The 71,136-nt window shown below is 46.6% G+C and overlaps 4 protein-coding genes and 1 pseudogene across 14 annotated transcripts; 4 read left to right on the forward strand and 1 right to left on the reverse strand.

Moving 5' to 3' along the window:
* The first annotated feature begins 8,510 nt into the window (after window positions 1-8,510).
* Window positions 8,511-9,499, forward strand: LOC136529539 (probable calcium-binding protein CML20). The gene has a single exon (XM_066522619.1). The coding sequence runs from the start codon at window positions 8,753-8,755 to the stop codon at window positions 9,248-9,250; it is 498 nt and encodes a 165-aa protein (XP_066378716.1). The 5' UTR covers window positions 8,511-8,752; the 3' UTR covers window positions 9,251-9,499.
* Window positions 9,500-9,691: 192 nt separating this feature from the next.
* LOC136529517 (E3 ubiquitin-protein ligase BRE1-like 2) lies at window positions 9,692-33,777 on the forward strand. Of its 4 annotated transcripts, XM_066522595.1 has the most exons (20): window positions 9,692-10,244; window positions 10,347-10,441; window positions 11,114-11,275; window positions 11,363-11,456; window positions 11,544-11,774; window positions 11,871-12,038; window positions 18,402-18,592; window positions 18,731-18,814; window positions 18,969-19,088; window positions 19,172-19,358; window positions 19,500-19,660; window positions 20,571-20,642; window positions 21,491-21,567; window positions 22,539-22,733; window positions 31,574-31,646; window positions 31,714-31,800; window positions 32,311-32,448; window positions 32,641-32,843; window positions 32,922-33,084; window positions 33,257-33,777. In XM_066522595.1, the coding sequence occupies exons 3-20, from the start codon at window positions 11,114-11,116 to the stop codon at window positions 33,386-33,388; spliced, it is 2,538 nt and encodes an 845-aa protein (XP_066378692.1). In that variant the 5' UTR covers window positions 9,692-10,244; window positions 10,347-10,441; the 3' UTR covers window positions 33,389-33,777. The 4 variants fall into 4 exon arrangements, with proteins under 4 accessions (XP_066378692.1, XP_066378687.1, XP_066378699.1 ...); XM_066522590.1 differs by lacking the exon at window positions 10,347-10,441; XM_066522602.1 differs by lacking the exon at window positions 10,347-10,441 and having other exon boundaries at window positions 11,363-11,450.
* A 1,085-nt stretch (window positions 33,778-34,862) lies between these two features.
* LOC136529544 (uncharacterized) lies at window positions 34,863-41,620 on the forward strand. Of its 8 annotated transcripts, none has more exons than XR_010777354.1 (8): window positions 34,863-35,001; window positions 35,129-35,233; window positions 37,520-37,796; window positions 38,155-38,279; window positions 38,445-38,528; window positions 39,046-39,142; window positions 39,570-39,886; window positions 40,029-41,617. XR_010777354.1 is itself a non-coding variant. In XM_066522625.1 (7 exons), exons 3-7 carry the CDS (start codon window positions 37,792-37,794, stop codon window positions 40,087-40,089), a joined length of 372 nt encoding a protein of 123 aa, XP_066378722.1. In that variant the 5' UTR covers window positions 34,863-35,001; window positions 35,129-35,233; window positions 37,520-37,791; the 3' UTR covers window positions 40,090-41,620. The 8 variants fall into 8 exon arrangements, 3 of the variants coding, with proteins under 3 accessions (XP_066378722.1, XP_066378735.1, XP_066378728.1); XR_010777355.1 differs by lacking the exons at window positions 39,570-39,886; window positions 40,029-41,617 and adding exons at window positions 39,217-39,335; window positions 39,441-39,538; XR_010777359.1 differs by having other exon boundaries at window positions 38,210-38,279; window positions 38,445-39,142; window positions 40,029-41,589.
* LOC136529578 (nuclear transcription factor Y subunit A-8-like) lies at window positions 40,222-50,337 on the reverse strand (annotated as a pseudogene).
* Window positions 50,338-51,513: 1,176 nt separating this feature from the next.
* LOC136539636 (uncharacterized) lies at window positions 51,514-52,978 on the forward strand. Its single transcript, XM_066531594.1, has 3 exons — window positions 51,514-51,652; window positions 51,721-52,337; window positions 52,423-52,978. Exons 2-3 carry the CDS (start codon window positions 52,163-52,165, stop codon window positions 52,764-52,766), a joined length of 519 nt encoding a protein of 172 aa, XP_066387691.1. The 5' UTR covers window positions 51,514-51,652; window positions 51,721-52,162; the 3' UTR covers window positions 52,767-52,978.
* Window positions 52,979-71,136: the final 18,158 nt, after the last annotated feature.

Below are 71,136 nucleotides of genomic sequence, written 5' to 3' on the forward strand. Positions count from 1 at the left end.
TCTGTGTCCACCAGAAGAATCCTTCACACAATAGCTACTCCTCAAGCTACACCTGCAACAGGGGTAAATAAACCATGAGTACATAATGTACTCGCAAGACTTATCCGACTAGTGGGAATAATTTCCCGACTCCAAGGGATATGATAAGCTTTATGGTTTGCTGGGCTTCCTTTTTGCGGAAAGCAATACTAATAGTGAATCCTTATGTGTGTTTATTATTAGCAATCATGATTAGTTCATTATCTAACCATTCTATGTAAGCACATGTTCTACTTTCAAGCAAGAGTTGAGTAAACAGTTCCATTTCACCACCTTTCATCTTCCAGTTCTTACTGCGGTGCTAGACTGAGACAAGCCATACCGGATCGCTCGATGATTCATGAATCAATGTGCCTAGCTAGGTATCCTGAAACACATGCCCCGCTTATACCCTAGGCACAAGCAGGACCAGCCCACCACTCTCCTATCACGGGGTCTAGGTCCCCGTCCAAACTTGGACTCCAATCCCCCGCTCCTAAGTCCTAGACTCAATGTAGTGCATAGACCTCCACCATCCTTTCCTCCAATCAGTCGGTCCGGAAAGAGCCAGAACCCACGATAAGAGAGCAACAAACCTTCCCTACGCCCATACACAAGTATGTGTCCGGAATAATAATTCCGTGACTTGCCTAGAACCCAATGCAACAGCCGATCCTTAACTGACATAGATAGGGAAACAGTGTCACCAAGCTATGCCCCGTTGGCCGCAGGACACAACCTCTTACACCCACTAATACCCAAACCATATACCTGCTTGGTCTCCATTTTCCTTCCACCATTTTATCATGAGTGATCATAATAATCACCTATTGTGAGTAACGGCAGGTTACTCATGCTACCAAAAATCCTAAGCATAGTAGCTACTCGACCTATGCTAGTAGGACTCATAGGTAGGTATATCTATGCATGTAGTTTCCATAAAATGCCTATAACATAAATGCATATCACATCTATAAATATCCAGTGATCATTCGAAATAAGGGTTATGCACCGGGGCTTGCCTTGGGCAGGCGGGGTGTCAGTAAAGTCAGCAACTAATGGCTCTAGGGCTCCTTCCTATATGAGAATCTTCTCCTCGTACTCCTTGATGATCTTCTTGTACTCCTGCTCGCCTGCAGTCATGAACTCTACCAACTCGTTATCTACATGCATGAAATGATGATGCAACATTTTATAATACGGCAACAACAACTCTTAAAATAAGAATACGTCTATCAAGCTACTAAGCTAGCTCTACCAACCAAGACGCTAAGTTACCTATTATTACCACTAAACAGGTATGAAACATTGCACGTATTACCTTAGCAACTAAACGCATCCTTATTCTTAATATCGATTTACTATATATATGATAAAACAAGGAGTACTAGTGTCGGGTTCATAAACTCGGGGTCCCTCATAGACCGGCTTCCCAACAAGGGCTCGGTCCAGCAGACAACATTACAAACAACGCACAACTCCTGGGCCAGCCCAAATACCTAAACAACAGGCCAGAAGGGGATCCAATCTCTGACCGGAAGGCCTGGCTGAGAAGGAACGGCGCCCGCTTTCGACTCTAGCCCGCCTCTCCGAACGGAATACCTTACTTTCGACTCTGGCCCACCTCCGGACGGACTCTCCAAACGGAAGGCCTAGCCAAAACACCACTTCCGGCTCCAACCCGCTTCTCTAACCAAGAATGCGCTGTACCCCTGCTTATAGCTCCTCTCTGACTAGCACGATCAGAGCCGACTAGGACCAACCGACCGGGGACGCCCGCTCGGTAAGGACCAGGAAACGGATGGAGAAGGTAAGACAAGGCACTCAAGTCAAACCACAAGACTAGGGGCCATACCCTGTACACCTATAGGACAGTACCGACAGGATATGTCAGGGGATTGCCCTATAAACTTCCAGGCATGTTAGAATAATGTTGTAGGTGCCGACATTTGACCTACAGTATTGTGGCCGCCTGTAACAACTGCCATACTAGACTAGCATGGTAAAACTCCTTGCATGCCTCTGGGCATCAATAGTATGGTGGGCACCAACGTCTGCCATACTAGAAGAAGACGATGCAACCTCCCACGTGCATCTAACACTAAACAGTATTGTGGGCATCTACCATCATCTTATATCCACTAGCGTGGGCAGCAAGACTTAATAGCATATGCACTCTCTCCCTCTCACTTGTAAGGCCATTCCCTTCATCTATAAAAGAGGATGCGCTCTCTCCCAACAGATAGATTCATTCAGATCGATCAGTTCACCTACATTGATTCACCATCTGTAACTTTAGACACTCTAAGGTTATACCGAGCACACGCTCGAACACTTAGCACATAGCGGGGCTCCCATCACTCTCGGCCCTTCAGACCAAAGTCCGACCAGACCTCTTGTACCCCCATCTTTCTCGTTCTCGTTTGTAACCCCACTGCAAACTTCGAGCACCTAGGCTCAGGAATAAAGTCACCGACCGACTCAAACTGGACGTAGGGCACGTTGCCTGAACCAATATAAACCATATGTCATTAAGTGCTAGGCCACCTCCGATCATAAACGTACAGCAAAACTACAAATATTTATGTGTTGGTCACTTTCTGCACCGACAACTAGCTACCCTATTTATCAACTTATTCTAAGGCTACAAAAATTATAGTGACCACATAATAATCTAATGAACCAACTGTAAAAATTTCATAGCTAAAGCTATTACCAATTTGCCACAAAAATTCCTACAAATATTAAGCTAAATAATGCTAAGCTTTCCTAAATGAATTAATGAATCTAACATCATCATAGATAACTGTAAACTAACTACACCAACAGATAGATCATATTTTTGTGAACCTAACAAATTTTGTTTCACTATGTTTGGACGCCTACAGAATTTACTATAATTTTCCAAAGATCAGCTCAAAACTAAATTGGAAAAGCGTTTACTAATTCTCTGGAAAAAGGAAAACTGAATTCAACCCATGTGGCCCACTAACGAGCGGCGCGGCCCACTCACATGCAGCGCGCGTGGACGTGTGACCCGCTGGCGCCGCCCACGAGGGGCGCGCCTCAACCGCGCGGCAACGGCTCACGACGGGGAGGCCCACGCACGCCGTCATCATTTGTGAAAACGCCCTTGAGCTACCGGTGATTCACCCCGAGGTCCACAACACTATTCCTATAGTCTGCGCTTATATAGATAAGCCCCTCCCCATTTGCTTCTTTACCATGGGTGGGTCCTCCGGCCACCCCCGCGCGCACCAGCGCAGCGGCGATGGCACTGGACCACCATGCCGGCCATCTAGGCCCCTCCCCGCCCCTTCTAAGGGGCCGATGCTCACCTAGATGCAGACGCGAAGTGGTGGGCGGTGAAGAGATGAATAGGGACATGGTCAGAAGCTCCCTCCATGGCGGTGGACACCCTGCAGCGGCGGCAGCCGTGTTCCAGTGAGCCAAGGCACAATCGAGGTGATAGAACCAATGGATGGGCATCATCAACTCACCCCAAAGCTATCTATGGTGGTAGCTTGACCAGGGATGGACCAGGTGCGTCTAGCCACGCGCACACAGTAAGCCCCACTGAAAGGTTCTAATGGCTAGAGGGGGGTGAATAGCCTATTAAAAATTTCTACAACAACACTTAACAAACAGTTAGACAATTATGAGGTAAAGCAAGTGTTGTGCTAACCTACTAAAATTGCAAGCCACCTACCACAATTTTAGTCTCTATCCACACAATGTCTATGTCACTACACTAAGTTAGTATGCTCTCAAAGGCTAACTAAAGAGCCACACTAACCAAACTAATAAGCCCTCACGACTAGCTACACTAAAGAGCTTGACAACTAGTTTGCGGTAATGTAAAGAGATAGAGTAAGATGGTTATACTGCCAAGTTAAGAAATGAACTAATCAATTACAAGAATAAATACCAATGAAGACCAATCACCTCGGAATCAAATGATGACATAATGATTTTTTAACAAGGTTCACTTGCTTATTGGCAAGCTAGTCCTCGTTGTGGTGATTTACTTACTTGGAGGTTCACGCGCTAATTGGCATCACACACCAAACCCTCAATAGGGTGCCACACAACCAACACAAGATGAGGATCACACAAGCCACGAGCAATCTACTAGAGTACCTTTTGGCTCTCCATTGGGGAAAGGTCAAGAACCCCTCACAATCACCATGATCGGAGTCAGAGACAATCACCAACCTCCGCTCGACGATCCTTGCTACTCCAATCCATCTAGGTGGTGGCAACCACCAAGAGTAACAAGAGAATCTTGTAGCGAAACAAGAACACCAAGTGCCTCTAGATGCAAACACTTAAGCAATGCACTTGGATTCACTCCCAATATCACAAAGATGTTGAATCAATGATGGAGATGAGTGGGAGGGCTTTGGCTAAGCTGATAAGGTTGCTATGTCAATGCAAATGGTCAAAAGAGTGAGCTTGATCCAGCCATGGGGCTTAAATAGAAAGCCCCCATGAAATAGAGCCGTTGACTCCTCAGTCCACTAGAAATCGGGGCGACTAGACTCGCCGGTCAGATCGACCGAACGCTGGACCCCAGTGTCCGGTCGCGCGATGCATGTCACATGGCCCTGCTTCAAATGCTGATCGCCCGATCTCAATGGTCATTAGTACATTTAAGTTGTGACTGGATACGCTGCTCAAAGTGACCGGACACAAGACCCCAGCGTTCGGTCGTTTCTAGTAAGCTTCTAGAGGTGGAAATTCGCGACCGGACATATCCGGTCGGTCACGATCGGACGTAACACCAGCGTTCGGTCCTTTCTCTTCTTCTCTGTGCTACCACATCAGCGGGACCCAACGCACCCCGCCAACATCCGGTCATGAAGTGACCCAGCGTCCGGTCGAAGATCGACGCCAGCGTCTTCACTGCTTCCACTGACCGGACGCATCATTCCAGTTGAGGCTAGCGTCTAGTGCACTCTGTGAAACCCTGTGTTTTCTGTATAGTGGGCCGGTGGCACCATCGGACTATCTACACTCTATGGGCGGACACTCCGCCGGTGAAGTTCCTTACCCTTGCTCTCAAGTGCTAAACACAATGTGTGTCACCTTTGTGCATGTGTGTTAGCATATTTTTATAAACATTTTGAAGGGTGTTAGCACTCCACTAGATCCTAAATGCATATGCAATGAGTTAGAGCATCAAGTGGCACTTTGATAACCGCATTTCGATATGAGTTTCACCCCTCTTAATAGTATGGCTATCGAACCTAAATATGATCATACTCGCTAAGTGTCTTGATCACCGAAATGAAAAGGCTCCTACCATTTATACTTTTACCTTGAGCCTTTTGCATTTCGTTCTCTTTTCAATTCCAAGCACTTGATTATCACCAAGGCATCACCATCATCATGTCATGATCTTCATTTGCTTCACCATTTGGAATGTGCTACCTATCTCATGATCACTTAATAAACTAGGTTAGCACTTAGGGTTTCATCAATTCACCAAAACCAAACTAGGCTTTCACTCACGACGGACTATGATGGCGCGATGGTGTCAGCGGCACCGGGAAAGTAGTGGCGGTGCAAGTGGGGCGCACAGGGTGAAGTGGAGGTGAAGGCAGAACTCGTGGTGAAGGTGGATTAGCGAGAGATGATGCGGCGGGTGGCTGCCCTCGGCCGCGGCCGGTTTCGGCCTTAATGGCACGACGGAGGGGAAAATGGCCAATTGGAGCTCGACCGGGCTCAATTGAAGGCCGGAGATGACTAGGCGGTAGCAGAACTCCAGTACTAGCACCTGGCGTGAGTAATTGCGCTGACAATGACCATGCGCTGTGAATTTGGCTCTAGCGCGGCTCGGTCCCGCCTGCCGTCCCAGACGGCCGCAGCAGTGCACGCGAGAGATGCAGAGACAAGACAGCACAACACGTCGCGTAGCCATTTTAACAAACAAGAACAAGGCGAGGGAATGACAACTCCACGTGCATCACAGTGCGAGGCCAGCAGTGCTTGGCACGATGTGCCACGCGCAGGAGCTCCGCGCCACTTCGACAGGGCACGGCTGACCCCAAGCGGGGACAGGCACGCGTGCGTAAGGCAGCGGCCTCGATCCCGTATTGACGCAGCACCCACAGAGCAGAGAAAGACAGGCACCGTCGTGGCACCCACATGCGAGGCGGCGTGCGCGCAGCGGCGCAACAGAGACGGCGATTGGCGGAGCAGAGCCGAGCAACCGAGCGAACGCGACGGCCCCAATGGCACCAGCAGCGGCGCCAGCGGCAGCGTGCATCATGACAATGAGGAGGAGCAGCTGCACGCCCGGGCTGCCGGCCACAGTGACCAGCCGAGTGCGACCAGACGCGCGCGCGCGCGGTCGGCACGCCGACGACGGCACAGGAGCGCGGTGACCGCGCCAACACGAGTAACCGACCCAGAACGTACCACGCACGCTTTTTAAAGTGTCAACTATGACTAAACCGTTGACCCCATCGTCAAACCACATTTTCTATACTTAAGAGGGCATATTAAGCTACTAAAATAAGCCATAAAACCCCACCACTCCTTAACCCAATTACTATATAAAAATTACCAGACATAGCTTTGTCGAACCATTTTTTTAGCGGATTCGCGTCAAATTCGATTTCCAAGCTATTAGATATGTTAGCTAGTGAATTCATTTTTCGACTGCAGGTATTTCATTGTCATCTACAAAGTTTGCACTTCAAACTTTATTCAAGCATCACATATATGTCCTATAGCATTTTCGCTTAATAAAAATTGGTTTTAAACACTAAGTGCTATTACGTGATAATGGAATGTAACTTTCGTTTCGCGCTTCTGTGGATCGTTTTGAGTTTTGGAAATTGACCTACCCTCTATATTATATGCATTAACACATAAATACGATACTCATGATATATTTTAGCAAATGATTTACAGTGTACAACCGGTTACGTAACTTCTCCTGTTTACGGATCCCATTTGGTCGATAAACGGGGCTGGCTGAAACGGTGAACAGAGTACTCTACTTCAGCATGCGATCCCCATCTGAAAGCCTGCGACGACTCCGCGCCGCCGGGGAATGCGAGGGTGAGACGCTGATTGACCATGATCCGCACCCCTCTTAGCAAAAACCTCTTACCAGGAACGAAGGAAGACTTCCGCCGATGAACTCTGACCCGCAACGCACCAAAACTTCTCCTACTTTGCAGCAGAAGGGAACCGTCAGGGAGAGCGCCACCGCTCGCCGGAGTCGAGGAGCCCTAGTCGCCTATTCTATCACCCTCCCGCCCGTCAGACACCGAGCTTAACTTTTACTTGTGAACCTTCAGGCAGATTTTCAAGCAAGTCTCTGTACAGACTAATGGTCAATCCTGGAGAAGTGGACGTGAGAATGAGAGACCTTTGAAAAATTAGGCTTCCTTTGAAGATAAAAGTTTTCCTCTAGACGTTATGGCATGATAGGGTGCAGATTGGGGAACAACTAAAGAGGAGAAACAAGCATTCTGAATTTTGCAAATACTGTGGGCGCCTGGAGACCAGAGATCACCTTTTCTTTAACTGTAGTATAACCCAGATTATCTGGGTTTGGGTGCGGGTTAGCCTTAAGGTGGAACAGGAGGCCTATCTCGATGACTAACTTCCAAGATATGCTTAACGCTGGAGAGGTTGAGAGTTCTAAAAGTGTTAACTTCTTTGTGATAACTAGTGTAGCGTGGGCTGTGTGGAAGTCCAGGAATGATTGGGTGTTTAACAACAAACTTATCAAATCTCCCAAAGCTCTCGCTTATAAAGTCTGGGCTCTGTTGAAACAGTGGAAGAAGATTCTCAAGACGAAGGACCAAGAGGTGATGGAGGACACTCTACTGAAGCTGCAGGAGGGACTGCGAGCGTGGTGATCAAAGGCTACTGAAGTGTATGGAGTACTTCTGATGGCGGGCGTGGCAGGCCCCTACCTTTCCTCTCTTCAGTTTAGCTCTTTTGTTGTATGCTGCGTGTAATCTGGACAGCCTTTATCTTCTTAGACTTTCGCAGTTATGTGCCGTTCTTGTAAGCTGGAATTCCCAGCAAAACCTTTGCTTTCAATATAAGCAGGACCAAAGTGCCTTTAGTCAAAAAAAAAAAAAAAAAAGAGGAGCAGGGACCGCGTCGAGTGCTCACTCATTCAAGCGTCACTGTGGACCGTGGAGCTAGCACCGAAACCGTGACATCGGGCAGATTCTTCCAATACAAGGGGCGGTCGCAATGATAGAAGCGAGGTTCGCGTTGTTATTAACAATAATAACAAGCAGGCTCATCTCATCCAAAGGAAAGTCCAAAGTAAAACTGCTGGTTGGCACCAAACCAGAGCCCTCGTATCGTCCGTCTACCATGCTACTAGTAGTTTTGCTACTCGCTAGCACACGGTGGACTGGCTTATATTAGCAGTACAAAAATTGAGCCCATTTGGAAAATCCGACAACAGCATCAATGGGCGCACGTGGGATGAGACGAGTGATCACTGGCCACACCCGGACCCAAAAATATCACGGGGCGAGCAGCTGCTGGATCAGGATAAACATCCACCTAAAGCCCCGAGCCGAGCCGAGCCCAACCGCGAAACAAAAGGAAGCACCGAGCACCATCAAAGTTAAAGCGACCAATCACCAAACCAAGCCGCCGGTCTCCGTCTCCATTCTCTCCAGCTCTAGCCTCCACCACCCACCACCCAGCAGGAGGAGGAAGAGATCGTTCAAGCAAGAGAGCAGCCATCATGAGCGTGGTGGTCCTGGACGGCTCGACGGTGCGCGGGTTCGTGGCGGACGAGCCCGCCTTCGCGCGCAGCGTGGACGCGCGCTTCGCGGCGCTGGACGCCAACGGCGACGGCGTGCTGTCCCGCGCCGAGCTCCGCCGCGCGCTCGAGTCGTTCCGCCTCCTCGACGGCGCCGGGTTCGGGTCCGCGGAGCCGGCGCCGCTCCCGGCCGACGTCGCCGCGCTCTACGACGCCGTCTTCGAGCAGTTCGACGCCGACGGCAGCGGCGCCGTCGACCGCGCCGAGTTCCGCGACGAGATGCGCCGCATCATGCTCGCCGTCGCCGACGGGCTCGGGTCCCAGCCCATCCAGGTCGCCGTGGACGACGAGGGCGGCAGCTTCCTGCTCGAGGCGGCGGAGCACGAGGCCGCCGAGATCGCCGCCAGGGTCGAAGCCGACCGCAGCAAGGCCGAGGCGGAGGCGGAGGCCGCTGCCGCTGTCGTCGCCGACGCCAAGTGACGACGCGGGGCGGTGGGGCCTTGTGTGCTCTGCGCTCGATATCACTGCATGGGAGTGTTCGCTACTACGTACGTGGCAGTCGGAGTGCCGCCGCACGTGTACGGTGTACGTAACCACAAGCAGCCAGCAGTCCGGTGGCGCTGGTGCCGAGAGAAATCACTGCTGATACTACTTGTGAACGGAATAAAATGTACTCCTACTATTTGTATCTGATCACTGATGAATAAATAGGCTGCGTGAAGCCAGGTACTACAAGCGTCACTGTGATGTGAAAAGAAGAAGAAGAAGCGCTCTCTCTGCTTGCTTCCCCGCTACCGTCTACTGCCGTGTTATTATTCCATTCCTATTTGCTCACAAGTGCTTTTGCATGGCTTGGCCGAATGACTGTTAATCAATCTTCTCCATGCTCAACAAGATCAGTGGGACGCCAATAGCTGGTGTTTGTTGAAATGCCAGTCATGTACTAGGAAATGAAAGTATGTGCAGTTTGGATTACCAAACAAATAAAGATAAGCTTAAATTTGATCGGAAATAATTGGCTGCTTACGATGGCCTCGAATGGAACAACATTCTCAATGCAAAGTTGACCATATCAAATTAGGGGCCGTATTGTCTGATATTTGGCTACAGCTTCAGTCACATTTTCTGGACGTCTTCTTCCTCCCTTCCACCCCACCTCTTCCTCCTCCCTCCTCCCCTCCCCTGCCGCGCCAAAAGCGGCCGGGCGCACAAGAGGCTTCCCTCCGCGCAGCCTCTTCGCCTTCCCGAGCCTCCTTCTGCGCCCGGGCACGGGCACGCGGCCTTGCGCGCCCGAGCGCGTGCAGGCGGCGCCGAACCCGCCTCCTGCTCCACCCCATCGGAGCTCGCCGGCCACGCGGAGGGATTCATTTCCTCGCAGTCTTCTTCCTCGTCGTCGGCGGCCTCGTCGTACTCCAGGGGTTGGATTGGCGTGGAGTGGAGACCAGTGCAGACCTGGGATTGAATTCTTCCGTAGGTAAGGAACCCTAACTTGCTTAGGTGGAATTAGCTGAGTTCTTCGATGGAAGGTGTCAGGAATCAAACCTGAATTTCTCTTCTTTGCTCCATATGGTACTAGCGGATTACTTTGCTACATGATGGAGTGCTAATCAACCCATCCATTGTATTTTTTTGAGGTTCAGCTGAAACCCCGTACCCAGCGCCCCACGCTAGGTACATCCCTAACCTTGCCATCAGTTCTTTCGCAGGCAGCTGCAACAACCTGTCGCTGCTCCTATGCTCCATTAGCTCAACTGACTGTTTAAACGTGTCATTTTCTTGTTATCAATCTTCTTATTAACATATCTTCTCACCCATGCATCTGATGTACAATGATGCAATCCATTTGAACTGTTGTATTACTTACAATCAGATCAATAAATGAAGATCTGCGCTGTCTCTGTTTTGATGCTAAAATAAGTTAGTGGCATGTGTCATACTCACAGTTTCGGCAAACTTTGGCATGGCTTCTGTCCAAGTACCATTTTTCCTTATTATTTTTGCATTGCTTGTGAATCATTACAGCCACAGCCCAACATCCTTTTCTCACCAGTGCTTCGGCATGATCAACATTTTTGTTTGGTTCACCAGACTCACAAACCGAAAACAAACAAATTTCAAGTAATAATGCTATAATAAAGAACTCAAAATTTCAGTTGTAATTTGGTCTGAAAAAATTGCAAGCTGACCATAAAAACTGAGTACCTGTGATTATATTACTTGAGTAATTCTGAAAGTTTGTTTGCTGGATTTTACATTTTACTTTGGTGTCCTTTTAAAGTCCCCATTTTTCTGTTGTAGGATCTGACGTTTTGCGTTTTCGTTATTATTACTTTATTTTTACAGATGGATTCCACAGCTCTTCAATATGAAAACCAAAAGTTGGTGCAACAACTGGAGGCACAGAAGTCTGAAATGCATGCATTGGAGCGCAAGTTCAAGGAGCTGAGAGATGAGCAATGTTCTTATGACAAGACTCTGATTTCTTTGAATAAACTGTGGAATCAGGTTCTTTCCTTTGTGTCTGATATGAAAATTTCTCTATGGACCTTTTCCACTCCAGCATGTTTCTCATTATGTTTATGTATATTATAGCTGATTGATGATTTGGTTCTGCTTGGAGTACGGGCTGGTGGGGATTTGGATAATTTGCAAGCACTTGACCATGAAGAGTTATCAGAAGGTTGCGGTAAATTTGATTAACATTGCCTTTTAAGGTCCAATTCATTTCAGCAGTGATGCTTTTTTAGCTGATTGTGTACTTATTGTTCCTCAGAATCTTTGGAGTCGTGTCCTTCTGAGGAGATATTTCTCTTAAGGCTCTTGAAGTCAAGGAACGTCAGAGATAATAATGACACTAGCTTGTTGGAATTTGTTGAAGAAGCTCTTGCTTTTCGGTGTTCAGCAACTGTTACTCTGATGAAGTCCTTGCAAGAGACTATTTCTTCAGAGCAAGCTAGAAGTGAATCTTTGTCTTTAGCTTTGAATGGACAGAAGTCAAATGAAGGTAGAAAGGGAATTTTTACACATTTTTCCTTCTTATTTACTCTGCACCTAAGTTCTCTACCCATTTTCCATTCGATTAACCTGTATCTTTTTTTAGATGTTATTGTTGCCCTTCGAAATCATAATGATTGCTTGAAAGAGGTGGCTAAGAATGCGAGTCAAGCTATCTCTATTATCAACGAGAAGCACAAAAGGTATCTTGATGAGATTGAAGCTTTTAAAAGCAACCATTCAAGTGAGCTACAGGAAATCAAGCGTATTTCAGGTATTAAAATCTTCATCTGGCTTCAGTTTGGGTAAAATTTTGCTGCATCCACATTTAAGACGATTCCTTCACAGCTCTTGACTTTTCTCCCCTCTTATGTAATGTACTACTACCCCTGAGTCACAAATAGGTGATGGTTTTGGACATTGGCACGACGTCTAAAAAACTTCAACTATAATTTTTTTGTTATAATAAATTTGTAATACAACAACAACAACAACAACAAAGCCTTTAAGTCCCAAACAAGTTGGGGTAGGCTAGAGTTGAAACCCAACAGAAGCAATCAAGGTTCAGGCACGTGAATAGCTGTCTTCCAAGCACTCCTATCTAAGGCTAAGTCTTTGGGTATATTCCATCCTTTCAAGTCTCCTTTTATTGCATCTACCCAAGTCAACTTCGGTCTTCCTCTGCCTCTCTTCACGTTACTATCCTGACTTAGGATTCCACTACGCACCGGTGCATCTGGAGGTCTCCGTTGCACATGTCCAAACCATTTCAACCGGTGTTGGACAAGCTTTTCTTCAATTGGCGCTACCCCTAATCTCTCACGTATATCATCGTTCCGAACTCGATCCCTTCTTGTATGACCGCAAATCCAACGCAACATACGCATTTCCGCGACACTTAGCTGTTGAATATGTCGTCTTTTCGTAGGCCAACATTCTGCACCATACAACATAGCATGTCTAATCGCCGTCCTATAAAACTTGCCTTTTAGCTTCTGTGGTACCCTTTTGTCACATAGGACACCAGACGCTTGCCGCCACTTCATCCACCCTGCTTTGATTCTATGGCTAACATCTTCATCAATATCCCCGTCCCTCTGTAGCATTGATCCTAAATATCGAAAGGTATTCTTCCTAGGCACTACTTGACCTTCCAAACTAACATCTTCCTCCTCCCGAGTAGTAGTGCCGAAGTCACATCTCATATACTCTGTTTTAGTTCTACTAAGTCTAAAACCTTTGGACTCCAAAGTCTCTCGCCATAACTCCAGTTTCTGATTCACTCCTGTCCGGCTTTCATCAACTAGCACTACATCGTCCGCGAAAAGCATACACCAAGGGATGTCCCCTTGTATGTCCCTTGTGACCTCATCCATCACTAAAGCAAACAAATAAGGGCTCAAAGCTGACCCTTGATGTAGTCCTATCATAATCGGGAAGTCATCCGTGTCTCCATCACTTGTTCGAACTCTAGTCACAACATTGCTGTACATGTCCTTAATGAGCCCAACGTACTTCGTTGGGACTTTATGTTTGTCCAAAGCCCACCACATAACATTCTTTGGTATTTTATCATAAGCCTTCTCTAAGTCAATAAAAACCATGTGTAGGTCCTTCTTCTTCTCCCTATACCGCTCCATAACTTGTCTTATTAAGAAAATGGCTTCCATGGTTGACCTTCCGGGCATAAAACCAAATTGGTTCATAGAGACCCGCGTTATTGCTCTCAAGCGATGCTCAATAACTCTCTCCCATAGCTTCATAGTATGGCTCATCAACTTAATTCCCCGGTAATTTGTACAACTTTGAATATCCCCTTTATTCTTGTAGATCGGTACCAATATACTTCTCCTCCACTCATCAGGCATCTTGTTCGATCGAAAAATATGGTTGAACAGCTTGGTTAACCATACTACAGCTATGTCCCCGAGGCATTTCCACACCTCGATTGGGATACCATCCGGTCCCATCGCCTTACCTCCTTTCATCCTTTTCAACGCCTCTCTGACCTCAGATTCTTGGATTCTCCGCACAAAGCGCCTATTGGTGTCATCAAAAGAGTCATCTAACTGAAAGGTTGTGTCCATATTCTCACCATTGAACAATTTGTCAAAATACTCTTGCCATCGATGTCGGATCTCATCCTCCTTTACCAAGAGATGCTCCCTTTCATCCTTAATGCACTTAATTTGGTTGAAGTCCCGTGTCTTTCTCTCATGAACCCTAGCCATCCTATAAATGTCCTCTCCTTCCTTCGTACTCAAATGTTGGTAAAGATCCTCGTACGCTCTACCCTTTGCCACACTTACAGCTCGCTTTGCAGTCTTCTTTGCCACCTTATACTTCTCTATGTTGTCCACACTCCTATCATGGTACAAGCGTCTATAGCATTCTTTCTTCTCCTTAATAGCCCTTTGGACTTCCTCGTTCCACCACCAAGTATCTTTAGCCTCGCGTCCCCTTCCTTTGGTTACTCCACACACCTCTGAGGCTACCTTCCGAATGTTGGTTGCCATCTTGTCCCACATATTGTTTATGTCGTCTTCTTCCTTTCAAGAGCCCTCTTTGATAACCCTTTCCCTAAATACCTCTGACGTCTCCCCTTTCAGTTTTCACCATTTTGTTCTTTCAATCTTAGCTTGTTTATCTCTACGGGCACGCACCTGAAAACGAAAATCTGCCACCAAAAGCTTATGTTGAGAAACAACACACTCCCCTGGTATCACCTTGCAATCCAAGCATGCTCGTTTGTCCTTTCTTCTTGCGAGGACAAAGTCAATCTGGCTACAGTGTTGTCCGCTACTGAAGGTCACTAGATGAGATTCTCTCTTTCTAAAGAAAGTGTTGGCTATCATCAGGTCAAAAGCTACCGCGAAGTCCAGAACTTCCTCCCCCTCCTGATTCCTACTACCATACCCAAAACCTCCATGAACTGCCTCGAAACCTGCGCTTGTAGTACCTACATGCCCATTAAGATCTCCTCCTATAAAAAGCTTCTCACTACTAGGTATAGCTCTAACCAGGCCATCTAAGTCTTCCCAGAACTGTCTCTTAGCACTCTCGTCGAGGCCTACTTGGGGGGCATACGCACTAATTACGTTCAAGACCATATCACCAACGACAAGCTTGACTAAGATAATCCTATCTCCTTGCCTTCTCACTCTCACCACACCATTCTTGAGGCTCTTATCAATCAAAACTTCTACTCCATTTCTATTCGCGACTGTCCCTGTGTACCAAAGCTTGAAACCTGTATTGTCCACCTCCTTCGCCTTCTGACCCTTCCATTTAGTCTCTTGAACGCATAATATATTTACACGCCTCCTAGTCGCGGTATCAACTAATTCTCTTAACTTACCTGTAAGTGACCCTACATTCCAACTACCTAAATGGATCCTAGTTGGTTCGACTAGCTTCCTTACCCTTCGCACCCGTCGACTCTGATGCGAAGACCCTTGCTCATTTTTCACTACACCCGGGCGCCGATGTAGCGCGCCACTAAGGAAGCGACGACCCGATCCTTGGTTACTTGACACTATGCCCAGATCACGACACGGCGCGTCACGGGGGTGACGACCCGGCCCTTGCCCATTTAACACCATACCCGGGTTCCGATATGGCGCGTCGCTAAGAGGGTTACGCCCCAACGATTTTCTTTCGGGTTTCATCTCATAAAAACAAAAGTATATTATTATTATTATGACACTATTGTCAATTCAAAACTACTCGTATGATCATCAAATATCAAAGCTCAACACATAAAAAGTAATTTGTGACCGGAGTCTTGAATGGTTGACTTAAGAATATTTTGACTGGACACTAGAAGGAGTATATGTGAATGCGGGTGCTAAATTCGAACACACCATGCCATTTTTTTGCTGTATAATTAAAAAATTGCCATATTATATGAAATAAATTCTGGTTTTGCAATGGGCCTTTATGCGATGCTGTGCATATTTATTTAGCAGGGTGTCCAGATTGTACTGATACTAGGTGAATTCCCTGTGCGTTGCTAAAGGATGGTTTAAGACAAATTCAACATATGGATTTTCATAGACATTTTAGAGCTAATGATTTCAGAAAAAAACAATTGAGAGCAATGATGTGCTTTTCGGAGTCTTATGCGAACACGCTTGAGTAGCAAAGATGGGAGAATACTATAGGACAGATGAGCTCCACGTTCTCCAAACGCGAAAGCAGCAGCAGGTAGCAAAGGGTCTTCATGCATGATCTGAAATGTTAACTAACAATATAGTGATGTTTGATCAAATGATCAGTGAGGATCAATTATCCTGCTCTATCAGCCTAGAAGTTGGAACAATAAATGGGTTCTAGAAAGGCAGATTAAGTTACGTAATACAGTAATCCTATGATCCTGTAAAATCAATTGCTCGTGTCAATTGCTCGTGCATATATCCTGTCACTGTCACATGAAATTATCATCCTGCAACTGTAGCTGATCAGTACAGCTACGAAGCCATCTGTACACCATTTATTTGCTCCAAAGATGTGCTGAGCAGCAGCTTACTCTGTTAATGAAGGGATGGTGCTGCTCATGCTGGTATTCCGCTGTGGAGCCTGAATTGTGTAAACCAATTGGTTGGAGGTGGTCAGAGATTGGAGCAACCTGCTGGTGCTGTGCATGGCTGGAAGGCAAAGCTCCAGGGAATGAAGCTCTGACAGATGCGTGTGTTAGTCGCTGAATTCTTACTCTTGGTAGTAGCAGAATTCTTACTCTCATCGAGAGAGGATGACTGTTATGGCAAGTAGAGCCGGTCCAGGGGCCCACGCGGTACTGCAGCGACGCGGTACTGTAGCGCGTGAACAGATTAGATTAGATTGTTTGGTTTGTTAGAAAAGAGATATGTGGTTTGGTTTGTTAGGAAAGATATATGTTAGATTGATTCGGTTAGGATATTTTCTTAGGGGTCAAGTCAGTCATCTCTATAAAAAAAAGAGAACCTTATATCAATTATAGAAGAAAGGAAGAAGCAACAATTAAGTTGCTGGCTTCCCCAGGCGGAGACGGAGCTACAGTACCCGCGGGTACTGTTCACGCGAGGGAGAGAGGGCAGGAACGGCTGGCTCCCAGGGGAAGGGGAAGCCAGCAACTTAATTGTTGCTTCTTCCTTTCTTCTATAATTGATATAAGGTTCTCTTTTTTTTATAGAGATGACTGACTTGACCTCTAAGAAAATATCATAACCGAATCAATCTAACATATATCTTTCCTAACAAACCAAACCACATATCTCTTTCCTAACAAACCTCACGCGCTACAGTACCGCGCCGCTACAGTACCACGTGGGTCCCTGGGCCGGCTCTACTTGCCATAACAATAACACTAGGAGTTGGGGCAATTTTGCCAACCTGAGGGGTTGGGGGTACATATTTATAGGCTGCTAGCCAGCCAAGCATATGCCAAGATGCTGTCCTAGATGCTAAGATGCTGTCCTCTAAGATGCTGTCATCTAGTCTAAGATGCTGTCCTCTAGTTTAAGATGCTGTCCTCTAAACAGACCATGCAGCCATAAGGACCATGTGACCAGCACAGCTCCACAAAGACCAGCCCACACATGAGACTTATCCCATCAGCGTGCGTGGCTGGGAGGCAAAGCTCCTGGGAATGAAGCGCTGACAGATGCGTGCATGCCGTGTGACTGCTAAACTGAGGGGAAACATGGTGATGATCAAAGCCGGCAATTGCAAATGCGCAACATACTTGGAGGCTGCCAACTGGGATAAGGTGGTGGTCGCAGACCAGAGGAGCCGAGGAGGAGATGAAATAGTTGAATTGGAAGAAGAGGATAACAAATCTGCATCTGGTGGCTTCTGCTTGATGGGTTGCTGTGTTCAAGAAGTACGGAGATCAGTGACTATGGCTTATTATTTTTGTTCATGATTATGCTGTTCCTGTGAAGACTAGTGGGAAAGTTCACCTTCGTTGTGATGAGTTGGGGCCATCCATTTGTTACACGGGAGGATGATGTTTTCGTTTGTCTTGAGTGAGTTAATACGATGCAGGCCATAGACCTTTTGGTTTCTTTCTGGTGCCCTGTGGTTCTAGATTGGAGATGATGCATAATTAAGGGCAGCATGCATTAACTATTGCAAGATGAAACGGGATGCACAGAGAGAGTGAAGAAAGCTTGTACATAATGGAGGTGTGAGAGTGTGATGTTGTATGGGGGTTCTTTTCCCCTTTTTTATTCTTCTTAATTCTTAATGTAATGATACACAGCTTTCGTGTGTGTTTTAGAAAAAAAGGAGAGAAGAGAGACCAAGAGTCACGAGAGGGGTGGCAACAGGCACGAGTGTAAACCGTGAAGTGCTGAGGGGGAGGGATCAACCCCTTAATGGGCCTGCTGTGGTGCTGTGGTTAGTTTACCTGGATAGCAGGTGGGCCTTTTGGATTTTTCGGGCTGAGAATGCATGACATAGAACAAAGAACGTGACCCAGCTAAAATACACGCATGTATAATTGTATATACATATTTTTTAGCACGACAGTAATGTATTCCCAGGAATACCCGAACATCCATATAGGATCCACCCATGAGTCTGACCATTGTAGTTTGGCTAACACGGTCTATAAACTAAACAAACTCATAATGCAAATGCTTTCATTGGATTGCAGGTGAGCTAGAGGAAAGCACTGCAGAACTTGAGGAAAGTCGAAGGAAGTTGGTTGTGCTCCAGTTGCAGAGGCATGGTTCTGTAATGGATGCATCCGGGGCAAATGCTGTGAATGGTGGTATTTCTACTCATAAATCTTCAGATAAAAGTATGAGCTGGCAAGACCTCAAAGATGCTGTTGATGCAGCTAAGGTAATTGTGAACTGTAATCATGTTAATCTTCAAATTTCTTTGGATCCTCTTTGGAAGTCCTATCTTCTCAGTTTTCATCTTTAGTGGTATGTTTGATCTTTCACTGCTAATTTGTGGAATTTTCCCAACTGAGTGCAGACCCTCGCAGGAAACCGTCTATTAGAACTCCATCAGACTCAAGAGGATAATCTGATACTATCCAAGGAGCTGGGAGATCTTGAGGTTGTTACCTTGATTTGTAGTGCAGGGTTGGCATTTTTGTATTTTAAGTTCTACCCTACCGCTTGACTCTACCGCTTGCACCAGGCCTGTCCTTCAATTTTTGTATTTTAAGTTGGATCCTGTTTTTTCTTATTTCACTGTGCTATGCATGCAGGGGCAATTGAAAGATGAGAAGTATGTCTTGGTATCCAAACCGTACATGATTCTTAATGATAAACTACAGCATCTGAATGCTGAGATAGAGCGTTATAGAGGGTTGGTTGAAGTTTTACAGGTTTGGTGTCTGTCCTCTGTTATACTGCTTTGTGTTGCATTTGTTTTGTTTTTTCCCAGCTTTTCTTCATTGTGTGAATTTAGAATGACAAGGACCAGCTCATGCAAAGGGAGAAAGAAATCTGTGCAAAATCAGAATCAGTCGACAGTATTAAACAAACCATTACCACATATGAGACCAAAATTGAAGAACTGGAAACTCAAATTCAGATACTCTTTTCTGAAAAGAATGATCTTGAAACCAAGGTTGAGGAGATTTTGCAAGATTCAGGTAGAGGGGACCTGTCACATATGCACCTTATTTGAGGAGGAGGGTGTGTGTGTGTGTGTGTGGGGGGGGGGGGGGGGGGGGGGGGGGGGGGGCGGAGTCAGTTGCTCATCTCTTCTTGATTGTTTCCATTTATCCTCTTAGGTAAGAAAGACTTCAAGGATGAGATCCATGTTATGGCCGCAGCACTCTCCAATGAGCTGGGTATGATGGAGAATCAGTTGAGTCGAGCAAAGGATGCAGCTTCTGAAGCACTTGCATTGCGTGAGCAAGCAGAATCATTAAGATCATTGGTAGCTAAAAAGGTTTGTCTTTGATCTGGTTAACCATTCCTTGCATACCATTTCCTTTATTTTGCCTATGTCGAGTTGTTTTGTAATATTCTTATTCATGTAACCTAACGTTGTTTTAAAGCTTAGCCTGTCGGAAGTTAGCTTCCCATGCACTCATGAAAAACATTCATGCATATATTTCTTCCACTCAGTTCTTTTTCTCCCCTAATATCAAAGTGATGGTTGGTTCCCCACCCTGCCAGTCTTGGGACCGAACCTGGGTGGTGGTGCCAGTTCATGCCCATAACGACTGAAAGTACATGCTTGTGGAGTTGTGGTTCCATGCTATTCTTCATCCAGCCCTTCAGTTCATAAGTTTAGATTTTCCCTGGTTTCTCTTGATGTACTCCTCATTTTCCATTCATCTGTCTGACATATATAGTATACCCATGGAGCATTACCTTATTTTGTTTATTATCACTGTGGATTCTCCACATAACTCACTAATTTCAGAATATAATCATTTGAAGTCCAATGCATTGTTTTCGGAGTAGGACTGGCATCAGTATATGCTTAGGTTATGATGACTATGGTTAAGTTGAATGAAGTTAATACTTAATACTTTAGGGATTGGATATCTGTGAGCATAAAGCAATGCACAGTATAATGGGTCTGGAATTTTAGATTTTTGGATTTAGTTGAGTTCATTTGGTTAATTGGCTCACTGCATTCTGACTATCATACTGCTCATGTCAAAGTAGGACTAGCGTGGGACCACTGTGGGATAGAGTGGAGTCAATAGACATGCATACTTTGATGCCATCTTGCATAATTGTATGATGGTGTTATGTTGACTTTCTAAAAAATGTTTCAGTAGAGTTAGACATTGTAAAGAGCTAGTAAAATGACTAGTACATGTGACGAAAATATGTTGAATTTTCAGATTGAGGAACACAAGAAGATATCCGATAAATACAACTCACAAGTAATTGAGATCAAGTCCCTCAAGGCATTGGTATGTTATCCTAAAAACTTCTCTGTTTCCTTAAAGGTGGTGCTAAGAGCATGAGAAATTGATACATCTATTCACCCCCCTGGGAAAGTTAGTGTATTTCCTTGGTCTTTCTTCGAGTTGTGGAACTCAAAGACACCAGTAGCAGCTATATCAAGTTTTTGTCTTTGTGCTAGCAAGGACATTTGACTTTATAATGGTGAAGAGCTTGATTGGTTAGTACAGCATTTTAATAATAGACTTGATTCCTAGCTTCTGTAAATACACTAGTATATTGTCGACTAACATAGCATTTGGTCTTTCAATTTCATGTATCAATATGTAATCAGCTTTGCAGTTAGCTTGTAAAAAATGTTCCTCAATGGCCTGCATGCCCATATTCAAGTCTTTGATTTGTATCAAAAGTAAAATCACGCATGAGCTGTGTATGTTGTAACGAAATAAGGTTTGGACCATCTATTTACTGTCGGGTAGCTTGATCATGAATTATATTCCTTTTCTCTTCTTGAAACTAAATCTTAATTAGCATTCACGGATGCAAATTCCGAGCACAAGTTGCAGTTAAATGATACTACCTCCTGTCCTGAAATATAGTGCATTATGACTTCTAAAATTTGTACTGAAATATAAGGCATTCTATATGGTGCCCATGCTCAGACTTGACAAAATTTGTTAAAAAGGAAACCATAATTTGGGAAGAAACTCCTTAATTGGGTTTAATCCATGGGTGCATGCATCATTGGAGCATTCCTTTAAGTTGTCTTAAAATTTTTGGAATGCATTGTATCACAGGAGGGAGGGAGTAGGTTGCAGGGTTTTCATTCATATTTTGTCAATGAAATTTCATTCAGGTTGAGGAGCTGGAGCAGGAAAAGCAGGAGCTGGAGTTTATTGCAGATATGTACGCGAAAGAAAGTCCTGAGTCAAGGTAAAACTTGGCCATTATTTTTTACATCAATTTTTAATGCTTAAAAGGTATGCCACTTTTAAAATGGTTTGTAATTGTACTGTTGAACTGTCCTCATTGTTATATTCTTTTTTTTTTCCTGGTTATTTGATGGCATTTCTGTTCTCTCAGGAGTCAGGATGATTATCTGCTTTAAAATTAGATGTACAATACCTCAGGATTGTTAGATAGTTTGTAAATTGCTCTTTGATTCTTAGAGCTTCTCCAAAGCAATATTTTCGAAATAAATAGATTTATTGCTATATTTGCTGATAGTATGTAAATTGCTCTATGATTCTTAGAGCTTCTTCAAAGCAATGGTTTCTATATAAATAGATTTATTGCTATAGTTGCTCATGTTCTTAAAGTTAATTTATTCTCAAGCAAGTTGGGGGTAGGTTGGAGATGAAACTTAAACATTAGAAAAAGGGCTAAACGATTAAAAAGGGGTATTAGTAACAGTAATAATAGCAGTGGTAAATGGTAAAGGGGACTGAGCCTATATCATGGTCTATGCACTTTGTTAATTTTTTTAATTTATTGCGGTGCATGCGGGTTTCATGTATGTATCTGCCAATGTTAGCTATCTAAGTGTGCTATCTTTGAATAATCATGACCGGTCTAACATCTATCAAGCTCTTAGGAAACGTGATAACTGTTAACTTTACCTGGAAGTTGCAATTAGGTGGACTATTTGATATAGGACTCGAAATGTTGTTGGTATCAAGAGACAAATAGTTCAGAGAATTTAAAATTTAAACAATTTAAAAAAACAAGAAGGCTAGCCATGGTACTGCAACTATTCTTTTAGGGTGAATAGTGGATGATTGAGGAAATGTATGTATAATGCAAGAATCACATTTACATACATGTATATTTCATTTTCTTGAACAACATATATATTACATTTGTTTCATTATATCACAATCATTTTCTCTACATTGTGCATTTAGGAGAATTGCTGATATTGAAGAATCAGAAACCCGAGCTCGCAATCAAGCTGAATATTTGAGGAGCAATCTAGAGGAGCATAGTCTTGAGCTTCGGGTTAAAGCAGCAAATGAAGCTGAAGCTGCATGCCAGCAAAGGCTTTCCTTTGCTGAAGTGGAACTAGAAGAGTTAAGGACCAAAGTAGATGCATCTGAAAGGTTGGCTTTCTGCTCCTGGGGACAATGATATATGGGAAAATTGGTTTCATAGCATCGAAAGATCATGACATTTGGAAAATACCACCGAAAGATGTCCGTCACGGAAAATACCATTGAAAGAATGGTCTGTTACCGTCAAATAGCATTCTGTCACACTGGCTGCTGTCGCCGTGAATCCCTCCGTCCAGGCACCTTTCTTTCCCAATCCAGTGGCTCTCCATCTAGCATGCAGCTCCATCGCTCGGGACCAGCTGTGGTAGCTGCGCCTGCGCTGCCGAGAACTTAATCGGACACCGCGCTGCCAGGATGGAGGCCGAGTCCCTCCTGGCCCAACGCTGCTGTGGCCGGGGACAAGGTCACCTCCCTGCACGCGCGCCACACCGAGTCGAGGCCGAGGCCAACGCCGCCACGCTGCGCGCTGGCGCGGGCAGCCTCATGCGCGAGGCCGCCGACGGGGCAAGCCATCAACATCACCAAGATTCTGGCCCGGCTTCCTGAAGGTGCGCCTTCAGCACGAGCCCAGCGTCGCAATTGCCATTGACAGCTTTGGGCGTCAAGGTCCAGCAGCCGTTCCTGCTCCATGCTTTGGAGAATGGTAGCGCCACGCCAAGGTGATGCCGAGCTCACCGAGTGTGTGAAGTCCAGTCCGACTTCACTGAGCCTGTGTCGCCCAGGATGGGGGTGTTTTTCTTGTGTTCTTGCTTTTTTTCCTCTCCTTGTTACTTTGTTAGTGACATTGCACATTGCATCAACCTGGGCAGGCCGCCTGCAGTGGTAGAGCAAGGACGCGAGTGACGGCGGAGGTGGTCTTCGGCACTCGCGGTGCTTGGCACTGCGACGACTTGTGCTCGTGGGCTGCAGGCATGGCCTGCTTGCAGGTAGCAGCGGCGCTGCTCGCCAATTGCCGTGCGCACGGGATGGGAGAGGGTGCCAGTGCCCAGATGGCTTCTCCTGTTCACGGTCTTTCGGCCCCTTCCCAAGCGGCGAGCGGACGGAGAGCGAGCGAGCGAGCGAGCGAGAGAGCAGAGCAGAGCAGAGGCGGCGCTAAGCTCTGGCCTCCGGCGCGGCATCGGCTTCGACGCGTGCGGGTGCTCCGTGCTGACCGCACTCTGGCTCCGGTGTGGGGTGCTCCGGGCAGGCCCTGGTGCCTGTGGCTGCGACCTCCGGCGTCTGGCTGCTGCAGGCAGAGTCGCGGGCTGGTGCGGTGCACCTCCGACGGCGGCGGCTTCGGCGAGCCAGGGTGAGCGCGGTTCCGGCAACGTAGGGCGTTGGCGCTGGAGTGCTCGGCGGCAGTGTTCGAGGCAAGGACATGCGCCGGGCTTGAGCTCCGACGTCCGTGGGACGAGGCTCACCACTGCAGGCGGCCTGCTCAGGTTGACGCGACGTACACGTCGTTTTTTAGTGAAGCGGAGTCCACGGACGGATGCCAACAAACGACATTAACAGCGAAAGTAATGGAGTGCTAGATTGCAGAACGGATATTCACTTTCAATGGTATTTTACGGTATGATGAACTTTCGATGGTATTTTCTGAATCTCGCGTTCTTTTAGTGCTATGAAACCAATTCTCCCATGATATATTTACAGGCTAGAACAATTGATAGCTGTTGGTCCTTATAATTCAACTAGGTTCTTGCTCGTGCGTTGCAATGGGAACCACATAAATTTTTTACGAAATGTTTGGTTTTTATGCTCATTCTCTAGCTAGTGTCTACTGTTCGGAGAGTGTCATGGTCTGGAGCAGCAGTTTCTGTTGGACGTGCACTGGAAGGATGGCAAGGCTCAACTCAGCGGCGATCACGGTGTCCACCAGCACAAGGAGCACGCAGGGGAAGGAAGGCCACGCGCCGAACCGGATGAGGAAGGGCGCGGATCCTGCTTGCCTACCTCAAGGCTAGACTCGCAGCCGGGTGGGAGGCCGGAGCTGGCGCAGCGGGGGAGGACGGAGGAGGCCAAGCCGAGTGCTAGAGTTGTGATTTCATCATCAGGCTAACCCTAGAAGGGTAGCAATGTATATTGGTCATACATGGGCCTCATGGGCCTAATACACATACTCTCATACTCCAACACCCCCCCGCAGTCTGAACTACCGGCGCAGCGGAGTTACAGACTGGACATGAAAAGAAGCACACACGATCACACGATTCCCCCCCACAGACGCAACTAGCCACCAATGATGTTGAGGCTGGAGCGAAACTCGGTGAAGGTCGATGACGGGAGGCCCTTGGTGAAGATGTCGGCAAACTGGGAGGTGGTCGGGACATGGAGGACCCGAACATCGCCGATGGCAACCCGATCACGGACAAAGTGTAGGTCGATCTCCACATGCTTGGTCCGTTGGTGCTGCACAGGGTTGGTGGAGAGGTACACCGCACTGACGTTGTCGCAGTAGACCAGCGTGCTCCGGGAGAGAGGGCTGTGGAGCTCGGCAAGGAGCTGTCGGAGCCAGGAGGCCTCAGCCACGCCGTTAGCGACAGCTCGGTACTCCGCCTCGGCACTGGATCGGGAGACCACCGGCTGGCGCTTGGACGACCAGGACACCAGGTTGCCGCCCAGAAAGACAGCGTAGCCGGAGGTAGAGCGCCGAGTGTCCGGACACCCGGCCCAGTCGGCGTCAGTGTAGACGACGAGCTCGGTGGAGGAAGACCGCTGAAGGAGTAAGCCGTGGTCGACAGTGCCGCGGAGGTAGCGGAGGAGGCGCTTGAGCGCAGTGAGGTGAGGCTCTCGGGGATCATGCATGTGAAGGCATATCTGCTGTACTGCATAGGTGATGTCTGGCCTGGTGAAGGTGAGGTACTGAAGGGCACCTGCAAGACTCCGGTAAGCAGTGGGGTCTGCCACGGCGGTTCCCACGGCCTCTGACAGCTTGCCCTGTGTGTCAACTGGAGTAGAGCAGGGCTTGCAGTTAGTCATCCCAGCACGCTCCAGGATATCAAGGGTGTACTGCCGCTGGTGAAGGAGAAGGCCGGTGGGGCGAGGCTCAACAGTGACCCCGAGGAAGTGGTGGAGCACACCAAGATCCTTCATAGCAAACTCCTGCTGAAGAGAGGCGATGACACGGCTGAGTAAGGACGGACTGGAGGCTGTGAGGACAATATCATCAACGTAGAGCAGCAGATAGGCAGTCTCAGCTCCATGGTGATAGATAAACAGGGACGTATCTGACTTGGCCTCCACAAACCCCAGTGTCAGCAGGAAAGCAGCAAACCGAGAATACCACGCCCGGGGGGCCTGCTTGAGCCCGTAGAGAGACTTGTTGAGCCGGCAGACCATGTCCGGACGAGAAGAGTCAACAAACCCCGCTGGCTGGCTGCAGTAGACCGTCTCGGTGAGAGTCCCGTGGAGAAAGGCATTTTTGACGTCCAGCTGATGCACGGGCCAAGAGCGACTGAGAGCCAGGGAGAGCACTGTGCGTACGGTGGCCGGCTTCACCACGGGGCTGAAATTCTCATCATAATCGACTCCAGGGCGCTGAGTGAAACCCCGGAGAACCCAGCGAGCCTTGTACCTCTCAAGGGAACCATCAGCCCGCCGCTTGTGTGTCCAGATCCACTTCCCGGTGACGACGTTGGATCCGGGTGGACGGGGCACCAGATCCCATGTCTGGTTGGCGAGGAGAGCCGCGTACTCCTCTTCCATCGCGCGGCGCCAATGAGGGTCCGACAAGGCGTCGCGAACGGAAGAGGGTACAGGAGAGATCTGCGGGTCGTCGGGCATCGTCGCGAGAGCCCGGGGCCGCAGGGTTCCAGCCGCGTGTCGCGTCACCATAGGGTGAACATGCCGCGGGTGTCGGTGAAGGAGTTGCGGGTGGTACACCGGCGACACGACACGGGCAGCCTGAGGCGGCGGCGGCGGTGTAGGGGTCGCCGGCGGAGAAGGGGCCACCGGTGGTGTAGGCGTCACCAGTGGAGAAGGGGACCCCGGTGATGCCGGAGGCAGCGGTGCCGCCGGCACACGGCGCCGGTAGACGTGCACCGGCTGGGCGAAACGCGCAGGAGGTGCGACAGGCGGCGTCCCCGTACCCGCTGCGGACGTAGGGGCAGGAGCAGCTCCGGAGGGCGACGCCTCCGGACCCGGGCAGGGCGCAGGGCCAGGGGCGTCACTGGTGGGTGGCGAGCGGGGGCACGGGCCCGGCGAGGGGCACGGGGAAGCAGTACCTGCAGGAGACAGCGGTAAAGGTGGCTGGACCACCGTGTCAGTGGGAAACAAAGAGAAGGGGTCGGATCGGGGGTGGGAGATGGGGTGGTGGTGGTGGAGAAGGGGAAGACAGACTCATCAAACACCACATGGCGAGAGATGATGACCCGACGGGAGGTGAGGTCAAAGCACCGGTACCCCTTGTGATCTGGGGAGTACCCAAGGAAGACACACAGAGCGGAACGGGGAGCCAGCTTGTGGGGAGCGGTGGCAGTGGTGTTAGGGTAACACGCACACCCGAAGACACGAAGGTGGTCATACCGAGGAGGGGTACCGAAGAGAGCGTGGTGTGGTGTGGGAGCCGGGCAGGCAGCGGAAGGAAGGCGGTTAAGGAGATAGGTGGAGGTGTGCAGACTCTCTGCCCAGAAGCGAGCAGGTAGCGACGCCTGGAGCAGAAGGGTGCGCATGGTGTCGTTCGTGGTGCGAATCATGCGCTCGGCCTTGCCGTTCTGGGAGGAGGTATACGGGCAAGACATGCGCAGCTGGACACCGTGAGAGAGGAAGAAGGCACGGGAGGTGCCGTTATCGAACTCACGGCCATTGTCACACTGGACGGCCTTGATGGTGAGGCCGAACTGAGTAGACACCCAGGCGAAAAAGTGGAGAAGAGTGGTGAAAGTATCCGACTTCGCACGCAAAGGGAAAGTCCACGAATAATGCGAGAAATCGTCAACCACCACAAGATAGTATTTATACCCAGAAATGCTGATGACAGGAGATGTCCATAGGTCGCAGTGTACAAGATCAAACACATGCGTAGCATGTGAAGAAGAAGAACAAAAAGGGAGACGAACATGACGGCCCAGCTGGCACGCATGACACAAGTGCTCATCGTGAGCCCGAGTACAACCAATGTCGGAACTGCGACTAAGCTGCGTCAGAGCATCACGTCCAGGATGGCCAAGGCGACGGTGCCAAGTGGTGGAAGAAGGAGTGGCGGCGAAGGCAGCTGACAAAGTAGACGGCGACGAAGAGGAAGCAGACGCCGGAAACCGAAGGGTGTAAAGGGGTCCCGTGCTGTCACATCGGAGAAGAGGACGCCGGGAAGCCAAATCCTTCACAGTAAGACCAGAAGAGTCAAATTCAACAGAACAAGAATTGTCATCTGTAAAACGACGAATAGAAAGAAGGTTGTGAACCATAGAGGGTGCAACAAGAATGTCAGGAAGACGAAAGGAACCATGAGTGCCGGCGGCACCCACGGACGTAACTGGAATACACGAACCATTCGCGACCATGATGGACGAAGGATGAGAGGAAGAAGGAGGGTGAATAGAAGAGAGTATACCAGGGTCTGGAGTAGTGTGGTAAGTGGCACCCGAATCGGCAATCCAGTCGGTACCAGCAGGCGGTGTCAGGGCCATGGTGCTGAAGGATCTGGCCAAGGCCGCCGGGTTCCAACCGACAGGCCCGGGCAAGATGTCGGGAGGTGGCACCCACGAAGATGGGCAGTGAAACCCTGGAGGAGCTCCAGTGAGCAAGGCTGCTGGTGGGCGAGGCTCTCCGCCTGGAGCCGGGAAGGGCCACATGTAGATGCGCCCCGACCACGGGTTGTGGAAGGAGGGCGAGGGTGCACCCCGTGGAGTCGCGGGCGTAGGGGCTCCGGAGGGCGACTGCACCGGTGTGTGGTGGCTTCCGCGGCCCCCACGTCCCCCTCCGCGGCGACGGCGGCCGCCACGGCCCCCCCCCCACCCCCGCCCGGCCCGGGGGGAGGAGAACCAAGAAGCGACGACGGCGGTGGAGCGAGGGAACGCGCCGGAGGAGTAGCGGCCAGGGCAGTCGAGGACCCTGGCGTGGAGGTGGACCCTGGCTGGACGCCCTGAGTGAGCTCCTCCATGACAAGGTCGTCACGGACCTGCAGGAAGGAGGGAAAGGGCCTCTGCCGGGTGATCCACGTCCGGAGGTGGGCGTAGCGGTCACTGAGCCCGCGGAGGACATTGAGGACCAGGATGCGGTCCTCCACGGGCCAGCCAAGGTCGCCGAGGGAGTCCGCCATGCTCTTCATGCGCCGGCAGAAGTCGCCAACGGAGAGGTCACCCTGGACGAAGGTGCGGAAGCTCGCATCGAGACGCAGGGCCCGGGCTTCGGCATTGCCCAGAAACTGGCCCTCGAGCGCAAGCCAGGCCCGGCGAGCGTCAGCAGAGTTGCGGACGAGGTCGTGGAGGTCCAGGGAGATCGTCCCGATGATCCAGGAGAGGACGACGCTGTCCAGGCGCAGCCACGATGAGGTCTGGACTGCGACCGAGGCGTCGACTAGGACGTGGTCGTCGAGGGCGTAGCGGCGGAGGGTGAGGAGAACCAGGTCCCTCCAGCGGGCGTAAGAGGGCGACTCAGGTTCGAGGACGACCGGGACGAGGAGTCGGATGTTCTGGACACCCCCGGCCTGGTAGTGGAGCTGAGCGACGTGCGGGTCGGCCGGGTCGTGCCAGATGACCGTGGTGTGAGACGCGCGGTGACCCGTCGAGCCTGAGGAGGTGGCCGCGGTGTCGTAGGATGTAGGGAGGACGAGGAGCTGCTCCGCCTCAGCGATCTGGCGGCCAGGGCATCAGCCGCGTCGCGCTCGCGCTCCAAAGCGAGGGCGGCCGCCCGCACCCGGGCCTGGCTGTCAGCAGCAGCAGCCCGTGCAGCCACGAGAGCAGCGGCGAGAGCGGAGCTGGCCCCTGCCGTCTGGAGAGGGCAGGGGGCGGCAGAGGAGGAGGAGCGGGGAAGAAGAAAGGCTCCAGGTTCTCCCCCGCGCCCCCAGCGGCAGCGGCGTGGCTGTCTGCGCCCGCGCCCGCCCCTGCCGCAGCAGCGGCGGCGGCAGCGGCCAGGCTGCCCAAGCCCGCGCCCGCGGCGGCAGGGCCAGCGGCCAGGCTGCCCAAGCCCGCGCCCGCGGAGGCAGGGCCGCTGCGCCAGAGCCCCGCAGCGACGGGGCCGCCTGCGCCCGCGCCCGCAGCGGCGGGGCCGCCTGCGCCCGCGCCCGCAGCGGCGGGGCCGCCTGCGCCCGCACCCAGCAGCAGCGGGCCCGCGCCCGCAGCGGCGGCTGGGGCCACCCACGCCCGCGCCCGCGCCCGCGCCCGCAGCGACAGCGGCAGCGGCCGGGCCATCCGCGTCCGCGGCAAGGAGGCCGGCGCCCGCGCGCTGGGCCCAGGACGGGTAGGGAAGGGAGGGGAAAGCCTGGAAGTAGGTTGGGGAGGGAGGGGGAGGGCGGCCAGCCATGGCGGCGGCAAGAAATCGGCCGGCGGCGCCTGGCGGCTGGGTGGGGAAGGGGAGGGAGGAAAGCCTAGCTCTATACCATGCTAGAGTTGTGATTTCATCATCAGGCTAACCCTAGAAGGGTAGCAATGTATATTGGTCATACATGGGCCTCATGGGCCTAATACACATACTCTCATACTCCAACACCGAGCCATGCCTGGGGTTGTCGGAGTAGGCCACCGCCTCTCCCCTTGATCACCAGTTGGAGCAGGGCGAGGTGGGCGCGGCCGGAGCCGTGGGCAAGGGCGGGGCAGAGCCGGCGCGGAGGGGGCGGGCGGAGGCGGCTGGGCCGGGCAGTGGGCGTGGGTGGGCGAGGCGGATTAGTGTGGACATGCGGTTGGTTTTCTCCATCTCTGTTTTTTCACACACGAAAGTAGAAGATCACATACAAGGTGAGATCGGTTCAACCGCCTTGATTCAGTATCTTGAACTTTGGGATATCCTGAATGGCGTGGAGGTAAATGAGGAAATTCCTGATAAGCACATCTGGAGGCTATCTACTTCAGGAAAATATATAGCAAAGAGCGCCTATGATGAGGAAATTCCTGATAAGCACATCTGGAGGCTATCTACTTCAGGAAAATATATAGCAAAGAGCGCCTATGATACGCTTTTTCAGGGTGCAATCTTCTTTGAACCTTATGAGAGAATCTGGAAATCCTGGGTCCCCCCCCCACCCACCCCCCAAATGCAAATTTTTCATGTGGCTTGTCGCTCATAATAGATGTTGGACAGCGGACAGATTGGCAAAGAGGGGGCTCCCTCATCCAGATCAGTGCCTTCTATGTGATCAAGAGGAGGAGGGCATTCAACATCTTCTTGTGGGCTGTGTATTCTCAAGAGACTTTTGGTTCTCCCTCCTGTCGCGCTTTGGTTTTGCAGCACTTGCTCCTCAACCTTCTAACCAATCCTTTGATAATTGGTGCAGAAAAGTTGATAGAGCTGCTAGTGGAGATTATAGGTTGGGTCTGAATTCCCTAGTCATTTTGGGAGCCTGGAGCATCTGGCGACATAGAAATGATTGTGTTTTTAATGGGTTAACCCCAAATGTTAACTTGGCTCTGGCTCTGGCTAGGGAAGAGGCTCATTGGTGGAGCCTAGCAGGAGCCAAGGGAATTTCCCTGCTCTCTGCTGGAGGATCAGTCTAATGGACTGTTGTAGGGTCGTCTTTTTGTCTTTCTTAACCGGTGATCCAGTGTCTATGTAGTGGTGGGTGGGTGTGTGGGGTTCGGGTCTATGTATGACTCTCTGTTTCTTCTATTAATACAATGATACGCAGCTCTCCTGCGTGTTCGAGAAAAATATGTTATATATGTGAATCCAGTAAACATTTAGATTTGTTTTGTTAAGATTTGATTTTCTATGTCTAAGCCATACTCTGTCACCTCTGTGATCTGTTTTATCAGAGATGTTGTGGAACTTAAGGAGGCGATAAGAATAAAAAAGGCTGAAGGAGATGCCTATATTTCCGATATTGAGGTTAGTTTTTTTTTGTTTATCAGTACTGTTTTGGGGTATGAGTAAAATGTATAATATTTGCATACAGACAATTGGTCAAGCATATGAAGACATGCAAACGCAAAATCAGCATCTTCTTCAACAGCTTACTGATAGAGATGACTTTAACATAAAGGTATTTATTAGTTCTCTCCTTTTTCACTTTGACGTCAAAGCTGCAAAGTCATAACATACGGATTGGAGATACATGCCCGGAGTTTTTTATGCCAATCTTGACATGACACTACCTACTTTATAAAGTCATGAAAAGCTGTAAAATTTCAGACAATCTTATTGATTCTGCCTTGTTAGCGAACATAATAGGTATGTAAGTGATCAACCATATTTTGATGTGCAATGAAGTGTGAACTTCTGGCAAACAAGGAAAAAGGATCTAACAAGAAACATAATATACCAGTATTTTGGGTTTTATGGCATATTTTTGCAGATATTGTAGTGGCTAAGACATAGAGCTTCACTTACGTCTGATTGGCCACCTCATGATGTCTATTAGCTAGTTATTGCTGGAAATTATGCACATTAATCAAGTTTACAAATCTCTTTCTGCAGTTTTGCATTGGCAAAAGCAATATAAGCTTTGATTTTCTTATTGGTTGCTATCAGTAACTTAAATCTCATCTAACAGCTAGTATCAGATAGTGTGAGGATGAAACAAGCTTGTAGTTCCCTTCTCTCTGACAAGCTTATGCTAGAGAAGCAACTCCAGCAAGTTAACACTTCACTGGAGTCATCTAAACTGAAAATTGCCCGTGGTGAAGAGCAGGTATTGTCTTACTTCTGTTGTAATACTTCCTTTATATAGTATCATTTTTTGGCAAGTTGCAGTCACTGAATTTATTTGTGTGCCAACAGAGTCAAATAGCAGACATCAACTTTCAAAAAGTATATTTGTTTTAGTGCTTACACTCGGAAGTGAGCAAACTTTAATAGTGGTTTCCTTTGATGATTCTTACAGATGAACACTTGTGTAGCGCAAGCTATAAAAACTTCAGCTGAAAACACGCATCTTACTATTAGCCTGGAAAGGATTACGCTGGAGGTATCCAACACAGATAAGTTACTCAAGTGGCTTCGGTCCTCTGTTGGATCCTCTGAGAAAGAATATGAGCAAACTCAGCAAAAGATATCTGAGCTGAGAGCGTTGCTGGAGCATGAGAGGTTAGGCTTCTGTTGCAAGTTGATCATGCAATGCCGCTGGCTTTCTTGTCATTTGCTCGTTACCTTTACTTTTTCCAGGAATGAGAGGCGGCGGCTTGAAGAACAATACGAAGAGGTGAAAAATGAAGTTATGGAGCTGACCTCTGAGACTGAAGAGACTACTATCCAGAAACTTCAGGATGAAATAAAGGAATGCAAGGCTATTCTGAAGTGTGGTGTCTGCTTTGACCGGCCTAAAGAGGTACATATAATGTATTGTACAGCTTTATCTTTTTGAATGACCTGAACCTGTTTCTGAATCATGATTTCAGAGGTTTACGCCATTCTTACCTCTTTGTATCTCTGGCTGTTGGATGATCAGTTTTGCTGCCTAAACTGACGAGGGTTGTATTTCTCTGCATATTTGTTAACAGGTTGTGATCACCAAATGTTTCCACCTATTCTGCTCACCATGCATCCAGAGGAACCTTGAGATTCGCCACCGGAAATGTCCTGGCTGTGGAACCCCATTCGGACAAAATGACGTTAGGGAGGTGAAGATATGAAACCTCACCAAAGTGACAGTGACGAACTGACTTGTGTGAACAGCGCGACAAACTCCCCTGTGAATATCGTCTGTTATCTTGGCAAACATCTAGATCTAACTTGCTTTATTACTGAAGTTCCTAACTTATTTGCAGTCGTGTATCCTATGCATGTATGATTACCCTTCGGGTAGAGTTGTAGTTCCACGCATAGGGCTGCTTGGTTCTTGTCCTCACCTCAGCCAATGAGAGGTTGTCTGCGTTAGATAGGTTTGTCTGGGCCTCTAGGGGGACAAACCAACTAGGTCCATGATTGTTTATTTTCTTTTTATATCTTCCATATGTTTGGTAAGCTACGATTGTGTTTGGATTATATCAAGACAGAATACATGAAGCCAAAATTCTGTCAATCCCAAAACTGATGTGCTTTAGGACTCCATGTCATGTTTGGGTCTCCTAAGAATTGTGAGAATGAGATCCAAATAGATATAATCTAATGGGAGATTCTTATAATCTAACATTCAGTTTTTGAGAATTCAACTGTACACCTCCATCCTACTATTTTGTTACATGTACGCACACACATGTGAACGTGTGCACACACACCCTATTCTTATGACAATTTTGAAAGACTGATTCAGCATATCTTGAGGCTGACAAAGTCATCAGACACCCCGCAATTGATGGACATGTCGTCTGCTACTGGAAAAAAACATCATCTTAAAATCCTAAAATAAATCTAAAAAGATACGAGCAGTTTACTTAAAGATAATAAATGTGAAACACCTTCAACTATCTATAACCTGTGTCTATACGGATCTAAATAGACCTCTTTTTTTAATCCAGAATTCAAAATTTTGAGTCACCATCTAGATTCTCATAACCTTTCGGATATTCAAACAAACCCTTAAACTGGTTGGTAATGTTTTGGCCAACTTAGGATTCACATTATGAGTTAAAAAAAAGGCTTCAAAACTGTAGCTGAAATTAATCAAAATTTTAAGTTTTTGCCATGCCGAACTTTTGGTATTTGTCGGCATGAAACCAGATAAGCGCAGCCTCATGCCCTAATAAAAAGGTGATATTTGAAGCGCAGCACTAGCAATGGATTCTTCCAAACCATGATTACATTACTTGGTACAAGAAACATGAGATTATTTCTGTATCCACAACATAATATCAATCAACAAGTAGCCCTTCCTTGAGTTCAGTCGCAATAAATAAATATCACCAAGTCTATCCTACACTCCTAATCCCCCTCTCACAACACACTGTAGATCAACCGCCCCCCCTGTTCCCAAACACAGTGATCCAACCAGCACCGTCCGATCGGGACCCGGCATCGGCTGCCGTCCACGTCGCTGCCCTCGCTCTCCCGGTCCCGAACCTTCTCTCAGGCCCGAGCGCGGCGCCCCTCCCCACAGCAGCGGCGGCTCCCAAGGCCGAGCGTCCCTCCCTCTACCTCTCCCCCACAACTGGCGTGCAGGGCGCGGTGCCCCTCGCCCACAGCGCCGGCCGCCCGGCCTCCTTCCTGGCCGTCTGCTTCGTCTCACCCGTCACCAGTCATCGGTCACCATAGCGCCTAGGATGGACGACAACAACGATCCTGCGGCAGCACGGAGGCCATACACAAGGTACGTCAAATTAAGCATCCTACTATGAATTTGATTCCAACGTTTGATTCCATCTTTTACTGATACTTATTTACAATTAATTGCTAATAAAAACAAATCACCTCTAATCTATGTTGGCCCTGGGCAGCACGAACTGCACTCACACGCTCACACACGAGAGGAGACGGAGGTGGAAGATGAACAGTGGACGCGAGTTTTGCTGGCGACGAACGCCCCGGCCGCCGGACGTCCTGTATGTTGGCTTTATTAACTGGAAGATACACAACTCGACGCACCTGAACTAAACAAGATACACGGCTAAATAGCCTTGCCCACATGCACACGGGAGCCACTACTGCCCGGGTCTCATGCGTGCTCGCACGTTCCACAGCTTCCGAGCCACACACTCATATGCTGCACGTACGCCGCATGAAACGGTCCTCTGACCAAGCCACGCCTCCAAACGTGCCTAGCTAACATGCAGTGGCTAATACTACTCTACGGTATACTCAACACATGCAAGTCCTAGAGACTAGCTAACAACCTGTTGTGCAACACACGCACACTCTAACTTGCTAACTAGCCTAATCTACATGCAAATGACTCTTGAATCCTCCACGAGAACACATCTCGTTTTGGATGACACAGACTACGTACATGACACACATGTACATGGCCTATATATGCAATAACTCAAATAACCAAGTCATGATTATTCCTAACATTGCCTCCCCTAATCTTGACTTGCGCACTCAACGCTTCATCACAGAAGGGTTGCTTCGTTATCGGCCTTCGCAAGCAGCACCTCCTCCTGCTTCTTCTTTAGACATTCATGGGAGAAATGTCCTCGCTCGCCGCAGTTGTAGCACTTGCCTTTCTTGTTCTTTGACTTGCCCTCGCCGTACTCAGAGTAGGTGATGTTGCTCCCGTCATCATCGTTGTCGCCGCCGCGGCCACCACCACGGCCGTTCTGCGCATCGCCCGCACGTGCGCGGTCCTTGTTGCGTCGCTGACGACGACGTGCCTCCCACTGCTCCTCCGTGAGAAGCAGCTACCCGGTGCGCTCGCCTCCAAGCTCGACGCCGCCGCAACGCTCCTCCGCCACGCGCAGCCTACCGACGAGTTCCTCCAGCGACATCTTCTTGAAGTCGGTGAACATCTCGATGGAGCATGCAATTTGCTTGAACCTCGATGGCACAACCCGCAGCATCTTCTTGACGACGCGCTCGTCCTCCATCTCCTCCCCCAACTCGCGCAGCTCCGCAGCGATGGAGCCGATCCTCACGGCGAAGTCGTCGATCACCTCGCCGTCCTTGAACGCCGCGTTCTCGAACTGCTTGAGGAGGTGTTGCGCCTTGGCTTCCTGCACATGCGTGTCTCCCACGCGCAGCGACTTGATCGCCTCCCAAGCCTCCTTGACCGTCTTCTTCGCGACGAGCCCAGACTTCATCTCCGGTGGCACACCGTGTAGAATGATAGCCAGTGCCCGTCGATCCTTGCCGCGCTCAGCGCTGCCGCCCTCCACGGCATCCCAAAGCTCCATGCCCTCCAGGTTGCACTGCACTTCAAGTGCCCACTCGCGGTAGTTCGTCTTCGTCAGCTTCGGGATCTCGACGCCACCAAAACCGTGCTCCACCACGACCGTACGCGGCGAGCTGGTGCCTTCCTTCACATCACCACCGGCCATCGTCGTTGCCGTCGGACCTCTGCGTGGGATCACGCGCTTCTTCTTCGGCGGCTCTTGTGGTGGACTGAAGGAACCACCGTAGTACATACACCGGCTCTAATGCCAATTGTTGGCCCTGGGCAGCACGAACTGCACTCACACGCTCACACACGAGAGGAGACGGAGGTGGAAGATGAACAGTGGACGCGAGTTTTGCTGGCGACGAACGCCCCGGCCGCCGGACGGCCTGTATGTTGGCTTTATTAACTGGAAGATACACAACTCGACGCACCTGAACTAAACAAGATACACGGCTAAATAGCCTTGCCCACATGCACACGGGAGCCACTACTGCCCGGGTCTCATGCGTGCTCGCACGTTCCACAGCTTCCGAGCCACACACTCATATGCTGCACGTACGCCGCATGAAACGGTCCTCTGACCAAGCCACGCCTCCAAACGTGCCTAGCTAACATGCAGTGGCTAATACTACTCTACGGTATACTCAACACATGCAAGTCCTAGAGACTAGCTAACAACCTGTTGTGCAACACACGCACACTCTAACTTGCTAACTAGCCTAATCTACATGCAAATGACTCTTGAATCCTCCACGAGAACACATCTCGTTTTGGATGACACAGACTACGTACATGACACACATGTACATGGCCTATATATGCAATAACTCAAATAACCAAGTCATGATTATTCCTAACAATCTATATCTAATATTGGAGAGTTTAATACTGTCTCTCAGTCCAAATGGCACAAGATGTAAATTTGTCTGCTTATTAATTTCCTAATTGATCTTAGGTATGGCTGAACATATCTATAAGTTCATCTTCTCGATTTTCTTCTGTCACTTTTCAGTATTTCAGCCATGCGGGGTAGCGGTACCAAACAAGGAGCGATGAGTAGAGGGCACCAGTCCATCATGGTTCAATGGGATTGAAGTTAGTACTCATATGCAGGCATGCTCATGAATCTTCCATAGGAATAATCACTCCCTATCGTCAGGAAGTTGCGAAGATATACTCATATGCCATGACCAAATACTTCTACCTTCCTAAAAGATGGGTTATGCATAAATGTCCAGAGCTTTTTTACTTTAGCCTTTCTGCCTGCGATTTGTCTCGACACTGATGCGGTGAGTCTGCTTACCTTATACATATTATTATTTATGTCCATAGTTCTTTCGTCTTCCTCCTTGCAATTTCTCCTCAAGCTTTCTGAACGAACTGTTCGGTCAGTTTATCCTGTTCCACATGATTATTTACTCCAGTTTAGTAGCAAATCTTTATATGGCTATTGCTCTCTGGAATACTTCACAGTTGACGCACGGCAATCATTGCCATTTCAGTTGAAACGAATTGGATCATTGTCATGCTTCATTATGATTTGGTTGGGTTCAGACATCAGTGATTATACATCCGTCTTTGGCAGAGCATTGCTCTATACATTTTTATATAAATAAAAACCTGCGTTGCTTATGGTCCGTGGTACAGGGGACCCACCAATGAGCTATCGACGAATACTAATTCATCTACACCAACTTATCAGTTAAAAAGCTCCATTTCGAAACATCTTCCATTTCAGCGAATTGTCAGGCAACGACTCATTTTATCTCCAGGTAAATCATGAATTTTTTCAGCTTTGCGATACTTGACTACCAGTTTGCTTATTGCATCGAGTTTTCCCCTCTACAACATTGAATTGCTCTGTATTGCTTCATGCTCAACCAAACTGTGCCTATTTTGAGACTGACAAACACCAATTTGCATTCTTTTTTTTGCAGTAGATTCGCCACGGCCAGAGTTAACTGCTGCTGCTGAAACACGTAGGAACCATAGAGCAACTACATCTTTTGGAACACAACAAGATAAGTGTCATATTTAACAAACAACAGATTTACGCCTACAATGGTCTGCTTATGTTTCCGTTCCAAGCCACTTGATCATCTCCATGTGTTGACATACCAATGCACTTTCAAAATTAGAACCTGAGTCTAAACTATTTTGGAAGTGCTCTTTCAACCAGTTGTAGTTGCACTTCATCATTTGGGTTATTTTATAAGGATGTGCAACTTTCTTCAGTTGTCCAATTGGTCTGTCCTGTCCGAAATGATAGCAATTTTTATCCACTCCAAGTGACAAGGCCCTCATAGCCCAAGTGAAAATAATAAACCAGTTGATATGTCTTTTTCTTTATGCATTCTATCAGATAGATCTGTAATTCTTAATTGACATGACAGATAGCACTCGCTTACATTATTCTCAACATTACATTACAGTTAACTATGATTTCTCTATTGCCCAAAGGAACAGGTATACAGTTCCTTGGTCTAACTTTCAGAGGGGATCAAATTGTTTAATTCTACATTTAAATTGTTTCAGCACTTGGATTCGCTGCAAAAGCTGACTACCACAAGCTTGGCGATGTTTCGATACAACACTTATATGCCTTGGGACAATGTGATGATACAAAACAACCAAGGTTAGTACCCTGCCCTGCTCATGCGTTGATCAGCCTCAGTGCAGTATCAGTTACTTCGTTACTGCTAATTGCAGATTCAAAGATTCAAAACTAAAGAACCTTGATGTCTTCTGTGCAACAACAATATGAATTGGCAGTAGTCTAGCTAAAGTTATATGCGATTTCAAGATAACTCTACTTTTAATTACATAGAGTAAGATGTGTATTTTTTCAGATTGCTCTTGAATATCTGATATGATAAGCAATATTCCTATATTGTGATACCTGCTGCTTTCCCGTTGTTTTTTTGTTGGAACAGGCTTGGTACATGTCAACTGTATATGTAACTACCACCTCAATAACAAAATTCCTCACATGCCTTCTTTTGTTCAATGGGAATTGGCTATGTGCTGCAACAATAAAGTCTTATCATCTTTTTCTTATGCAGATATAGATCTTGCATGATCTTAATGCGCTTGGCGAATATCGAGTACATGATATAGAGATGGCTTCATGTTAATATCATAACATTCCTTGACCAATCAGATAGCTTAATGCCTTTTGTTCAATCCAAATTATTTGACCGCTGCTAATTGTATAAATTTAAAACTTACTCTATCTTCTGCTAAAAAAAAGGGTGTACCCAGTGCAGAGGGCTCCCGCTCTGTGCGGGGTCTGGGGAAGGATGTTAGTGGCAAGCCTTATCCTCGCCTGTGTAATGCGAGGAGACTGCGACTCGAACTCGGGACCTTCCGGTCACAGGCGGTAAGACTCTACCGCTTGCACCAGGCCCGTCCTTCTTACCCTATCTTCTGCTAAATGAAATTTAATGAGAAGCCAAAAAAAAATGTGGTTCCATGTTACTATGCTTAATTTCAGTCTACTGTACATATATATGTGCTTTCAGGTTGCTCTATTTCCAATGCTTAAGAACTCTAGCCCGCGGCAACGCGCAGGGTTCCGGCTAGTTAATCTGAGACAAGCTCCATATGAAAGCCAAAGCAAATTACCATGAGATACATCATAAGCCAAGGATGAATTGCCACGGGCACACCGGAGCACGCCAGTGATGATACCAGCACCCCCATGATCGAGGCTGTTTACCTCACGACAGGGGTGTGGCGGCGGACGCCATTGACGGCCATCTTTTCACCTCGTTCTCCACGCGGAAGTTCATGCTGGGGAGCAAGTTATCAGATGCGAAGCTGATGTGCTCTTGATGAGCCAGCATGCCACTCCTGTTCGAAACACTTAAGATCCCAGAGCTCGTCGAAGGCGAGTGAGATGTGCTGCTTTCAGTGCATAGGTTCCTGCCGAAGGCCATTTTGCTGCTGACCCCGCCTGTTGGAGTCTGAAGTGAAGGCAGAGCCTTATGCTACTGCTCCTGGAGCTCCTTTTTGTTGATGAAACGGCCTCCTGGTCCACGGACTCGCTTCATTGCGTGACGATGCCGAGATTCATGGAGATATGGCTGAGTAGAGAAGAGAAGAAAACTTTCACACTGATTGATATATCCCAGGAAAAATATCCAAAGTGTATGTATAACGGATGGATAAACAAAGCTGGCAAAGGACAATCATACATGGAAGAAACAAATTTGGCACAATTAAAGTGAAAGAAAAAGTATATCTAGAAAGTAATATAAAGAATGCAAGTTCTTACTGTATCCAACTTAATTTGCATGGCAGGAAAATGCTGACTGATCTATGTTATTCAATAGCTGAATGCGTTGACGTAACTGAATAGAATAATTTCAGTACAAAAAGATCCTAGTGAGAACACATGGGTAGAATCATAGACGGATACGAGGTAGACACATAATTATGCTGTGAGAGGAATCTTAACATGCAGAGAAGTATATTGGTTCTTCTATTATCGAGGGAAACCAGTGGAGCAGAGAAAGCATCCTAGAATGGTTGTTTACAAGGTAACAATGAGTGATGTTTAAGCAGACAAAACATAATTGTATTCCATATGTTTGTTCTTAATGCAATGATACACAACTCGCCTGCATATTCGAGAGAGAAAAAATCTACACAAGGAAAATGGACGTAAAGAGTGATGTGCTAAGGTATGGAAATTACTATTATTTCGGTGAAATGAATTTTTCTACAAAATACTCCCATCTGGTCAAAAATAGTTGTCACGCTTAACTTTGCATGGTATTTGATGCATATCATTGACCACTAATTTCTTCTAGAATACATTCTTAAATTACTTCAAACTTATGAGATTTAGCAAATGTTTTCGAATACAAATCTATATATAACTTGCATGTTTTTAACAGTTAAAACATATTGATGCTTGTAGTTTTTAAGGTTTAACCAAATTGTCCTAAACTATATGTTTTTATGACCAGAGGAGTATTGGACACAACAGTTCCCACGTACACTTCAAGCGCTATAGATTTTTGTATGCCGAAAATGTACTAGTAGTCTATTAGTTGCACTGGACTGACTCTGATAACCATCTGAATGATCATGGAAGGTGTACTAAATAGTTTAGTAGTATAGTGCATCTCTAAGTGGCGGGCCTGGTGTAAGCGGTAGAGTCTTACCGCCTGTGACCGGAAGGTCCCGGGTTCGAGTCGCGGTCGGCTTGCCACTGACACCCTTCCCCAGACTCCGCACAGAGCGGGAGCTCTTTGCACTGGGTACGCCCTTTATAGTGCATCCCTAAGTGTGCAAAATTATGAAACTTACAAGAGAAACCATCATGGGAAAGTGTGAAGTGCTTTAGACTTACCTTCCGACCTTTCACCAGTTTATTTTGAGCCTCCAATTTTGCACGTATTTGCCTCCTCCGGAGGATAGCATTGTATTGCTTTGCATTGACAAATATGGGTTCCTCTGCTGCAGGCCCAACAGGCAATGGTACCCTAGTGTTTGCTGCACTATTGATTTGGGATGAACCTGCATGATATACATAAAGATTCCAAACAGCAAATTCACATATTTCCGTTTTTCATATAAAATATGAAGACAAAGGTTCATATTCACGGTTGTCGCTATTAAATTGGACACACTTTTACCAAATTCCATAATTAAACTAACCAGCCTTTTTGTTTTCCATGTAAAACTTAAAAATCCAACTATTTTGCCCACTTTCCGTTTTGATTTTAATCCCAAAACAATGTCTACGCTGTCCACAGCATTTCAGAAATAAAATAACAAAGCACAAATGAAAAGTAGGAACAGAAGGTTTCAGTAACTGAAATGTTAATAACTTAAGCAAAATACATGGATCATGTTTGTTATGTAACTTTACCATGCTAACTAGTATAAACATTGAAAATATTGTAGAACTATAAACCATAGAGACTCACAATTCCATTTGAAGCATATCCAGCCAACACCCCGCCATGATATGGATCAGCAGTATAAGAAGCACAAGCCTGAAAAAAATAGTGGGTAACTGGAAAAAATAAATTTCAAGAATGGCTGAAGCACTGAAGATTAAAAGGTCAATTAGCTTACGAAAGACTGGCTGTAGTCAAACTTGTGAGGGGAAAAGGCAGCTTCCGGCTACCAAAGGACAATACAGATTTCACCATGCCCTGGTCCCGCTTTCCACAAATATCGTTGTTATCTGAGAGGAAGAACAAACCTGTTATACAATAAGCAAAGACTAGAGCTACATGGACAATCTTGCTATCCATCTGTAGTGATACAAAATTAATAAATGATTTTTGCATAACTGAAACAAGGAGTGCATATTCGATTGTTTAGTAGATTTAGCATATCTACACAAATTGATAGGCCCTAATCTTTCAAGCAAGTATATCAGACACTCCTTATCTATCCTTATAGCTAAATTATACTTATCTTCTTACTCTCTGACAAAAGCGTTCTCTCGTGTAGCCTATAAGAATATGTCAAGACATTTTGTGGCCTATTTAGATGTGTCAAGACTCAAGAGTATATTAGGCATAGCTAGATATGGGTAGTTAGGATATATCCATCGGGTTTCTTCATTCCCTAAAATTTCTTTTTTGGAACAGCAGAAGCTAGATTACAGTAATTGATCAGCATGCATGACAAGTCCTCTAGTTTGGTCTTTGGTGCGTTGTACACATAATACTGTAGAAAATGATGTTGGGGCAATAAGCCACACTCTCAATGGGAGAGGGGCGCCTGTATTATAGGGCAGCTGCTGCTGCTATATATGGCAGTTTACAAATACAAGGATAGGAGTAAATCTCTGATCCTAATTGACTGGACTGCCTAAATATGCAATATACAATCTCCTATTGCCTAATATATGCAATATACAATCTCCTATTGCCTAATACCCGCCCGCAGCCGAAGCGGGGGGCTTGCGGACGCACAGGCTGGTTCTGAACTCTGTAAACAGCGGCGTTGGGAGCCCTTTTGTCATAATGTCAGCGAACTGATGAGATGAAGGAACATGAAGGACCCGAATCTCGCCAAGAGCCACCTTCTCGCGCACAAAGTGAATGTCAATTTCAATATGCTTCGTGCGCTTGTGGTGGACTGAATTGGCCGTCATGTAGATGGCGCTGACGTTGTCGCAGAAAACCACCGTGGCCTGGGGCAGCGGAAGATGGAGCTCCTGAAGGAGTTGCCGCAGCCAACAGCACTCGGCCACAACGTGAGCCACAGCACGGTATTCTGCCTCAGCACTAGAGCGGGAGACCGTGGTCTGGCGTTTGGAGGACCAGGAGACCAGGTTGTCGCCGAGATAGACGCAGAAACCAGAAGTGGACCGCCTGGAGTCAGGGCAACCAGCCCAGTCAGCATCAGAGTATGCGGTCAGCGTCTGGACTGAGCCGGCGCCAATGTGAAGACCGGAGGATAGCGTGCCCTTCACATAGCGCAGAATGCGCTTGATCAGCGCACGGTGTGGCTCCCTTGGGGCGTGCATGAAGAGACACACCTGTTGAACTGCATAAGCCAGATCAGGACGCGTCAGAGTCAGGTACTGAAGAGCCCCTGCTAAGCTCCTGAACTCTGAGCTGTCCTTGTCTGACAGTTTGTCGCCGTCATGGGCGGAGAGCTTGGCCTGAGTGTCAACAGGGGTTGACGTAGGATGACACTCAGCCATGCCCGCCCGCTGGAGGAGATCGACGGCGTACTGTCGCTGTGACAGGAACAGGCCGTCGGGGGTGCGGGTGACGGCGACGCCGAGGAAATGGTGAAGAGCACCCAAGTCGGTCATGGCGAACTCAGACTGGAGTCGGGCCATGAGTCGCTGCAGAAGAGCGGGAGTTGAGGCGGTGAGGATGATGTCGTCGACGTAGAGCAGCAAGTAGGCGAGACTCGTCCCCTCAGTGAGAACAAAGAGGGACGTGTCGGAGGCGGAGGTGACGAAGCCGAGCTGTTGAAGGAAGGCCGCGAACCGCTGGTACCAAGCGCGCGGGGCCTGCTTCAGTCCGTACAGGGACTTCTGCAGGAGGCAGACGTGATCTGCAGCGGCGGGGTCGACGAAACCTGGTGGCTGCTGGCAGTAGACCGTCTCGTCGAGGTGGCCGTGAAGAAAGGCATTCTTCACATCCAGCTGGTGGATCGGCCAGGCGCGGGAGACGGCAATGCTGAGAACGGTCCGAATGGTAGCCTGTTTGACCACCGGACTGAATGTCTCGTCGTAGTCAATGCCTTCTCGTTGGGAAAACCCGCGGACCACCCAGCGGGCCTTGTGACGAGCGAGGGATCCATCGGCATGGAATTTGTGCCGGAAAATCCACTTGCCCGTCACAACGTTCGCGCCAGGAGGGCGCGGAACAAGACGCCAGGTGTCGTTGTCGACGAGTGCCTGGTACTCAGCCATCATCGCAGCCCGCCAGTTGGCATCGGCCAGGGCGCTGCGGTAGTTCGCCGGTAAAGGCGATGGTGAGGGCGAGGAGGTGGCAGCGAGCCCCTCGTAGCTCACACGCGGGATGGCGCCGGTCCTGGTGCGCGTGAGTGGCGGAGATGGGGTTGCAGCCTGAGGCGCCGGTGCTGTAGGGACAGCCGATGGCGCTGGCACCGGCTGGGGTCGTCGACTGTAGGTCCGTGGGAACGGAGCCACAGGAAGGCCAGGCGGGGGCACGTGACCACACCCGCCCGGTGGTGGAGAAGCCGAACTGGGGCTAGGGGGCACAGGGCCGCGCCCCCCAGGTAGGAGAAGAGCCGGGTCCGGCTCATCATCAGGGGGCGGCTGCACACCGTCCAGGGTGGACGGAGCAACCGTGGGCGTTGAGGAGGGACCTCCACCTGCAGGAACAGTAGAGCAAGGCACCGAAACCGAATCGTTGTCTAGAAGGAAATCCAGGGAGCGAGGGAATGGGAGGACGCTGGCGGTGGAAAAAGGAAAAACAGTCTCGTCGAACACAACATGACGAGAAATAATGATGCGTTGAGTTTCCAGGTTAAGACACCGATAACCCTTATGAGAGGATGGATACCCAAGGAAAATGCATGCCGCGGAGCGAGGTGCGAGCTTATGTGGGGAGGTAGCCTGTAGGTTTGGGTAGCATAGGCACCCAAAAACGCGAAGATGGCTGTAGGTGGGTGGCTGTCCATGGAGGCGAGTGAAGGGAACCTCATGGGATATGGAGGAGGAAGGGCGCCTATTGAGTAAGTAGCAGGCGGCAGCAAGAGCCTCAGCCCAGTATGCAGGCGGCATGGAAGCGTGGAGCAGCATGGTGCGAATTGAGTTGTTGAGGGTGCGGATGGTGCGTTCCGCCTTGCCATTTTGAGGGGAAGTGTATGGGCAGGAGAGACGGAGAAGTGTTCCCCGAGCAGCGAAGAAGGTGGTGGTGGCTGTATTGACGAATTCGGTGCCATTGTCGGTTTGGAAGCATTTTACAGGGAGGTTAAATTGGGTTTGTGCAAGAGCTGTGAGCTCAACTAAGTGTTGGTGGACCTCGGATTTGCGTCGGAGAGGAAAAACCCAACAATAGTGACTGTAATCATCCAGGCAGACTAAATAGTATGAAAAACCAGATATACTAGGTATTGGAGAGGTCCAAACATCACAATGAATTAGTTCAAACGGGGCATGAGAACAAGACTGAGAGGCACTGAAGGGTAGACGCGTATGCTTGCCTAGTTGACATGAATGACAGAGGGAGCGGTCTACTTTATTACAGGAAACAGCATGTATTTTATTTAACTGTTCTAATGCAGCAGGGGCTGGATGGCCGAGACGCTGGTGCCACAGGGTCGACGAAACAGCCAGGAGAGCATGTGAGGAGGCGCCAGCGGTCGGAGGGATAGCAGGTATGGTGTAGAGATCACCGGTACTATTGCAGCGATGAATCACGCGTCCCGTCTGGGTATCCTTAACAGAAAAACCAAGAGCGTCAAATTCAAGAGAGCAGCGATTTTCACGGGTGAATTGACGAACGGATAAAAGATTACGGACGAGGGAAGGGGCGACGAGAATGTTATTGAGGGAGAAGTTTGCTGTGGCGGTGGGAAGGATGGAGTGACCTCTAGACGTGACCGGAATGCTAGTGCCATTGCCTACTGTTATAGAGGAGGTGGAGGGGGGTAGGCGCTGGAGGAGCATACCATCGGAGGACGTCATGTGGGATGAAGCGCCGGAGTCAACAACCCATGAGGGGCTGCCCTGGACAGTCAAGTGCTGCAGGGCAGCAATGAGGTCGGCCGAGTCCCATGTCGGTCCACCAGTGTTGTTGGAGGAAGCCTGGACGGGGGCGAACGCCGTGTGCGCCTGAGGAGAGGCACCGAGCACCCCCTGTTGGCGTGGGGGCTGCCATGTGTGGCTGCCAGGGGCGCCGGAACCGCCCTGGTCGCGCTCCCAGGGAGGTATGACGCGCTCGCCGGGGTTGACACGTGCACCAGTCCAAGGATCAAAACCCCAGGGCTGACGCTTGCTGTCACGCCGAGGGTTGTCGCGGCGGCCGCCGTTGCCGTGCTGGTGTTGGCGCGGCTGCTGTTGCTGGCGCGGTTGCTGCCGCTGGCGCGACTGCTGCTGCGGGACTCCGGCCGGGGGGGCGCCACTAGGGGCGCCGGTGAAGGCAGCGAGAAGGGCCGAAGCGGCGCGGACCTTGTCCTCGTTCTTGAGACGCGGCTCCTTGAGGAGGAGTTGGTTCCTGGCAACAGCAAAAGTAAGAGGTTCTTGGGCGGCGATGTTGTCGGCGACAGATTGGTACTTCTCGTTGAGGCCGCGGAGCAGGTTGAGGACGAGGTTGGGCTCGGTGATGGTCTGCCCGACGTCGCGAAGATTGTCGGCAGCCTCCTTCATGCGCACGCAGTACTCGTCGATGGAGGAGTCGCCCTGGGTCAACGAGTGGAACTCGTGACTTAGGAAGACGGCGCGGGGCGCCTTGTTAGCTTGGTATAGGGCGGCGATGGCTGTCCAGAGCTGGCCGGCGGTCTGCTGGGCGCCGGTCATAGCGAGGTTGAGGACGGAGTCGGAGACGGTGCCGAAGATCCAACTGCGGATGCAGAAGTCAGCCTGCACCCATGCATCATCGGTGGGCGTAGGGGAGACGACGTCAAGGTGCGAGAGCAGTCCGAATTTGCCACACATGGCGTTGAAAGCTGTGGACCACTTGGTGTAGTTGGAGGGTCGAAGCTCGAGGGTCATGGGGATGTGGGTCTTGACGTTTACCAGAGCATATGGGCAAACGGTTGGGTTGATGGCTTCAGCCATGGCTGGAGAGGTGGCGGAGGTGGTGGAGGATTCTGTGGTCATGATGGCGCGGCTGTTTGGCGGCGCAGCAAGGTTGGGCGGCACTCAGGGAGAGAGCGGCGCAGTTGAGGGAGGAGAGGGAGGGCCAAGATCAGATTGCTCTGATTACCATGTAGAAAATGATGTTGGGGCAATAAGCCACACTCTCAATGGGAGAGGGGCGCCTGTATTATAGGGCAGCTGCTGCTGCTATATATGGCAGTTTACAAATACAAGGACAGGAGTAAATCTCTGATCCTAATTGACTGGACTGCCTAAATATGCAATATACAATCTCCTATTACCTAATATATGCAATATACAATCTCCTATTGCCTAATAAATACATTCAGCTTTAGTGCATTGTTGGGGTGCCATTAAGCTCGCACCTGATCTTGGATCAAGATAAGGGAGAGGAACAAGGTAGCAACACAGCCAAATACAATTCCAGGGCATTCAGGCTAGAGTGGACTAAGAACATACTGTACTTTGAGACTGTTGTCACCTCGCTTTACCAAACCATACCATAACCAATCATTGCAAGTACAAATATAGAATTTAATTAATATCTATGATAGCTGTAAGTTTCTAAGCAAGGTGGAGTGCAGAACCAAAACGCTAGGAACATATAGATACAAGTACAATAAGACCACAAATAAGTTGAAAAAGATACAGCATTTCAATACAGCATACCTAGAATGATTTAACAGCAAGTAGAAGATTCTGATAAAAAAGCTTAATACATTGGAGAGGAAAAAGACAACTGCAGTAACCAACTAACCATTTATAAACAACATTATACATATTTGATAGTATAAAACTAATTTCAATGTGGAATACTATGTCAGTGTCGCAGTGAGAATGGCCAAGACTGCAAAGTTTTAGAAGAATGGCCAAGATTGCAACACAACTTGTGATCATTACTTAGTCTTAAAGTTTACAAACACTACTGAGAGTAGTCAGAACTTAAATTCAATCTAATTTGAGGACAAGTTTTAATAATTTATATGTACAATGTATAATTATAATACAACAGCCATATCTGCAACAATCTGCAAACCTAGGGTAAAATCTCGAATATGTTCTCCGTAAAAAAAAATCAAATTAAAAATCATAAATAGGTTCATAAAAGATCTAATGACGGTTACGGAAATGTTTTACCAGATTGTGTTGGTGTGTGTTGTCCATTGAGGCTGCTGTCAGATAAGTCTTGCCAAGACTGCTCAGATTTGGATGATTGAGAGTCTATATCAGAGTTGCTACGAACTAACTGCTTTAATGAATAACCATTCCCAGACAGGAAATCCTAATTCACAAAAGTGGCTTGTTATCCATTACTGAAGATCCTGTAATTCATAACCCAATTCAGTACTACTACTACACCAAACTTCTACTCACATAGTTGGGCATGGGATGGAATGGATCACCATCCATTTCTCGCAGAAGCATTTTTGCTATCAGATCGCATCACTCAATCTCCTGAAACATTTTTCTTCTTGCTGCTTTTAATAATAGAAAAAAAATTATTCAGAACACATTGCCGACACAATTATAGATCAGCTGAAATGCCACTCAGGCACGCAACAATGCCAAAGTAATAGGTAAAATTGTGGATGACTGAATTTGGTTATTCATTCTCTACCAACATGGCTATAAAGTAGATTGAACAAACACCTAAATATAGACAGAAAAATAAAATAAATTGAAGGAACATTGTGAGGCATCAATCATCTTCATTAACAAATCGCGCTCGTTTGTCATATTTGTAATATTTAACCTAGCTATATACTTACTCCAGGATAAGCATAGCTTCTGAATGGCAATACATGCCAGGCTACAAAAGAAGAGTATAACAGTGCCTGCAACTGCAGGTCTAGAGTCGAACACATGAATTTGCTGTTAGTGACAATTTAGAATATTCAGCGTGATGACAATTTAACTATCCTACAACTGACAACGCGCTACACTTCCTTCAGGTCAATTTTCAGATTACCATAAGATTCTTTGGAATTATACTAATTTAAAGTAATACCTAATCTGTACTCGTCCATGTTTTGGAGACCTATCATTAACCAGGGGAACAACAACTGAAATTCCAAGCAGAACATATTTGACACAGATCACATAAACCACGCTGGTAATGGAACATATAACACAACAAAATATGAAAAATCACACATACAGCCCACCCAAGTTTATCCTAAAGTTCTCACAAAATAGCTTAAAATAATAACAAATCAGCAAAAGTGAAGTCCCAACAAACACCATGGAAGAGGAAGACTCGTGTTCTTGTTCTATTGCCGGACCAAGAAAGAGTAGACTGAAAATCAAGAACGTGCTTCCCAACCGATAATTCAAAGAAACAGTTTCCAAAGATCCAGCTGAAGGAACAAATGAATAGATCGATGCGGAAGCAAGAATATAGGCAAGAACCAAATCCACACAAAACTGCGGAGGAACTGAACAAGGCACCAGACAATTAAGGAAGCTTGACTGCTTGAGACCAAGGCAAGAATCCACTATAGGAAAGATGCACCGGCTAGAAACAGCAAATTTGACGTGAGTGAAGACGAAGCAGCAGGAAGTACCTGTCCATCCTCGCGTCAATCTAGTCCCCTTCTTTCTCTCTCCTCTCCCTCCGTGATTTTTTTTTAATTTTAACACTTTTTTGAAATTAATTTTAAATCTAGCACTCTCAGTTTTTTTTAAACTAACACTTTTGGCCGTGCCTATTGTCCTGGCGTGGCCAAATGCCTGTGCCGCGCCAGGCATGGTGGCGCGGCAGAGGGTTGACGTGGCGGCGACCAGAAGCGCTGACCGCTGACGTGGCAGGGCTCTGCCGCGCCACCGATCTTAGCGCGGCAGAGCCGGGTATAACATCCGCCGCGGCTAAGCCCGCTGCCCAAGCAGCAAAGCGGCCTAAGCGTTGCTTCCGTTCCCGCCCGTCGCCAAGCACGCCGGCCGCCGCTCCACGAACGGCGACAGCCCGGCCCTCCATTGCCGCCTCTCTCCCTTTCCTTCCATTCCCCGGCCGCCTCCCTCCCTCCTCGTCTAGTTCAAGGTAATGACGCACATTTTATTTTCGTTTGAATGGTGGATATGATATTATGAATGGGAGTTAAGGTTAGTAGGAAAATTATGTTTGGGAACTATGATAAAGATATTAGTTTGATTTTGTCAATGTTAAGGTTAATTATGTAGTTAAAAGTATGTTTGCCATGTATATTTTTGTTGCTATAATTGTTGTTTATAATATTTTAGTTGCATTGTAAATGATTACATTTTACATTAATTTGCGTTGTTTTGATTGATGTTTAATTTGGACCGTTTTATTAGATGGAAGATATGTTTCGGGAGCAGTTATGGCGAAAACAGGGTCGTCCTAGAGAAATGTACCCCGACAAGTCTAGCAAAGATGCCCCCGTCTCTCCTGAACTCCCTGTCCCTAATTGTGACTGTGGTCGTCCGACCGACGTGTTTCAATCGAGACATCCGGACACAGCGGCTCGTTGCTTCTACACGTGCAGTCGTTTTAATGTAAGTAATTGTTTCCGTATATTTTTCTTCTTCATTTGTATTACTAGGTTACTAATATTTTGTTGAATTTTTATTGTGTAGGCCCATGAGATGTGCTTTTTCTTTCAGTGGATCGATGGTGCAGACAAGTTTGACCTAGGTACCTCCTTTTTGACGATCGATGGAGAGGACAACATCCATGAGAGCACTTCGAGCGATGGGTTTCACCTTCCCCTAACCCCCCTCCAATGACGGCTAAGGAGAAGTACTTAGTCACAGTTAGACAACTTGAGGAACCTTCTCTGTGCTATTGCGGAGATCAAGCCGTGATAAACCCTAACAATACGTTGGAGTTTGTGTACAAACAAGCATGAAGTAAGTGCAAAGTGTATGTGTTGAAATGTTGAGCTATATGTGCCATGTACTAATGTCACGTTATTTAGGTGTATTCAATGGAGAAGTGTCGTTTCAAGAAGTGGTTGTATGGTCCTACGAACAAATGGCCCGAAGAACCTCTAAAAGCAAAACAAAAGAAGAAAAAAATGTTAATTTACAAAGCACCACGAGTCAAGTGCGAATATGGTGTTAATTCTAACTATGGCCTAGTCTCTTCGGAGCTTGAAATAGGTCATTATTGCGGCCATATGGTTGAGTATGAAGATGTTCGTTATTTTTGTGGTAAACATGAAATCGTATTTTGTTTCTTTTGCTAAGACATATATGATATAATATTTCTTTTGAACAGAGCACTAGAAAATACAGGTGGGAACGTTACGATGATCAAGCTAAGTTCTTGGATGAACTGAAGAAGATGTAACTAATTGCAAGGAAGAGGGGATATGGACCTGATTACGTCAACCTATTCGTTAAACCTCACAAAAAAAGATGCGTGAGTTTGCTAGACAGCGCGGTATTTGTAACCCGATCGATGTTGGGCTTAACAAATGGAGATTGGAGAGACGGATGGCGTTAGAGGAGGAGAGGGCAAGGAAGGAGGCAAGGGAGGAGACAAGAGTACAGATGCAGGTCTTGAACGAGCATGTTGCTGCATTATGTGCCAGTGAGTGCTTGAACGCCTATTTTTGTTGCCTGATTTTAAATGTAATATAATCACGTTGCTAGCTGATTGCATTTTATACATGAAGGGATTGGATGCAGCGAGAAACATGCCGCAGAGGTGGCTCGTGCAAGGTACGAGGAAAAGAAGTTAGATGAGCATAGAAAGCGAGTTGGTCGCACCATTGAATCACCGATTGTGTTGTCTGATGAGGGAGACGAGGATGAGGACGACACTGCCAGACTTAGTGAGCTAATTGCTGTAGCAGAGGCGGGCTTACAGGCGGAGGAGGATGAGGATGACACTGGTAGACTAAGTGAGCTCATCGCTCTAGCAGAGGTGGACTTACAGGCGGAGGAGGATGACAACGCGTTCTTCACCCAGGCCGCAGCAGCCACAGATGAAGCAGAGGCCGCTTACTACAGGCGATAGGCAGGTCAGAGCAACGCAGGTGAGCCTAGCCACAGCAATAGGGTTGTGGTTGAGGATTGGTACTCGGACGACGAGTTGCTTACTCAGTATGTTTCTGACTAAGGGTTTTTGATTGCACCGTCTGTTAGTTTCATGCTTTATTAATGATCAATATAGCCATATAGTAGAAATTCTATTGTGTTGTCTTATATTCCATTTGAACTACTGATGTATTGTACCCATGTATCATGTACTCGGATTACCCATGATTGATCTTAAGTGATCACATCTGTTTGTATCGTGCGTTCAAAATTTCTAAAACGAATGTAATCATTTATCGCGCCATAGCCCACGGCGCGTCTGTGCTGTACAAAACTACAGAACTACAAGCGGAGGTGGGCTTACAGGCGGAGGTGCTGTACAAAACTACAAGTGCTGTACAAAACGAACATGAAGCAAATAAATAGACGATAAGTTGCCATACAACATTTTCATTGGTTTATTAGTCTACAAGTTTTCGACGACAATATTCGTTCGACATAAGTTCGACGTAATAAACTAAGTCCCATGACGTAATGAACCTCGTCGTCTAGTACAAGAAGGGGGTCGTCGTACTCCACATCAAGAAGGGGGATCAGTTGGTGCGGCGTGGGAGGGGTCATCCTGTTACAAAATGATAAACAAAGGGTTGGAGTATTCAAATTAACAATTTTCAGATTAACATTATGTAGCATTGCAAAATTTGAACTACTTGTTATGCAATACGAACACAATATGAAATCACCTGCTGTCTTCTATGCCGGCTAGCCTTGTGGCCAAATTATTTGCAAACAGAGCAAAGATTCCTGCCATGGGTCTCGTTGAAGTCTCCCCCGTCATACATGTCTTCATCGTACCCTCTCATAGCGTCCATGTCCCCCTTCAGTCGCTTCTTCTTCCTCCTACCCTTCCCTATCTTCATTAGATCCGGATGCGGCACATAGTCATAACCATTATAAGGTGGCCACTGTGTTGGGTCAAGGTATGGCTCGAAGCTCATCTCTCAAATACTAACGGTGTTTGAACGGAGATACAAGGGTGACATATATGGCAGATCCTCATAGTTGTACCCGCGAACCCTGCATGCCATGATCATATGAGAGCAAGGGGCATGCATGATCTGAGGGACGTTGCAACTGTACTCTACCTTTTCAAGATCAACTCGGTAGTTTCGTCCACCATAATGTTCACCGCCTAGGCTTGTGTCACCCTTGCCCCGTACACTAAAGATATGGCGGCGGGGTCCATACTACTCGGCGGTGTGCTGCTTGGCCATTTCCTCGGCCTCCTTCAAATGTTTAGCTTTGGCCTTGCCAAAACGCCCCTACTCAGCTATATTCCTCTGTGCAAGCTCCCACCTCTTCACAAAATATTCGTTGCACTTATGAAAGGAGAACTCAACAATTCCAGACACAGGCAACGATCGAACTCCGGTGAATACACGGTTGAAGGACTCCGAGGAGTTAGTGGTCATGATGCCATACCTGAAACCCCCCTCGTCATATGCTAACGCTCACTGAGCCTTCTATTCCATCTACGCCTCTAACCAAGCCTTTCCCGCTGCATTTACCATCTTATCTAGTTCTCTTTTTATCTCCTTGAACTGGTGCTCTGTACGTACACAACATAGAGCCTTTACCTTGTCACATACCTCCTGCTTCCGCTGACGCCGCTAGAAATTAGCGGCAAAGTGTCTTACGCACCATCTATGTACTAGAGGCGGGAACCCATCTATATGCTCAGCTGCAGCATTAAGAAGCCCTGTATGACGGTCGGAGATCAAACATATAGTGCGAGTTGGGCCAAGCACTTGCACACATAGAAGCCGCATGAACCATGACCACGATTCATTGTTCTCTTCCTCTGCCAAAGCAAATGCCACAGGTACTATCTGGTCCTCAGGATCAACAGCAGCAGCCATCATCAAGGTGCCCCTGTACTTTCCTGTCAGGAAAGTGCCATCAACAAGTACGACTGGCCGATAAAACTAGAATGCATGTTCCATTTGCGCAAACGACCAGAACACACGATAGAGGACATGCCTCAATGGGTCCCGAAAAAACATCCCTCCGGTGTCCACAAACCATTTCAAGCCAAGGTTGTAATAATGCATTGCACATAAGATGCAGGGCACCCTGTTGTACGCTTCCTCCCAAGTACCCCATCGAATCGCCAGAGCAATTTGCTTAGCATGCCAAGCCTTTCCGTACGTCACATCGTACCCAACGAATCCAGATATGGACTGTTATAAAGAAGACACCGAGATATCGTTATTGTCATCAACGAGCCCCAATATACGACGGGCAAGGTAACGTGCAGTGAGCTGCTGATGATTTTTCTTCCCCCTATTGTCTAGGCAAGTGTGGGGTTCAACAACTTTAGTTATCCTCCACTTGCCATCACTCTGTCTCCTTCGTGTATTTAACCTCCACAGACAACCGTTTTTGCATATCAAGTGGTACCTCAACTCCTGGTCCGAATGAGTGACGGTGTACGGTCTATGGTGGTACATAGCATAGTCCTGAAGGAAGAGTTTCATCTCTGACATTGTGTTGAATATCATCCCCTTCCTAAGGGTTTCTGTCTCATGGTTATACAATGAATTCCTACACATCTGGAGACCGGTATCACAAACTACCATATCCGTCATGCTGACATCCCTATAGTTTGAAACGTCCCTGAAAGGTACGTTCTTGGACCTTAGTTGCTCAAGCTTAGTCGCTGTGTAAGGTGGTGGTGGAATATACTGCTGCGCTTCGCTAATTCTAGCCCATGAATCATAGGGGATATCATCTGTAGCCAAATCTGTGACTAGTCTACCCTGAGCATGGACACCTTGCAAAATCTCAGTTGATACTTGTAATGGCATAGTATGTACCGGTACTGGCATGGCATCAGCCGTAGTTGCCATAGCATCTGTACCTCCTTGGTCATCATCAGAATCGTCTGAATCACTACTAACTACATCACCGATCCTGTCCTTCTCCTGCTCATCCTCTTCCCGTTCAAACTCATTCACATCGAAGTCATTGCTTATACAGCCTACTGCAGTTGAATGAAACTGCTCCTGCGTCAACTGACCGTCCAAATCCATATTATCCTGAGTTGCTTCCCCTTCGACCCCTAATTCTTTTTTATTGCATCCAAAACCATCAATGGACGGGCCGTCCTGAACACCATGCATCCTGTACCAATTCTCCACCACCACCTCAGCCATGGGCATATTGGAACCTTGGAGAACCCTAGTGTAGCGGGACCAGTGAGCAGGATCGCGCAAGGGCATGAGGACATAGTGTGCCATAGTCTTTCCAGTATCAAACCTCCTCTTTAGTGTGAAATCACCGCCAAACTTTATATTCAAACGGACACAAAGGTCGTTGAAGCTAGGAGATTTATCAAACCATTCCAATTCTTCTTCCATATCCTCAAACATACCATTCTCTCTCCTAACACTTCGTCCGTATAAAACTCTAACACAACAATCCATCTGCAGAAGCATTTCAAGAAACTTCATTAAGTCATCGAAATCATCATACATAATGTCCATACTAACATTAATATATTTTCTAACTATAATTATACTAACTAATCAAATATTAACATCTATACAAGGCATACTATAACTGTACTAGCTAAACTACCTAACTTTACTACCTATACTAACTTATTATATTACGTATACTAACTAAAATAACTAACTTTACTAACTATACTAACTATACTTTAATAGTTTTACTAACTTTATTAACTGTGCTAACTATATTAGTGGAGTACCTCGTTGCAGTGCGCAAGACCGGGCCGGGAGGCGCGGGCGCAGGGCAGCCGCCGTGCGTGACCGGAGGTTCTGGCCGGAGGGGGAGGCGCGCCGGCATGCGGGCGCGGCGGCCTAGCTGCCTGGCTGGCGTGGGCGGGCGGACGCGGCTGGCTTGCTGGCGCGGGCGGGCCGGCTGGCGTGGGCGGACGCGGCCACGGCAGACGGCGGGCAGGCGCGGGCGAAGGCGGGCGTGGCAGCTAGGCTGCCTTGCTGCGCTGCTCGGAGAACGGCGACTGCTCGGGCACGCGGGCCGCGGCGGAGGTTATACCCGGCTCTGCCGCGCCATGGATCAGGGCGCGGCACTGCTGCCCCAAGATCGGTGCCGCGACAGAGCCCTGCCACGTCAGCGGTCAGCGCTTCTGGTCGCCGCCACGTCAGCCCTCTGCCGCGCCACCATGCATGGCGCGGCACAGGCATTTGACCGTGCCAGAGCAATAGGCGCGACCAAAAGTATTAGTTTTAAAAAAAACCAAGAATGTTAAATTTAAAATTAATTTCGAAAAAATATTAAAATTAAAAAAAATTCCGCTCCACCCCTCTCTCTCCCCAGTACCCCTCCTGGAAAGACTAAACGGAGGTACTGTACTCCGGAGAGGCCCTCCCCCCGCAGCCAAATATGCATTCGTTGTATATCCTTTTTGCTGGATTCTTCCTTCTCTCTCTTTTTTCTGTTTTGGGGTTAAACAAATATGATCTGTCACACACTCATCACTATCATACATCATCCGCCAGCAAAATTGCTAGACACACAGGGCATAGGAGCAACATGTTATGCACGTTCTTTTTACAATACTTGTCAACAATTCGATTCGCTAGTTTAGTACGTACTGGTAGGTCGTAGCTATGGTTTTATTTTTCAGACCAGATAACCTTTTTTTTTCTAAACTATGCAATATTAATATTATTATCATGGTTAGATGGTTAGAAGAGCTGTTGGCTGTGGTTGTGTTGCCTTCTTTTGTGACAATGGAAAATGAAGGTTTGGTGCAAAGTAATTGGTTAACCATTTTAATCGGTAAACATGATGCAGGTCCTTTTTGGAGCTAAAGATTTAGTAATGTCATGCTTTAATAACTAAGTATAAATGTATCTAGAAAAGTGTTGTGTTCAAATCTTATGAAAAGCTTATTATTAAATTTAGATTGACTATTAAAATCACATACAGTTGTAAAGATAATTAAATAATAGTAATGTACAAAAATTGGGTATGAATTATGGATTGAAACTTGAGTGGTTTGGGTTTTGTCATGAAGGTGTTTTCTAGCCAACACTAATCCTAACAACATATCTTTAAATTCAAAATGGACCATTGTTTTATTGTTTTGATAGGATGTAAGGTACTACCTTTATTCCAAATTATATGACATTTCAACTTTTCTATACATTATTTTTGTTATGTATCTAGTGTATAGCAAAAAACTATGTATGTAGAAAAGATAAAACATCTTATAATTTAGAATAGAGGGAGTAGTAAACATAGAAGTAGTAATCGAAACTTCCAAAACTACACAACAATATGCACTTGTTCTAGCACATACCTACTATGTTTTGGAATATAATGATTTTTTTGTTGTTGCCCTAAGTCAATGTACACTAAGTTTGACCAAGTTTATAGAAAAGAATAATAATAATACGATGATATCAAGTAAGTTTTGTTAGATATAATCGTCCTGTTCGCTTGAGCTACTTTTCAGCTATGTAACAGTATTTTTCTCTCATAACATTTCAGTATAAGCCAAATTTCAGCATAAGCGAACAGGGTGAATATTATTTTAATAATTTTTTTGAGTGTGGTAGATGTTACTACTCTTTTCTATAAATATACTTATGATGATTTGAGTATAACAACTAACAAACCATTATATTTGACAACTGACGAGAGGATAGGTCAAAGAAGTGTTATTTAAACCACTGCACATACGGAGTAATAGATTGACCAAACCATAAAAGATGTCTTTTTTTGTTGCTAAAACAGAAGGTTGCAGACTTGCAGTGTAGGAGTTTCTCGTCGTATACGAGCCGCATCTTATCATCACTCGAGCTCCAATCTAACTAACTCGCAATTTTAGGTAGGAGGAAGGTGGGGGGCGGATGAGATTTTTCTGCTCAGTATCGTTGGAGGGGCAAAACTGGAATCAAATACCCATGTTATTGTCCTTAAGCAAAAGCACAAATGTGGGCAGGTTGGGGGTCATTATCGAAAGCGACACCAACGAGATTTGTTAAGGCGCCACACGTAATGGTAGGGACTAGGGACGACAACTCGTAGACCAACGCTAGCCATGGGGTGCCATTGCGAGGGCCCCAAACAAGGCACTATCAGACGCACAAATTTAAAGATGCACAAGTTTGAATTATATGCCTTAGTGCTAATTGTTCATGCCTTATTAATATTCATGTAAAAAATGATTTGCTATAAACAACACGATGCGAAGATCAATTATCATAGTACAACACAAGTGCAAAAGTGAATAATTACCATGGTTTTGATTTTTGGCTTAGCCATACTAAACATCTTTGTTCCTATTGTAACGCACAGACAATCACTTAGTATATCGGAAAGGGATCACTGAAAGTCGATGAATTGATTAGAAAGAAGGTATTGCATATTACACATGAAAAGTGCAGAAAGTTTAAATTGAAATGTCGTTTTCTTTTTGCGTAGGATAAATGTCGTTGGGAGTATGAGAGTAAAGCAAGGATAAATAATGAAAATGTTGTGGACTTATTTATTTCATCAAGTGCTCAAAAAAGTAATGCGCCAAACATAGTCTCAACTTTTGAGTAGCCAAGTTACTTTTATTTAATCTTTTATGAAATGATGAAACTCTCGAAAGTGAAGAACTCTTAACAGAAGAGAAATTCATGTACCTTCTTGACCCTCGTGGATCAGGAGTCATGCCCTAGTACAAAAACTGTTTTTCTTAGCACCTGGATTTTTTCTCACGGGTGGTTCATAAGTGGTTGGCGTCAGTAGAAATAGACTTGTGGGCCCATGGATAAGAACCACCAATATACATATATCTATATTTATGGTGTTCTTAAGAAAACCGCCAATGTAAATCCTAGCTTTTTCAATCACATTTATTGTTGCAAACCAACTGATAAGTCTCTTAGAGATGGAGTGATCAGAGACATATGTGTTGACATTTGTCGCTTCATTATCCGTGAAATTGTGAAATTGTTCAATACGAAGGGAACTTAGATGAAACCTCTGAGTTAGCACAACCAGAATGCAGAGACCTTCATGATTTTGCTAGGCTAGATTTGAATGAAGATGATTATTAGTGAATTGTAAGACTTGATGCAACGTATATATGAGCTGAAACCTTGGACATATATATGTTCTATTTGATGTATACTTGATCAATGACTATAGTACAATGGAATATGTGTTGGTGTTTGCGGAAATATAATTATCCGTTCAGCCACCATTAACAACAGTTGTTGCTGGCTGTAGCTAATTCTACAGTAACTCGTGAGTGAGAACACAGCCCGTAGCACTAGCAGCGGCCGTAGAATAGCTTGTCGAATAGGCCATTATCCAGCCGCCTCTGGAAATTAATTAACAGAGGTGGTTGGATTAGACAAACCACATGTGTAAATCGGTTTATACTGGTGGTAGAGTTAGCGGTTCTCAAGCTAACGCCAACAGAATGTCATCAGTTTACTGGCGGTTCACAAAACTGACAGTAAAGATGTGGAAAGTGTCGCCGATATAACAAAACTGACAGTATAGAAAACTATTTTCTTACTTGCGACACTTACAACAAAACTGACAGTATAGCAAAAAGTGTCACAAAACCATCCTATTTTACTGTCAGTTTCAAAACTTTTAAATTTGATTAGTTTATAAATATCTACACTATCAAATTAGTTTTATTTGATTCATTATGTCTGCTACATTTGCTGACAAAACCAAAATGACCTATATATTTTAGAAATGAAGCGTGCCTCCTTTACCTTAGCTTACTCGATTTAGATCCTAGCAAGTAGCAACGCAGATGATTATGGTTCACCTCTCTCAAGGTTTGCCATATTCATCTCTCGTCAGGTTGGTCCAGGCACTGTGATGTATCTGGACAGCCACAGAAGGAAAAATGAAACATGAAAAGGCATGTACAGCCATCTTGTGCCCTCCCTTCTCTAACAAGCTTGATCTCTTTGTTTGAGTAATAACGAGATGGATAAGATTGTTTAGATCAGGGTGTAAAGTTTCAGAGTGTCACATTGGATATTACATGAGGGTGTTGTACGAGGTGTTCGGATACTAATAAAAAAATAAATTATAGAATCCGTCGGTAAACCGCGAGACGAATTTATTAAGCCTAATTAACCCATCATTAGCACATGTGTGTACTGTAGCACTTTATTGTCAAATCATGGGCTAATTAGGCTTAAGAGATTTGTCTCGCAAAGTAGTCACAATATGTGCAATTAATTATTTTTTTATCTATATTTAATATTCCATGCATATGTTTAAACATTCGATGTGATATGGTGTAAAGTTTTGAGGAAGAACTAAACAAGGCCTCAGTACGTGTGCACACTCATTGGACTTTCTTTTTTTTTTCTTGGAAAACCTCGACAACGGCATCTTGTCACGTGCCTTTTCAACTGTCCAGCTACAATCGTTGGATCCACTCATCAGCATCTTAGCGCCAACTGATACGTTTGCACACGGTGTCACGGTGCGGAGGTGTTGCAAGCCAGCACACTGTTGTAGGTGATTCAAGACATGCATGCGTGCATACTTTACTCTTAGGGCATGGTAATTTGACGATCAACATAACTATTTGTTGTTATTATTATCTCACAAGGGAGCTTCTGAGAAACTTGATGCCTTAAACTAGCTATTTACTTTGGCTTGAAATATTTGTAGCCAACGGCACAATAGCTATGGCCCCATTTGGAAGTGCTAGCTGAAGCAGCACCGCTCGGTAAAACTGTAGAAATCAAGCAGCATCAACTGTCGTGTGGTAAAAGTGCAGCCAAGCAGTACCTATAGCCCCGAGCTCCAGACTCCTCAATGCACTATAGCACCAAAAAAACCCCCTACTTTTTCTCTTAAATAAGCTAGAAGTCTCCGTATACTGCAAAAGCAGTGGCGGATCTAGAAACATATCTTAGGAGGGACTTCTCTTCCTTATTTTTTATATTTATCCTCTCCTTCTAAGCTTTAGTGATTATAAACCAGTAGTGGGGGCTTAGGAGGGGCTCCAAAAATCCAACGACGGTAGCGGGGGCTCGAACCCCGACCGACCCGATCCATCCCCGGCAATAAGGAGACGGGGACATTTGAAGCAGTGTGGGCCTATAACCTTTTTGAGTTGTTGGGTACAAATAATATGTATTGACGAAGTGGATTCTTGGTCCTTGTGCACGGTGTACCTTATTATTTACTACTAGGCTGGGTGGCATGCTTCGCTACGCTCACTCCTGCTGCATGCGTTATTGAAAAAAAAGAATCAGTGAGGGCAATCTCCATGAAGCAACCATGAGCGCAACACCTACCATGGATTCACGACTCGTACGCATTCATACAATAGGTGTGCCGGAGGGAGTGACGTTGCTGGAGTTCGAGGGAGCCAACCCAGAGGAGGAGCCCGAGGTGCAGGAAGCCGACGAAGCAGCCGCCGCGGAGGAATTGCCCGAGTGCCCTGACCACCAGCCGTCCTCGTTCCTGAAAGGCAAGCCCCGGAGCATATTAAGCCTCCCATGTTTTTACGAATACATTAAGTATCTTTTATTGTTGATGATGCATTAAGTATAGGAATTGGTTGAAACCAATTGCTGCATTATATATCCTTCCTTATACAGATATCGCACTAGAATCCTATTTAAGTTCAGGACGGGTTAAATGCTTAGCCATGCTTAGTGCGGTAGAAGTCAGGTGATTTCCTGTCACCTGCGAGCTTTATGATGAGGTGGATCACGATTGGCTATATTTGCTATCGTGGAAAAGAACCATGTGAATAATGAATTAAGACCGGGCGGGGTCTTGTGTAGGTTTGGACATAGTGACTCCGTCTGAGTCGTTTAAGGACCGATACGTTGTACGTCCTCATGTCATGTTGAACGCAGCCTAACACTTAGCTGGCCGGATAAGTCGTTCCGACCGCGAAGCCTAGTAGCTCGACTGAGACCGGGGACGCGAGCAGTGGCGTGCATTCTGGATGTAGTAAGGATGTACGGAGAGCCATTGGCATAAGTCCAAGGCGGGTTAGAGTCCTGAACAACCTTGGCAGAGTGGTTCTCTGAGAATGTCGATCTATTCAGACTCGCGACTCCTGAATTGTGCCAAAGGTGACTTGTTTGCGACCCTAACGGGGGAAGCAGGGTTTGTGTTTAGGAATACCCCTCCAGCTGGATAGGAATCGATTCGAATCGCCGTCTCTCCTGGATAGTGAGAACTTGATTGAGCAGCGGCAACGTAGATTCAATTAATTTAATGATATGGTTAAATGGATGATAATGATAAGGTTGTCACAATGAATACCTGATATGGTTACTAATGTTTGCACCCTAATAAAATGATTGCTTAGTATAGGTGCTAATGTAGAGGACAGGTTAATGGCTAAAAGTCAATGCTAGTCAGGATAAGAGTTGATCATATTACTTATGCATTTCTGCAAAAAGAAAGTGTCAGTCAGATCCACTATATTCAGCTATGCATAATCCTTGGTGTCATTTGTTTGGTTTTTGACGGGTAAGTCTAGCTGAGTACATTCCCGTACTCAGGGTTTATTCCCTCTTGTTGCAGATGACCTCCTATATCAGGGATTCTATAAGTATTGTCTCCACCCGGCGGGTGATGAAGACTAGATCATGGGTATGATCTCTGTTCTCTTATCTGAATGCTTTTGTGGGCCGTGATCAGCGAACCAGTATTTGTATTTGAACTCGGTGTGTGAGTAAACTATTTGCTTCCGTATGTTTTACAAGACTTGTTTTGTAATAACGATGACTCTGTGATGATGTAATCTATTTGCGAACATCTACGAAATGTTGTAACGTACGATATGTTATGTTGAATTACTGTGATCTTGGTTGTATGCAAGTTGGTTTGAAATCCTTCGAGATTTCGGTTGACTACCGGGTTATATGGGCTCAAGTTCGAGAATTTGATCGTTTCAGCAATTGTTTTTGTACTTGTGCTCTTATAAATTAGTTGGTTCCGTGACAATACCAGCTGTCACGGAACCGACCAATTTATAAGAGCACAAGTACAAAAACAATCGCCGAAACGATCAAATTCTCAAACTTGAGCCCATATAACCCGGTAGTCAACCGAAATCTCGAAGGATTTCAAACCAACTTGCATACAACCAAGATCACAGTAATTCAACATAACATATCGTACGTTACAACATTTCGTAGATGTTCGCAAATAGATTACATCATCACAGAGTCATCGTTATTACAAAACAAGTCTTGTAAAACATGCGAAAGCAAATAGTTTACTCACACACCGAGTTCAAATACAAATACTGGTTCGCTGATCACGGCCCGCAAAAGCATTTAGATAAGAGAACAGAGATCATGCCCATGATCTAGTCTTCATCACCCGCCGGGTGGAGACAATACTTACAGAATCCCTGATATAGGAGGTCATCTGCAACAAGAGGGAATAAACTCTGAGTACGGGAATGTACTCAGCTAGACTTACCCATCAAAAACTAAACAAATGACACCAAGGATTATGCATAGCTGAATATAGTGGATCTGGCTGACACTTTCTTTTTGCAGAAAAGCATAAGTAATATGATCAACTCTTATCCTGACTAGCATTGACTTTTAGCCATTAACCTGTCCTCTACATTAGCACCTATACTAAGCAATCATTTTATTAGGGTGCAGACATTAGTAACTATATCAGGTATTCATTGTGGCAACCTTATCATCATCATCCATTTAACCATATCGTTAAATTAATTGAATCTACGTTGCCGCTGCTCAGTCAAGTTCTCACTATCCGGGAGAAATGGCGATTCGAATCGATTCCTATCCAGCTGGAGAGGTATTCCTAAACACAAACCCTGCTTTCCCCGTCAGGGTCGCAAACAAGTCACCTTTGGCACAATTCAGGAGTCGCGAGTCCGAACAGATCGACATTCTCAGAGAACCATCTGCCAAGGTTGTTCGGGACTCTAACCCGCCTTGGACTTATGCCAATGGCTCTACGCACATCCTTACTACCTCCAGAATGCACGCCACTGCTCACGTCCCTGGCCTGAGTCGAGCTACTAGGCTTCACGGTCAGAACGACTTATCCGGCCAGCTAAGTGTTAGGCTGCGTTCAACATGACATGAGGATGTACAGCGTATCGGTCCTTAAACGACTCAGACGGAGTCACTATGTCCAAACCTACACAAGACCCCGCCCGGTCTTAATTCATTATTCACATGGTTCTTTTCCACGATAGCAAATATAGCCAACCGTGATCCACCTCATCCTAAAGCTCGCAGGTGACAGGAAATCACCTGACTTCTACCGCACTAAGCATGGCTAAGCATTTAACCCGTCCTGAACTTAAATAGGATTCCAGTGCGATATCTATACAAGGAAGGATATATAATGCAGCAATTGGTTCCAACCAATTCCTATACTTAATGCATCATCAATAATAAAAGATACTCAATGTATTCGTAAAAACATGGGAGGCTTAATATGCTCCAGGGCTTGCCTTTCAGGAACGAGGACGGCTGGTGGTCAGGGCACTCGGGCAATTCCTTTGCGGCGGCTGCTTCGTCGGCTTCCTGCACCTCGGGCTCCTCCTCCGGGTTGGCTCCCTCGAACTCCAGCAACGTCACTCCCTCCGGCACACCTATTGCATGAATGCGCAAGATAAATATCATGGATGCACATGAACGAATGTCAGGGATGCTCGGGGAATGCGCTTGTTCATTGTAGTTTGCATATTCCAACTTAAGCCCTATTCAAATCACTTTACTTACCAAGTTTATACAACCTAATGTATAATTGCTCATCTTCAGTTAATGACCTAGCACCTGCACCTAAGCATATCCTCAAGTTTGGCTAACCCCTAAACAATCAACGAGAACATAGCACAAGCATGCACTCAAGCATTTGTATTTCAACAACATGAAGACTATGTAGTGGTACAGTAAACTAGCCATAACTAGAGATTTATAAATCCAAATGACATGCAACAAGACATTCTGGAAAGCTTATGAAATTGTATACAATTCATTTTCAGACCTCAAAGCATGATTCAAACTTTTATCAGATCGAATTCATCAATCAACAGAACTCTATCCTCACAAGGCAGAGAATAAGCAAAAACTGGAACCTAACTTTAAACAGCTGTAGTTTCTAAACTACTAGGCCAAATGCCCTCAAATTTTGACAGGAGCTAGATACCTAAATTATCTACAACTCTTGTATTCACCACATCCACAGAAAATCAAAATATCATGGGGAACTTTCTAAAGTCCCCAGATCTGTCCAGAGGGACATAATGCAATCGAATAATTAATAACTTATGATGTGAACACTCAATTGGACAAAACTAACTCTACTCATATGTCACACATATCACAAGAACACCAGAAAGTAGGGTGTTCATCCCCAAAACATTTCTTTTAATCCCTTTCTTAATTTAATTAATTAATTAGAGGGAATAGTAAACATATATGAAAACTACACCATTAAATCTACACAAATTACAGTAGACACTACATGCCCTAAGTAGACTACCATAAAAATTTCACACCATTTGAGTAAGTATAACGGCCTACACAAAATTGGTATGGCAGAATGGCTTAAAATGGCATAATTAGGAAACCTTAGTGAAAAGTATCAAGCAACAGATTTCATATTTTTCCTAGTATCCTTAAGGTACCAAGATACTACCTACCAAGTTTCATGGCCATAGGATTCCTAGATAATTTACAAAAATTCACACAAGTATCCATATATGATAAAAGGAAAATATATAACTCAAAAACTACACATGCAATGACTCTCAAATTTTAACCAGAGCTTCTACTAAGCAATACTAGCTTACCCACAAAATTTCACAATTTTTGGATCACAGAAACGCAAGTTATGATTTAAACAAGTTTGCATGCATTCAAAAACACTTTTCAAGTTCCTATTTAATTCATCCAAAATTTCTACATAAAGTGCTCAAGACATATTTTTCTTAAATATTATACCTCACTGTGAGTCTAACAAAATTTGAATCACAGTAATTGGATCTACACATTTGAAGATACAAAAATCTCAAATCAGCATTCAAAACTGGAATTTTTGAACCATCATATGAATACACAGTCACTGACGTGTGGGACCCGGTTGTCAGCCGGACCCACTGGTCAGCGAGACGAAACAGGGGATGCGGCTTCGACGGCGCGGCGACGGTGGAACTCGCCGACGGTGACTCCTCCGGCGAATTGGACAGCACCGGCGTGCTCCCCAAGTTCCCACGTGTCGATTGACCCCCTAAGTCTAGACCCTAACGGCCCCTAAGCACGCCGGCCATGGCGCACGGTGGCTCTACCATGGCGCACGGCGGTGCGCGACCGCGTTCCGGCATGACTGGACCGGCCTGGGAGGTAGCGTCTTCACCGGAGCAGCTACGCGAGCTGGGGAAGACGAGACGAGGGCTAGGGGTAGAAGAATGGTGCGGTGGTGCGCCAACTTCGACGAGGCTCATCCATGGTGGGCGGTGGTGGAATGGTCACAGCGATCTTACCAAAGCTCGAATGGATCGGCTAAGCGGTGGAGGACGGAGAGGCGAACACGGCGGAGCTACGGTGAAGGTGTAGTGCGCGTTTTTGCAGCGGGGCGTGAGCTCGGCGACGGCGAAGCTCTGCGGCAGTGATGGCGGAGCGACTGCGCTTCGGCTGCTGCTGCTGCGAGCTGGAGAAGTGAAGGAGGAAGGAAGAGTGAGTAGACAGGCAGGTGGACGCGGCTTCAAGTGGAGGACACCGGCAGCGGCGTTAGGCCAGCCACGGCGCGTGGCCTGCGCGGTCAGGCGAACGGCGACACGCGTCACCCATGCGGTGGGCGTTTTCTGAAATGGAGATCACTGTAGCATGACTGAAACGCTGATTCAGTGCTCTATTCACCGACTGATAGGCTAAGTTTGACAGTGATTAGCTCCTAAACCGAGACGAGTTAGGGGAAGAAATGTTCATGAAAGTTATAGAGCTATAGTAGGGCAACAACTTTGATTTAGAAATCAACAGCCAGATCTCCATGGATCAAGAGTTGTATCAAGCCAAAGTGGGCTCAATCAAACTGACATGGCAGTTAGGACTTAGCAAATTTTTCAAGTGTTGAATCCACCTTCAAAACTGACTTGTGGGTCCTTTTTGAACATGTTGTGCACATTTTCATGACTTGGCTTCTAAACAAAGTTTGTTCCTTATAAAATTTGCTACAACTTTGTTTTAGGTTGCTCAGACATGCAAACATCCTAAGCTACACTTTTTAAACAGTCAAACCAAAGGGTTCAGGGGTCAAATTTGGTCAAACCATGACTTGGGAACCTAATTAGTCAAAGTGATCAACATGAACAATGTCCCAAATGACATTCTAGGTGTAACTAAGTTACTTAAAAGAATTTTTAGCCACACCATACATTGGTCACACAAGAATCAAGCAAGGTGTGTACTGAAACAATGAAAAACACATGAAATGTTACAACTGTTTCATAGTCTTGTTGCATAGTACTAACTAACTTTGTTTCACTAAGTGAGTGGCACATGTTGCACTTAAGTGTTGCACACTTTACATTTCATAAAGGAACAACACACAAGAAACATAACGATATGTTGCAATGTTTCAAAGACATGTTTCATGTGATATAAGCTTGTGAATGAATGAATGATGCTCATGTCCATGAAATGCAAGTGCAAATGTGGAAGGCAAACACATGGGGTGTTACACGTGTCTATGCACATGCATCTAACGCATGGAGCTAGCCTAAAAGGAGCCCGAGGGTCTAGATCTAGAGGTTTGTTTTTTAACATACCTAGAGGTTTGTTGGCCGATGTAATTGTTGCGTTTCATTTTTTTGCACTCACCTCTATATGACCCTATCCCCTTGAAAGGGGACCGTGACACCTAAGATGGGGGCGTGAATTAGGCAACTTAAAAGTCTAACTCTAAACTGACCTCTTTTTCTAACCTTAACAAAACCAATGCAAAAGATAAAGTATCTAAATGTGCAACTATGGTTTTGCTAGTGTATTGCTATCTCTATCGCAAAAGGAGTTATGTAAACAATGTAAATGTGGAAGCTAAAGAGTAAGGTAGAGATATGCAAACTCCCGTCGACGACTTCGGTATTTTTACCGAGGTATCGAGAAGAGCGCAAGCTTTTCCCTAGTCCTCATTGGAGCCCCTCGCAAGGAATCCCTCGCAAGGGCCAAGCTCCTAGTCGGTTAACTCCGTGGATAGCCCCAGGCCTTCCCCATGCGCAAGTGGGTCTCTGGTGTGCCTCTCCCAGACCACTCCCCGCCGTCTTCACTATCAAGCTCCCGACCAAAATGTCGCGGGCCTTGTTCCCTTCGGTACACGGTAGCGGTTACGCCACAAATGAGGTTGGTGTGATCTCGCAAGACTACAAGCCCCTTTGATGTACAACAATGGTGCGCGCAAGCACCGAGTGGTAAAAGATATGCAAACCTCACTAAACACTAGGCCTAAACCTATAGCAAGCGCATAAGCGGTGGTCTAATCAACCTAAGCACTTCGCAAAGCACCTACTCTAATCACCTAATAAATCACTAAGCACTATGCAAGTAGAGATCACTAAAATGGTGTATCAACACCCTTGGTATGTTTCCTCAGCTCCACTTATCTCAAATGGCCGGTTGGGGGTCTATTTATAAGCCCCAATGAGAAAGTAGCCGTTAGGGACGAAATCTAGTTTTTCTGCTACTGATCAGACGCTGCTTTCGTCCTGACCGGACACGTCCGGTTGTCCCGACTGTTAGAGCGCTATCAACTGATCGGACGTTGATGGCGTCCGGTCACATGCCACCGGATGCGTCCGGTTGCAACTTCGTCGCTCTAGAACCTCTCTGTACTCGATCGGACGCTGCAGTTCCTGCATCCGGTTGATTTGCCGCCAGTGTCCGATCAAAGCTGAGTGTGTTGCTAGGATGATGAACAGTGCCATCGGTGCATCTGGTCACTTTCAGTCCTCAGTGTCCGGTCGCTGCTGCTGACGCCTGCTGTTGCCGAGCGTCTTGATCGGAGCGTCCGGTCGCTATGCCGCCAGCGTCCGGTCAGTGTTGTGAAGCTCGTTTCTTTGTGATCTTATGTCCGACTTGGTTTCTATCTTCGTGCTTGAACTTTGCTTGATATCTTGGGTCTTCTCATGTGCTTTTAGGGTCTTGCTTATGGTGTTGATGATAGGATCAACGTGTCGCCTTCATCAAAGTCACGTCTTGAGCCCTATTGAACTACAAAACAATCACTTGCAAATTCATTAGTCTAATTTGGTTGTATTGGTCATCAAACACCAAAATCCAAAGTAAATGGGCTTAGGGTCCATTTTTCTTACAATATACCCCTTTTTGGTGATTGATGACAACACGACCAAAACAAGCAAATAATAAAAATTTTGGAATTTAAAAATTATTTACTTGCTAGGATGCAATGCAAAGGGCAAAGTTATATGATGCTAAAAGATACCAATTGTAAGACTAAAAGATACCAATTGTAAAACTAAAAGGTACCACATGTAAACATCTTTGGAAACTTATCTTGCCCTTGCAAATGTCTCCATGTGGCATTATGGATTTAAGCCTTGCTTTTTGGTCCTATAAATTCTCCCTTCCTACAAATTCTCCCCATTACATAGACTCATCCATAATCCACTATCCTCCCTTTATCGGACCATTACTACTTGTAAATTATTATGATCGGGCTTGCTTTTGGTCCTACAAATTCTCCCCCTTTGGAATCAAACACCAAAAATGAAGACATTAGTAGCACAAGGGAGGGTCAAACTTTGTGATCCTTTGTATGTGGAGTGGAATAGGTCACAAAATTTGACTTTCTCATTACATAAACTAAGCCCCCCCTAAATATATGCATATATATGATGGAGAATGTAGTTTATACACAATTGGCATATTAATGCTTCAAGGGAGTTTAATCTATATAATGCATGGAGAAAGCATATAAATACCAAAGTGAAATCAACATGATGATATCGTTTAGAAATACCACATGTGGAAACCAATTTGATTTATACCACTTGCAATAGATGGTGGATATTTAAAGTATGATGTTTAACCCTGGGGACTCTATTTTCCTTGCAATGAGACTACTACACACATGATAAGCTTGAAAAGGTGTTAGTCTCAAAGCATCCAACTTGTAGAGTAACCTCCCCCTAAATTTGTGCACACAAGTATGGAATACTTGTAGAAGACATACACATTGATTTTAGAATCAAAAATACCACTTGAAAAATGACATCACATGAATGTGAGAATCATTTTCGAAGGTGATATTCGAGAGAAATTATCTACAATTTAAACTTTGGCACA

This window comes from Miscanthus floridulus, chromosome 2 (assembly GCF_019320115.1).
Source record: "Miscanthus floridulus cultivar M001 chromosome 2, ASM1932011v1, whole genome shotgun sequence".
NCBI classification, from domain to species: domain Eukaryota; kingdom Viridiplantae; phylum Streptophyta; class Magnoliopsida; order Poales; family Poaceae; genus Miscanthus; species Miscanthus floridulus.

Excerpts from the sequence above, each read along its gene's own strand:
- LOC136529539 (XM_066522619.1), top strand. The coding sequence starts at position 8,753 with ATGAGCGTGGTGGTCCTGGACGGCTCGACGGTGCGCGGGTTCGTGGCG.
- LOC136529517 (XM_066522595.1), top strand. The coding sequence starts at position 11,114 with ATGGATTCCACAGCTCTTCAATATGAAAACCAAAAGTTGGTGCAACAA. Across the intron at positions 21,568-22,538 it reads AAAGAAAGTCCTGAGTCAAG|GAGAATTGCTGATATTGAAG; the intron begins GTAAAACTTGGC and ends TTGTGCATTTAG. Across the intron at positions 33,085-33,256 it reads GCTTTGACCGGCCTAAAGAG|GTTGTGATCACCAAATGTTT; the intron begins GTACATATAATG and ends ATTTGTTAACAG.
- LOC136529544 (XM_066522625.1), top strand. Across the intron at positions 38,280-38,444 it reads ACGACTCATTTTATCTCCAG|TAGATTCGCCACGGCCAGAG; the intron begins GTAAATCATGAA and ends TTTTTTTTGCAG. Across the intron at positions 39,143-40,028 it reads GATGATACAAAACAACCAAG|GTTGCTCTATTTCCAATGCT; the intron begins GTTAGTACCCTG and ends ATGTGCTTTCAG.
- LOC136539636 (XM_066531594.1), top strand. The coding sequence starts at position 52,163 with ATGCGTGAGTTTGCTAGACAGCGCGGTATTTGTAACCCGATCGATGTT. Across the intron at positions 52,338-52,422 it reads TGTTGCTGCATTATGTGCCA|GGATTGGATGCAGCGAGAAA; the intron begins GTGAGTGCTTGA and ends TTATACATGAAG.